The 69,518-nt window shown below is 55.0% G+C and overlaps 10 non-coding genes across 10 annotated transcripts; 5 read left to right on the top strand and 5 right to left on the bottom strand.

Moving 5' to 3' along the window:
* The first annotated feature begins 6,796 nt into the window (after positions 1-6,796).
* Positions 6,797-6,878, top strand: TRNAS-AGA. Its single transcript has one exon. It is a non-coding gene; the product is annotated as a tRNA-Ser (tRNA).
* A 2,425-nt stretch (positions 6,879-9,303) lies between these two features.
* TRNAI-UAU lies at positions 9,304-9,397 on the bottom strand. The gene is made up of 2 exons: positions 9,360-9,397; positions 9,304-9,339 (listed from the first exon to the last, which is right to left on the bottom strand). It is a non-coding gene; the product is annotated as a tRNA-Ile (tRNA).
* A 4,619-nt stretch (positions 9,398-14,016) lies between these two features.
* On the top strand, positions 14,017-14,180 carry LOC120376293. Its single transcript, XR_005587192.1, has one exon. It is a non-coding gene; the product is annotated as a U1 spliceosomal RNA (small nuclear RNA).
* A 1,920-nt stretch (positions 14,181-16,100) lies between these two features.
* On the bottom strand, positions 16,101-16,216 carry LOC120376032. The gene has a single exon (XR_005586957.1). It is a non-coding gene; the product is annotated as a U5 spliceosomal RNA (small nuclear RNA).
* A 3,729-nt stretch (positions 16,217-19,945) lies between these two features.
* LOC120376160 lies at positions 19,946-20,109 on the top strand. The gene has a single exon (XR_005587068.1). It is a non-coding gene; the product is annotated as a U1 spliceosomal RNA (small nuclear RNA).
* A 2,716-nt stretch (positions 20,110-22,825) lies between these two features.
* Positions 22,826-22,989, top strand: LOC120376161. The gene has a single exon (XR_005587069.1). It is a non-coding gene; the product is annotated as a U1 spliceosomal RNA (small nuclear RNA).
* A 4,776-nt stretch (positions 22,990-27,765) lies between these two features.
* LOC120376478 lies at positions 27,766-27,952 on the bottom strand. Its single transcript, XR_005587353.1, has one exon. It is a non-coding gene; the product is annotated as a U2 spliceosomal RNA (small nuclear RNA).
* A 25,322-nt stretch (positions 27,953-53,274) lies between these two features.
* TRNAR-UCG lies at positions 53,275-53,347 on the bottom strand. Its single transcript has one exon. It is a non-coding gene; the product is annotated as a tRNA-Arg (tRNA).
* A 7,656-nt stretch (positions 53,348-61,003) lies between these two features.
* Positions 61,004-61,077, bottom strand: TRNAT-AGU. The gene has a single exon. It is a non-coding gene; the product is annotated as a tRNA-Thr (tRNA).
* A 4,819-nt stretch (positions 61,078-65,896) lies between these two features.
* TRNAT-UGU lies at positions 65,897-65,970 on the top strand. The gene has a single exon. It is a non-coding gene; the product is annotated as a tRNA-Thr (tRNA).
* Positions 65,971-69,518: the final 3,548 nt, after the last annotated feature.

Below are 69,518 nucleotides of genomic sequence, written 5' to 3' on the forward strand. Positions count from 1 at the left end.
GCTGAGAATCTGGCAGAAGAGAGACCCTGGAACAGAGAAGGAAAATGTCCTCAGCAGTCACAGCCGGCAGGAGCAGCAAAGACTGAGTATCAGACACACTTTTTCACCAGGGCAGTAAATGTGCACAACCCCCTGATATATTCTCAATTCACGCCCCCTCCCAAGGAAGCCCTATTCTGCTCTATTACACTCTCATGGGAGGAGAGGGAAGGTCCTCTCATGGATAAATAACTAGTTACAAGGTAGGAATAAATGGTCAGGTTTCAAAATGCAGAGAGGTCGATAGTGGTGCCCCCCAGGGGGTCTGGGACAAGTACTATTCAACATATTCATAAATGATCTGGAAAAAGGGGTAAACAGCGAGGTGGCTAAATTTGCAGATGATCCAAAACTACTCAGGAAATTTAAGTCCAAAGCAGCCTGCAAAGAGTTACAAAAAGAGCTCACAAAACTGGGTGAAAGGGCAACAAAATGGTAGATTTGTTGATAAATGCAAAGTGATGAACATTGGAAAACATAATCCCAACTATACATATAAAATGACGAGGCCAAAAATAGCTGTTGCCACTCAAGAGAGATCTTGGAGTCACTGCGGATAGTTCTCTGAAAACTCAGTGTGCAACGACGGTCAAAAAAGCAAAGAGAATCTTGGGGATCATTAAGAAAGGGCTAGAGAATAAGACAGAAAATATCATATTGCTTATGGCCGACCACATGCATTGGTCTCCCATCAGACAGGGGACTTATAGGCCGTTCTGCCAGTTGGCGTTGGCAGCAGCAAGGGCTGGGTTCAATGTCGAGGAGAGGAGGAGAGAGAGTCCTGAGAGAGAAGCAATGAGAGCAGAGTGCAAACCAACCAGCTGAGGGTCTCACAGGAGTCCTGAAATAACAGTAGCTTCAGGTCCCATCAGGGCCACCCAGGGGGGAGGGTAAGTGGAGCAATTTGCCTTGGGCCCAGCAGGGGCCCCCACAAGAGTTTTTTGGGGTTCCTGGAGTGGGGTCCTTCACTAACACTGGGGGCCCCGGAAAACTCTCGTGGGACCCGGGCCCCCGGAGATTCTTCCGCTTTGGCAGCAATTCGGCAGCGGGGGGGTCCTTCCGCTCCGGGACCCGCCGCCGAAGTGCCCCAAAGTTATTTTATTCGAATTTCCTGAATCGAGTTCATACATTCAATGTTATGTGTCCCCACTAAAGCGTGTGAATTCGGGGGAGTGCGTCCACAGTACCGAGGCTGCATCGAGTGGCAGAGCATTGCACTGTGGTAGCTATCCCACAGTTCCCGCAGTCTCTGCCACCCATTGGAATTGTGGGTTAAGCTCCCAGTACATGATGGGGCAAAAATATTCTCACAGGTGTTTCTGGGTGTGTGCCGTCACTCACTCCTCCCTCCGTGAAAGCTACGGCAGACGCCATGTTGCCAGCATACGGTGCAGCACAGTGCACCAACTGTCTCCTGGTATGTTGAATCCACTTCAAATGTCCTCTCCTCTTTCTATCTACATTTTCATCTAAACATTTCGCGCCATTTCTCGGTCATCGTGAACAGGGCCTCACAGCTTCCAACACTTTCTCCAGATTGTCTGTGCTGGGCTCCCGTGGAAGCTACAGAAGGCAACAATTCCCCGCCATCTCTTGGCCATCATGAACAGAGCCGCACAGCTTCCGCAGCAAAATCTGCAGGTCCAAATCAAGTCTCTGGAGTACATCCATAGCTGGGATGGGTCATTCAGTCCTTTGTAGAGCTTCAGTTTGTAGCAAAGTCCCTCCAGCGGTATTTGCCTTCTCTCAGTGGGTCAATTGTGTAGCTGATGGTCCTTAATGGGCCATCAAGCAGGCTAGGCAGAACTGACACCAACTTGTATGCCTGGGGTGTTCCCCAGAAGCAGAGCACAAGTTTGAAATACGGGCAGCATAGAGCCAATATTCATAACGTCAACTACAAAAATGATACACATATAGAGATAGCATCATTATAATCAGCCAATCAGAACCTCTCCATAGACCCCTTACACAACAACCTTTCTACAATATTGGCTGCAAATATAGAACAGTGGTTGCAACGGTGATCTATACAGTTACAGATTATGTCAATAACGTCACAGGAGGTGACACGCCATCAGTGAGACTGATACTGGAATACTGCCTCCAGTTTTGGTGTCCTCATTTGAAAAAGATGTTGTGAAACTGGAGCTGGGGCAGCAAAGAGCCACCAAATGTTCTGAGGGCTGGAGAAAAATGTCTTCTAGGGAGCTATTGAAAGACCTCAACCTGTTAGCATATCAAAAGAAGATTGAAAGGTGACTTCATTGAAGTGTTGAAGGGCCTTAATGGAGAGAAAAGATTGGCTATTAAAGGGCTCTTGAATTTAGCAGGAGAAAGACATAACAAGACCCAATGGCTGGTGAAAAGAGAAAAGAGAAAAATTCATATTACAACTAAGACACAAAAATTCAACAGCGAGGATGTTTCACCACAGGAACAAGCTACCAAGGAAAGAGGTGGATTCACCATCTCTTGATATCATTTAATGAAGACTAGATGCCTTTCTGGGATGTGTTTGCCCCAAAAGTAGCTCTTGTGTCATACAGGAGGCGTGTGATATGCAGGGGGTCAGATTAGATGCTCTAATGGTCTCTTCTGGCCATAAAGTCAACTAATTTCTGAAAAAACTGAGTGTAGTATTGGGAGCAGCGTCTGATGTTTTCCTGTCTAGCCGGCTTGCTGCCTAGAATGAATGCTTCTTGAGTGGGGTGATCCACAGGGAGTAGCTCAAACCTCCACAGTGCCTGGCCAGGGGCAGGACATTAGCACAGCAAGGGAGGGGTGTGGCAGTGACATCACAAAGGCCTTTTGCAGGACCTCAGACTATTGGTCAAAGGTGGTGGGGAGGTGGTGACCTCACAGAGAGATGCTGACATCAGCCAGGCAGGACAGGGGCGAGGGGCCAGGGAAACCTCAGAGACCCCTGTGGCTTTGCTTCAGCAAGTCTCCTTCTCCAGGTCTCTCTTTGAGGACTGAGGGAGTATTCGGGTTCACGGACGTGAGCGCCAGGAGGAACCTCTTTTGAGTTTTCTCCTTCCCTTTTAGGGAGTTTACTAGAGACCAGCCATCCCTGTTTAGAAGCTAAGAGCCTCCTTGAGGTTTGAAACCTGTTCAGTCTGATCCATCTGGTGATGACATCTAAGCATGGAAAACACGAGCTTAAGGAGGCAGAATTTTATTCCGCACCAGGGATTTTGTCCCCTAGAATTACTGGAGACATTAGGGTTTATCCTTTGTGTTTCACCTTTTCCTCCATCCCTTCCTCCTTTCTCTTCTCTTGCTTCTTTTGTCCTTTCACCTGTTTCCCTCCCAACACCAAGAGCGGGGTGTGTATGTGTGTTGCGGGGGAGTGTTTGGCAGCTCCCACTGTGGGAGGTCCACCAAAAATGTGGGGCTGAAATAGTGCTCGCGCAGTGATCCCCACCAGTGACCTGAACCATCCTTTGGGCTCCCTGCTGAGAACCCTCAGCTTCCCGTCCTCAGTCTCCACCCTGATTGGCTGAGCAGGGGGTTATTGACAGGGAGGAGACTCAGGTCCTTGTTGTTCTCTTTTAAGACCAAGGAAATAAGTCATAACCAGTCATATGTTTGAATTTTGCTGCTTCTCTGCATTAATGGTCTCTGAGCAGGTTATGATTCTCTCTAACATTGCAGTTCTCCTCAAATACTTGCTGAATAATTACTGTGCACTGTTGGTCTGGAGCTCATCTGAGAGCACTTTATTCAGGTCATTCAATGGATGAAATTCAAGATCCGATGGTTAGTTTGAAAATCAGGGGTCTTGGGTCCTATTCCCAGCTCTGCCACTGGCTGGCCGTGTGACCTAAGACAAGTCAATTCTCCTGTCTCAGCCTGAGCTTCTCCCTCTTTCAAGTAGGGATAATAATGATCCGCTCCTACCTACCTTACGGTATGTGGAGGCAGGGCTGGCTCTAGGTTTTTTGCCTCCCCAAGCAAAAAAAAAATTTGTCTGCCCTCCCATCCCCCTGCTGCCCGAGCCCTGGGTTCTCCCCTCCCTACACCTGCACCCCTTGCCTCCCCAGCTCTGGGCCTCCCACCACTTTCACTCCCCTGCCAACCCAGCCCTGGGCTCTCCCCCACACACACCCTGTGCTGCCCCAGCTCTCGACTCTCCCCGGGCCCCCGACCAGGGGGCCCCCCCCCCCCCCCCCCCGCTGCCCCAGCCCTGGGCTCCTCCCCGCACTTGCACCTTCTTCCACCCCAGCCCTGGGTCACTGGTAACTTGCTCCCAGGTTAATAAAATAGAAAAAAGAGAGGATTGAATGTGTAACAGGGAGTTTGGTAAATCTTGGTTATTTTATTTTTTCAACAGGCTCCTGTCCACCTCCAGTAGAATTTTCAGTCCCAATGGCAACTTACTTACCAAATGTAATACAGACTCGTCCATGCCTCCCAAGTGGATGTGGTTCTTGTTCTTCTGCACATTGTAGCCCGTGGAGGCCAAGGACCTGCAAATGTGTCTTCATGTGCCTTTGTTTCATTGATGAAAACATAAACTAGACCCTTAGAGGATTGGAACTGATTTCAGCTGGGGAACATGTTTGCTAGATTTTTATGCATTTGCACAGGAAAATGTTGAGTGTTTCCATTCATCCCTAGTCAGTGGAGCTCCTGAACATAATGGAAATGGATATGCAATTACTTTTTGTTGAAGGACCAGGCTTTTAAGGGGGCACTTGGATTTGAGTCAAGGCCCGTTTGATCTGCAGTCAAACACTCTACCACTGAGCTATACCCCCTGACAATTACATTGGCAATGGCAGTGATCTCAAGGATCTTGAAACCTGAGAGTGGAGTTCGTTTCTTCCACACCAGTATTGCTGTCTGTGCATTCCGGAGCTATGGGGTGAGTGGGAAACGCCCACAACTAGCTTGTCAGTATCAAGAAAGGAGCAGCCGACATCAGGACCAACGAGACGTGCTGGTGGCCCATCAGGAAGAACCCACACTCCCAGAGACTTCTCGGCGAGGGCACGGTACACAATGGGGGCTACCTACCCGCCACGTCCCAGCAAGGGTCTTTCTAGTCCCACTTCAGTGTTACCCAATTTCTAATCAGTCTTTGGCCCAGATTCCCTCCCTGAGCGGCACCAGCACATACCTGGGCCCCCTGCTAGTGTTAAATCTGCCTTGAGCTGGGACCCAGCTTGGCAAAGAGCCTGCAGCCCCCTCTGTGCTGGGGAGTGAGAGCAGCCCTGGCACTGGGCAGGGCAGCCCTGAGGGAATGAACCCAATGTGCCCGTGAGGCCCTGATCCAGAACCTCTGCCAGGCAGCTCGTGCTGCTCGGGCGTCTCTAGTCTCCGGCGAGGATTCAAAGCTTCTCTGCTCCAGGGGAACCCCTGGGGGAGGGAGGCAGGGCTCCTGCAGGATAAATCTTCCTGCCGGCAGAGCTCCGGTCCCCTCCTCATGGGCACAGGGCGTTGCACACGGCACCCACCACATGCATACACCCCTTTGTGGGGAGAATCAGCTCTGGGATATTGGGGTCAAACCCTTCCCACCTCCTCCCTGCAAACCTTCTCCTGGCTTCAGTGAGGGAAGGGGGGTGTGAGGGGCTAGTGCGGTAACAGCAGCAGCGTGGCCGTGGGGCTCGGCCGGTGGCTGGGGCCAGTCGCCTGAGCATGAACCCAGCCGACCCCAGGAGATGGACCCGGGTCACCAGCCCAACCCACCACGCGGCTGCTGCCGCTGTCCCGTTAGTGCGCGAGCTCCCACAGACCACGCTGGGGAGAGCCCCCAGCTGCAGGGGAGACGCCCCTGAGTGCCTGGCAGGGCCCAGCTCCTGGCTGACCTGCACTGCTGGGGGTCAGGGGGCTGGGTGACAGGGGGGCGTTGGCTCTGGGGTGGGACTGTCACTTCCCCCCCTGCCAAGCCAACAGGATCACAGCAAACAAAACCAGCTCGGCCGGCAGGGGAAGAGTTCAGTCCAGGGCCTGGTGCATTCTGGGAGCAGGGGAGGGGCAGAGAAAGGGCAGATACGGGGCAGCTCTGAACACTCCGCGCAGAACTGCCTGTCCTGTCCCGCAGCCCCTGTTACAGGGGGCTTTTAGCCATAGTTTTAATCAGGCCAATAAACTGAAACAAACCCCTGTTAAATCATTGCTCAGCCCGAGTCCTTCACCCACATTCCTTAGGGCATTGGGTGTTTCATTTCCTGCCTCCATTTCCCACAGAGACACAATTTCCTTTGCACAGATCCATGAACAGCAAAACCTCCCTGTGTCTCTGGTCTGAGCCAGGGCATTCGATTCCAGTGAAATCTTCTCTCCTGCAATGCGATGGTCAGACAGAGGGGACGTGGCACCTGCATCCCTGCCAGGGAGATATTGGCTCGGCTCTTTCTTTCTGCTGCTGTTGTTAGTCCATGAAACATCAAGGGTGGAATGCAAGGCTCAGTTCATGCACCAGCCCCCTGAAAAATTTCAGTGCCCCAGAGAAATCCTGCCACCTGCTATTGGAACGATGTGCTGGAGATTTGACTAGGAAAGGGACTGTCTGAATTGTCAGAGTGGGGAATGAACAACAATCTACAGCAATGTCATTAACACAAACACACTCTCATCCTGCTCCAACCGGAAGGGAAATGGGCAGGAATTCTCGCTGTTCACCCAAGGACACACTTACACTGATGCACAGTCATGAGTCTGCTGGGGGAGCTGGTCTGAGCAAACAATTTGAAGAGACAATTCAGTGAGAACTGAATTATCGTGTAGTAAAACAATTATGCATCAAGTAGTTGTGGCCGAGTGGTTAAGGCGATGGACTAGAAATCCATTGGGGTTGCCCCGCGCAGGTTCAAATTCTGCCAACTACACAAGCACTGCACTGTTGTTATTGTAGTCTTAGTACCTGAGTATCCACAGTGCAAACTGGAGCCAAATCTAGTTTCACTCTGTCCACACTTAAAATGCTGCTGTGGCACCTGCTATAGCACTCTGGAGTAGACAGTCAGTAGAGAGGTTTTCCCATCCCTGTAATAGCGGCATTGACAGAACAATTCTTCCTTTTCTTTAGCACTATCTAACCAGGGCTTAGGTCACTGTAACTATATGGGTGGACGGGGGGTTTCATACCCTGAGAGACGCCGCTCTGCCAGTGAAGTGCCCAGCGTACACCAGCCCTTAGATCCCTTTTGGTATTTCAATGCAGGCACTGACCTGTGAGAGGAAAACATCAGCTCACAAACACAGAGACTGAATTCCCCACATTTAATCTCGCTGCACTTTCCAGAAAGTCACAAAATTCAATTCATTCTTGCTAGGACAGAGAAAAAATAAGTGACACTAAGTTTTTGTCTTGGTTAAATAAAATTAAGTGTTTAATTAATATAGTAAAAATCTGTACTGATTCCTCTAACTAACACCACAGCGTGAAATAGGAACAGAGACAAAGCTTGTCAGTGATGACTAATTTTGCAAGTGATCTTCCCATTATTAATTTCCACGCTGCCCCCATTGGAGGTCTGGGCATCTCCAATGTCATAGCTCTGCATTCACCTTCCCCTTAGAATTGTTCTCCGACATTCGCCTTCCTCTGCAGCATGGGGCACGGGTCACTTGCTGGAGGATTCCCTGCACGTTGAAGTCTTTAAACCACAATTTGAGGACTTCGATAACTCAGACATAGGTTAGGGGTTTGTTACAGGAGTGGGTGGGTGAGATTCTGTGGCCTGCGTTGCGCAGGAGGTCAGACTAGATGATCATAATGGTCCCTTCTGACCTTAAGTCTATGAAGCGATGAATCTATTCCCAAATTTGGAAAATTGTGCAGCTCAGAATGTGAATAGTGACCCCATCTCCTTCCTGCACCTGCTCTACATTGCTCCACAGCAGCTTCTCCACCTGCAGAGTCACCCCAGCACTGCAGTGCAGCCCCCAGGGTTCAGCAGGGGCCCCTGGCAAGGACCGTGGGTGCAGCTAACAGCCCGGTGTGCCTGGCCGTGAGGCAGCTGTAAAAAAGCAACACCCCCCCGGCCAGAAGTAGAGACTGAATTCCCCAACTTTAACATCATGACCCTGTGTAGAAAGCCACACGTGTCAGTTGTATTTTCACAGGGAGATGCAAAAATCAAGTGACCAATTTTTAAGTTGAGTAAATAAAGTTGAGGCGATAGATATTAACCTCACAAAAATATACTAAAGATCCCTCAACATAACACCTGAAGGTGAAATATGAACAGAGACAAACCTTGTCAGCAAAAAAAACAGGAGTACTTGTGGCACCTTAAAGACTAACAAATTTATTTAAGCATGAGCTTTCGTGAGCTAAAGCTCACTTCTTCGGATGCATAGAATGGAACACACAGACAGGAGATATTTATACATACAGAGAACATGGAAAGGTGGAAGTATGCATACCAACAGGCAGAGTCTAATCAATTGAGATGAGCTATCGTTAGCAGGAGGAAAAAAAACTTTTAGAAGTGATAATTAAGATGGCCCATAGAAGGTGTGAGGAGAACTTAACATATTTCCCTATGTTAAGTTCTCCTCACACCTTCTATGGGCCATCTTAATTATCACTTCTAAAAGTTTTTTTCCTCCTGCTAACGATAGCTCATCTCAATTGATTAGACTCTGCCTGTTGGTATGCATACTTCCACCTTTCCATGTTCTCTGTATGTATAAATATCTCCTGTCTGTGTGTTCCATTCTATGCATCCGAAGAAGTGAGCTTTAGCTCACGAAAGCTCATGCTTAAATAAATTTGTTAGTCTTTAAGGTGCCACAAGTACTCCTGTTTTTTTTTGCGGATACAGACTAACACGGCTGCTACTCTGAAACTTGTCAGCAAAGGCTCATTTCCCAAACTATCCTCAAAATGTTACTAATTCCCACCCCTCCTCCGCAGGAGCTCTGTGCAGTGTAGCTGTTCTGCAGGCAGCTTCCCATTAAATGCTGTTGGGGGACATTCCCAGGCCTGGAAATGTACCAACGACAGAATTTGAAGAGCAAACCTGGCTCCCCGCACCAGGCGGGATTTGAGTGTTTTGTCTTTGTCACTTAGTCTTTGTCAATAGTACAGACACCAGGGGCAGGACTCCAGGCTCTGCTTGAGGGATCCTGGCACAGGGGCTGAGGGAGGAGAAAGGATTGTAGATTCTCACCTGCCCTCTGGAGAGGAGGTAATAATTGAAGGGGGCATTTCCCACTCCTCCCCTCCTCAGTGTCCCAGGGCTGGAATTCTACATTCCACAGGGCCAAATGAGGGGGTGATGCCATGTGGTTAATGAAAACCAGTGCTCCAGGTGAGATTTGAACTCACAACCTCAGCATCGCTTCTCTCAGCACTGCCCTATAAGTACTGTGCACTAACCAATTGTACCACTGGAGCACCTGTGGAATAGCATTTTCTGAAACCCCCCTAGGCTGATAAAGCCAAGGCGTGACCCCCAAAACATTCTCAGTGGGGCTGGGAGCAGGTAGCGACAAGTGTTGTACTTGGTGGGGTGGATTCTTCTTAAGGGTTCCAGGCCCCATTTCACCCTTTTGTTCTTCCCTGTGTAATAACCGAGCTGGTTAAGACTCAATGGAGAGTCTTGCTGCAGACCAACAGATCTGAAATCACTGATAACCAGCTCTAAGCATTAGTCCTGCTTTGGGACAGTGCAAGAAACTGCCCAGTCTGCGCTCGCAGTGAGGCTCCCTCACTAACAGCTGAAATCAGGGAGAGCTGTGTGAAGTGCAGGGCCCAGGGGTGCCGGAACAGGGGGGAACAACACCCCAGGACTTTTAAAAATGGGAGGGCTCTGCCTTGCCACTTTCTAATGACCATAAGGGCGAGTGAGGGTGGGGAGGGGACGGAGAGCAGTGAGCGGGAGGAGGGGTCTTGGGGGATGAGGCAGCGTAGGAGCCTCTTGTGGGAAATATCTCCTGCCCCACTGCCAAAAGGAGCCCCTTGAGTGGGAACGGTCAGAGGCCCCACTCGGGGGCTGGCCCTGCTTTCCTACCTGCTTTTCAACTGCTGCAAAAACATCCCGAGCAGAGAAGCAGTGGGCCAAAATACTTTTAAGCAGCTGCCAAAGTAGCTCAGTTGGGAGAGTGTTAGACTGAAGATCTAAAGGTCCCTGGTTTAACCCCAGCCTTTGGCAGCTTGTTCTCTGGAAGCCCAGCGGTGCCTGTACCCAAGGTGAGCAGGGCTGGCCTAGGGCAAAGCAATTTTGGGGGCCCTTTCCATTAAAAAAGTTCCAATACTGTATTCTCATGGGGCCGATGAGAGCTGTCTTTCCGAACATGGTGGCCCTCAGGAATGGTGCCAGAGGGCTGCTGGGCAGTGGCAGGCAGGCATTGGGGATGAAAACTCCTCTGCGCAGTTGAGCAAGGGCACTACCAGGGAAGGAGCATCTGTGAAAGTGGCCGTGTGGAAGGTGGCAGGGATTTGGGGGCCCAGGAGGAGGTGCTTGATGTTCAGTGCCTTGGAGCAGCTGGACTTGGCCATGGTGGGTGTTCAGGAAATGCACATTAACAACTCTAGGGTAGCTCAATAGGCAGAGGTTGATTGGAGGAAAGGCCTCCTGGACAGGGAAGAATGATGGGGCTGGAGTCTTGTTCTTCACATTCACGGTGCGAGTACAGAAGGTGGTGGAGCTTAGACCAGGGAGGGCATTGCTGGTGGCTTTGTGCTCTGTGGCACTGATTACTGCTATATTAGTGTGTATGGTCCCCAGTTAAGGCATGAGAGGGAAGATCAAAGGCTCCCTTCCTCTGGACTGCATGATGTTTGTTGTTTGGGGGGGGATTTTAATTGTGTCAGCCGGCCTGAGGACCGCTGGTCCTGTTTTCCCAACTGTCAGAGGAAATATTTTTACAATGAGCACTACCTGGCACAGATCTGTAGTGAGGTCGGCTTAGAGGAGCTCACTCCAGCCACAGAGGGCGTTCACCTTTCTGCGGGGACAGACCAGGACTCGCACTGACCGGATTTATGCTTAGCTTTTGTGTCTTTAGCATGTTGCTTCTCAGATTCTTTCTTGGCCTGACTTGTTACACTTTGGCACTTAACAGGCCAGAGTTTGTGCACCTCCCTATTATCCTCACTAGGATCTGATTTCCAAATTTTAAGGAATGACTTTTTGCCTCTAATGGCCTCCATTACTCTGACGTTTACCTAGAGTGGCGTTCTGCTGGTCCTCCTATTGTCGCTGCTGATTTAGGGCAAACGTTTCATCTGAGCCTCTAACTGTGGTGGTTTTAAACGCTCTGCATGCTGCTTGCAGGCACCTAACACTTGTGACAGCAGCTCCTTTTAATTCCCATCCAACCATCTGTACTTATGCCGATAGGTCGACTTTAGGGCTTTAACTTTGAGCGGTAGCTGAGAAGATGGTAAATTGGGCAGAAACCCATTCGACAAACCTCTTCATTTCCTTGTTATTTCCTGACTTCTTTATTCATCCCCTTTTCCTTATTTCCTGGGTGAGGCGGCGGCCTGCCAGGGAGCTCCCCGGCACCTCTGGCTGCCTGGGCTGAAGGCAAGAGGCAGGCCTGGGCGTGGCCAGGGCCTCCTGTCCCGGAATGAGGCTGCAGTGCTTCCTGGTCCCCTTTTCCCACCCACACCGGCAGGCGGCTGCTGCGGGAGAACACGAGGGAGGCTCTCGGGGCGCTGGGCAGCGCTGTGTGTGTGGCTGTCAGGGGAAAGAGCCGAGGCTCCCGACTCGACCTGCCATTGACTCGCGTGGCTCTGCGCGGCCGTCAGCCGGGGCGGGGCGGGCCAGGCCGCGGACGTGACTCAGGCTTGGGCCGCATGGCCACCCTTTCCTGATGAGGCATGAGGCAGGCCAAGAGCTTTGCACAGCGTACAGGGAAGTGGGAGGGAGGCGTCTTTGAGCCGGCGTGTCTCCTCCGCTTCTCCCTTGCTCCTTGGGCAGAGGCAGGAAGGGAGCGAAACGTTACTTATTAAAAAAAACGTTATTTTTACTCCTACTGCTCTGGCAGGGGGTACAGTTTTCTCTTGGCCCCAAGCACATCAGACAATCCACACAGGATCTGAGAGTTGCTGTCTCCTGGCCGTATAGTGAGTAGAGGGTGGAATGGGGAGAAAAGCGGCTCACACAGAGCCCCTGCCATTGGGGAGAATGGAGGACCTTGCTATGGGTGGAATCAAACACACAGAACCCCTGCCATGGAGAAAGACTGGGGAACCCTGCAATGGGTGGAGGAGACAATGAAGGGCATGGGGGGAGGGGTTTACATGAGGGATTTGCATATGTCAACATCTCCCATGCCCCACTGGGTGTTTTCCTTCCCATCTTGTTTCTTCTCTTTTCTGTTACTCTTTTTTTCTGTCTGAGGTAAATTAAAAATCCACACCCCTGAGAGACGTAGCTGAGCTGACCTAAACCCTCCTACAGTAACTCCTCACTTAAAGTCGTCCTGGTTAACGTTTCGTTATGTTGCTGATCAATTAGGGAAAATGCTTATTTAAAGTTGTGTAATGCTCCCTTCTAATGTTGTTTGACAGCCGCCTGCTTTGTTTCCTGCTTGCAGGAAGAGCAGCCCGTTGCAGCTAGCTGAGGGGGGCTTGGGACCAGGATGGATCGGCAGCTCCCTATCAGCTCCCCACTCCCCTAAGTTCCCTGTGCAGCAGCTGCCTGTTGACAATGACAGTTATCTTACGAACCAAGATACATAGAACATAGGCCGGGTGGGGAGAAGTCTATGTAACTCTATGTAAGTATACGTAACTCTAAGTGCTTCAGAATTGATTCCTTGAGGACCTGCTCCATGATTTTTCCAGGGACTGAGGTGAGGCTGACTGGCCTGTAGTTCCCCGGATCCTCCTTCTTTCTTCCCTCTTTTAAAGATGGGCACTACATTAGCCTTTTCCCAGTCATTTGGGACCTCCCCCAATGGCCATGAATTTGCAAAGATAATGGCCAGTGGCTCTGCAATCATACCCGCCAAGTCCTTTAGCACCCTCGGATGCAGCGCATCCGGCCCCACGGATTTGTGCTCATCCAGCTTTTCTAAATAGTCCCGAAGCACTTCTTTCTCCACAGAGGGCTGGTCACCTCCTCTCCATGCTGTGCTGCCCAGTGCAGCAGTCTGGGAGCTGATTTTGTTCGTGAAGACGGGGAGGGGGGAGGGGGGAAGCATTGAGTACATTAGCTTTTTCCACATCCTCTGTCACTAGGTCGCCTCCCTCTTTCAATAAGGGGCCCACACTTTCCTTGACTTTCTTCTTGTTGCTAACATCACTGAAGAAACCCTTCTTGTTGTTACTCTTCACATCTCTTGCTAGCTGCAACTCCAAGCGTGAGTTGCCCTTCCTGATTTCACTCCTGCGTGCCTGAGCAATATTTTTATATTCCTCCCTGGTCATTTGTCCAATCTTCCACTTCTTCAAACGGCGCTGCCTGCCAGTGCACTCAGCCTCACTTGGCAGGTAACAAAAGGGATTGAGTGGCCGTCCAGTTTCTGGAGAGTGGCTGACAACGCCCGACCTTCTGCCCTGGGGAGAAACTGACGTGAGACAAGGCAGGGGAGGTCATTCTTGTATTGGACCAACTTCCGGTGGGGGGAGAGAGAGAGGGAGAGAGCGAGAGAGAGAGAGAAGCAAAATGCAAGCTGCGCTCTTTCCCCAGCAGCAGGTGGGCCACGTCGTCTCTCTGATGGCCTGGCTTCCCGGGACGGGACCCGGCTACCACTAGAGGGCAGGCAAGAGCGGCGGCCCGGGCGGGCAGGGGGAGGGGCCCGAGCGGAGGGGCGGAGCCACGTGAGCGGGTATGCAGATCTGTGTGCGAGCAGAGCATTGTGGGAGCGGACGCAAGCTGCCAGGCAGGGCCCGACTTTGGCACCGGGAGCTCGGCGTGGAGAAGGGAGGGGCTCCGGGGGACACGTCAGGGCAGCTGTCGGCAGTGGGGGCCGGTGTGGGCGAGGCCGGCGGTCGGTCCACCCCGTGTGTTATAAGTGCGGGGCGAGCGAGGGCGGGCGGCGGCCGGGCAGCAGGAACTCATACTTACCTGGCAGGGGAGATACCATGATCACAAAGGTTGTTTTCCCAGGGTGAGGCTCATCCATTACACTGTGGGTGTGCTGACCCCTGCAATTTCCCCAGATGCGGGAAACTCAACTGCATAATTTGTGGTAGTGGGTGACTGGGTTCGTGCTGTTCTCTGCTGATTGGTTTGAACAACTGACAGTGGCCTGTTTAGGCTTAGTGCACTGCAAAGCAGATTCTTAGGAAAGCAGTTGTTATTCTGGGCCTTTGGGAGTGCTCTTTTCCACAGGCCCTGTACTTCTAGGTATCTTTGTCACACGTTCCTCTTTGTAAGCAAAGCTCAGCTCTGAAACTTGGGTCTCTCTGTGTTCTTGGCTTTCCCTGGTCTTTTGCAGCTGATCTGCTCTCTAGTCTGCTTTTCGGGGGCTTGGACCGGTGCCTTCCTTGGCTCAAAGGGGAGCTGCCTGCCTGCCTGCCTGCTCTGATTCTTTCCCTGCTTGTAGCTTCTTGCCTGGCCCTTCTTCTCGGGCTCTTCCTCTTTTGACGGGAGGACGGCCTGTCCAAAACGCCTGTCCCACCCGGTCTCCTCGTCCAACAGGCAGCTTCGCCCCCTGCCCTGGGGCCGCTTTGGCTTTCGCTGTCTGTTCCTGTCTCTTGGTGGCCACCCTGTCTGTGCTACGGAGACTAGGCTGTCACAACCCCATGCTGGAGGAGGGCTTTCCGTCGCTTGAGGCCCACCCACCGCCTCCCCGAATGCCCTTTAGCTACGCTGCGGGTTAGGGCGGCGTGGCCGTGTCGCCCAGCAGCGGGTTTTCCCTTTTGCACACCTCTGATGGACGGAGCTGTTTTGACTTAACTGTTCAGCACGCACCGACCCTCGGGCCTGGGCTGCACGGGGAACGTAAATCGGCGCGGCTACATCAGTCCGCGCCTTGGTCGGAAGAATTCTTCCGTCGACCTAGCTCCCGCCTTCGGGAGGTGGATGGCCGGCACCAACGAGAAAACCCTCTCCAGGACCCTTCTCCGGGAACAGTGCCCTTCCGTTTGGGAGATTATGCTGCTTTAAAAGAGAAATTGTTTAACTGCCTTTCTCTGAGGCAAGGTTGACTTTGTATTGCTTCCCTCGTGGCTCCTTATAGCAGTTGTGTTCTGAAATCTTTAGGGTTTGACTTCATTTATGATGAAATCTTGCTGTAACTTTATTCTAATTTTCAATGAGTAACTAGACCTGAGCTGTTTGGTGTGTTAGTGGAGGATTGTTTAAAAACCTGGGATTCCACTTTCGGCTGCCTTTCCATTACATTTCCTCTGAAAGCCCACCGAAAGCCTCCACTTCCCACATAACTCTCTCAAACCTGCAGTCATCAGGCATACAGAAGATGCTTACAGTTTCACTCCATACGAGTCCAGTTCCTTGCTGTTTCCTGTCTAACCACTGCACACATATGGTATCCCCTCCCTACCCGGAGCTGCTTCCTGGCTTTTCCGCTCAGGACAGGAAAACGAGAATGGAGAGGTAAGCTGTGCAGGGAACTCTTCCTCAGCTCGCACTCCACCCCCAAGGGCCTTTCGAGGTCGTCTACGGACTTCAGGTTTCATTTGATTTCCAAGGTTTATGGGCTCATTAATTAGCCATCTCTCCTAATGCAGGGATCCTACGGGTCAGACCAAAGATCGATGGCCCAAAAGAGCTAAGAAACAGAAATAAAGGTGAGCGCTAGGCGTTACATTCAGATGAGCATCCAGAATCTGACTGTGCCCTGGCATGTTCAACGCTGCCGAAAAGAAGGAGCTCGTCAGGTCCCTCTGCTAGCACCCAAATCTGGTGGCTAGTCGGTCTGCTGGGAAATAAGGAAAAGGAAAAGAATTAAAGGAGTCAGGCAATAACAAGGAAATGAAAAGGTTTGTTGAACGGGTTCTGTCTGATTGACTGTCTTCCCAGCTACCCGTCCAAGTTAAAGACCTAGCCCAGTATCCTGTCTGCTGACAGGAGCCAATGCCAGGTGTCCCCTACTATACTTTTTTCATACTATAGAAAAGCTTCAGCCAGTGACACCAGCTCAGGGAGCACTCTTCTGTTTTTCTCACAGCAGGCAACAGCCTTGCCAAAGCAAAGCCTTAAAAAATTGGCTACAAGCTCATCAACATTCCTCTCCACGGAAATCTTTAGTAAAAGGCGAAAGATTTATACGAACTGAAGAGAAAGCAGAGTATGTAGAACTCGTGGCAGAGGCGCTGCCGGGGCAACCGCCTACGCTCTCCAAAGTCAGGGTGACTACTCTCCCAGCCCGCTACACCGCTAGCTTTCAGAGGAAATGGAATTGAACCGATTGGCAGCCCGAGTTGGATCATCGAAACTGGGGACACAGGGAGCAAAACCAGCCCCTCGACCAGGGACTCGCTTCGCTGCACGCAGTGCACTGTGGCTATGCAAATAAGATGCTCCGGCCGTCTCCAGCGCTCAAAGGAGTCTTTTCTCCGGGCTGCCTCTGCTCCTTCCCCGGCTGGGCGGAGATTGGGATGGGGCAGCTGCTCTCCTGAGACAGTCCCGCTGATGCCCAGGCGCATGGAGGACGGAGCCTGGACGAGAAGCCAGAGGGCACTTGGCCCACAGCTAAAACCCGGAGCAAACGCACACACTTTGCAAAGGAACAGGAGCCGGGATCTCGCACATGAGATTCTATCTGCCGGCCGGGGTGCGACCCCGCGTTGTACCTGCCGCTTGGTCTGCCTCTGCTGCAAAGTAGCTCGCCTCGCTCAGATCCTTGGGGTTCGCTGAGCTGCAGCTCACCTTGATACACGGGAACAGCTTCAAATCATGGAATATCAGGGTTGGAAGGGACCTCAGGAGGTCATCTAGTCCAACCCAATCCCCAACTAAATCATCCCAGCCAGGGCTTTGTCAAGGCTGACCTTAAAAACCTCTCAGGAAGGAGATTCCACCACCTCCCTAGGGAACCCATTCCAGTGCTTCACCACCCTCCTAGTGAAAAAGGGTTTTCCTAAGATCCAACCTAAACCTTCCCCACCGCAACTTGGGACCATTGCTCCTCGTTCTGTCATCTGGTGCCACTGAGAACAGTCTAGATCCATCCTCTTTGGAACCCCCTTTCAGGTAGTTGAAAGCAGCGATCAACTCCCCCCTCATTCTTCTCTTCTGCAGACTAAACAATCCCAGTTCCCTCAGCCTCTCCTCATAAATCATGTCTTCCAGCCCCCTAATCACTTTTGTTGCCCTATGCTGGACTCTTTTCAGTTTTTCCACATCCTTCTTGCAGTGTGGGGCCCAAAACCGGACACGGTACTCCAGATGAGGCCTCACCAACGTCGAAGAGAAGGGAACGACCACATCCCTCGATCTGCTGGCAATGCCCCTATGTATACAGTCCAGAATGCCGTTAGCCTTCTTGGCAACAAGGGCACGCTGTCGACTCATATCCAGCTTCTCTTCCACTGTAACCTCTAGGTCCTTTTCTGCAGAACTGCTGCCTAGCCATTCGGTCCCTAGTCTGGAGCAGTGCACGGGATTCTTCCGTCCTAAGTGCAGGACTGGGCATTCGTCCTTGTTGAACCTCATCAGGTTTCTTTCGGCCCAATCCTCCAATTTGTCTAGGTCCCTCTGTAGCCTATCCGTACCCTCCAGCGTATTGACCGCTCCTCCCAGTTTAGCGTCATCTGCAAACTTGCTGAGAGTGCAGTCCACGCCATCCTCCAGATCCTTAACGAAGATACTGTACACAACCGGCCCCAGGACCGAGCCTTGGGGCACGCCGCTTGAGACCGGCTGCCAATTAGACGTGGAGCCATTGATCACTACCCGTTGAGCCCGAGGCCCTAGCCAGCTTATAGTCCACCTTATAGTCCATTCATCCAGCCCAAACTTCTTGAACTTGCCGACAAGAATACTGTGGGAGACCGTATCAAAAACTTTGCTAAAGTCAAGGAAGAACACATCCATTGCTTTTCCCTCATCCACAGACCCAGTTCTCTCCTCACAGAAGGCAATTAGGTTAGTCAGGCGTGACTTGCCCTTGCTGAATCCATGCTGACCGCTCCTGATCACTTGCCTCTCCTCTAAGTGCTTCAGAATTGATTCCTTGAGGACCTGCTCCATGATTTTTCCAGGGACTGAGGTGAGGCTGACTGGCCTGTAGTTCCCCGGATCCTCCTTCTTTCTTCCCTCTTTTAAAGATGGGCACTACATTAGCCTTTTCCCAGTCATTTGGGACCTCCCCCAATGGCCATGAATTTGCAAAGATAATGACCAGTGGCTCTGCAATCACACCCGCCAACTCCTTTAGCACCCTCGGATGCAGCACATCCGGCCCCATGGATTTGTGCTCATCCAGCTTTTCTAAATAGTCCCGAAGCACTTCTTTCTCCACAGAGGGCTGGTCACCTCCTCTCCATGCTGTGCTGCCCAGAGCAGCAGTCTGGGAGCTGATTTTGTTCGTGAAGACAAAATCACGAAGGGGGAGGGTGGGGAAGCATTGAGTACATTAGCTTTTTCCACATCCTCTGTCACTAGGTCGCCTCCCTCATTCTGTAAGGGGCCCACACTTTCCTTGACTTTCTTCTTGTTGCTAACATCACTGAAGAAACCCTTCTTGTTGTTACTCTTAACATCTCTTGCTAGCTGCAACTCCAAGCGTGAGTTGCCCTTCCTGATTTCACTCCTGCGTGCCTGAGCAATATTTTTATACTCCTCCCTGGTCATTTGTCCAATCTTCCACTTCTTCAAACGGCGCTGCCTGCCAGTGCACTCAGCCTCACTTGGCAGATAACAAAAGGGATCGAGTGGCCGTCCAGTTTCTGGAGAGTGGCTGACAACACCCGACCTTCTGCCCTGAGGAGAAACTGACGTGAGACAAGGCAGGGGAGGTCATTCTTGTATTGGACCAACTTCCGGTGGGGAGAGAGCGAGAGAGAGCGAGAGAGAAGAGAAATGCAAGCTGCACTCTTTCCCCAGCAGCAGGTGGGCCACGTTGTCTCTCTGATGGCCTGGCTTCCTGGGACGGGACCCGCTACAACTTAGATAATTTTTTACCTCAAGGTTCCCAAGACACAGACAAGGCTTTCATCTCGAGGCCAAAAGACCAAAAACATCAAGACACTTGATCAAGATAGGCCAAGATTTAAAAGTTTATTAGAAAATATTTGAAAATGAACGATACAGAGAGTTGAAATTTCAGATATCGGTCATCGGGGGTGACATACAGAGTATAGGGCAATTTTAGTTTTAAATGTTTATTAGAAAATGTTTAAGAATAGATACAATTTAGATAATGCTTTCCCAGCCAGAAGGCCAAGAAGCGATGTTACAGAGAGTTTGTAACATCAGTTACTGGTCATCAGGGGTGACATACAGAGTATAGGGGGATGCTAGTACTTTGGTATTGGACAGCACATAACTTATACAGTGTGCAATGTCCCCAATGTGGGGTATACTGTGGGTGAGTTCAAGATACAGTCAGCAAGCAGTGAGGGTACATCACGCATACAACAGTTAAAGACAGTCGTAGGTATAAATAAGCAAGCCAGGTAATGGGGCTAGAATGACCCTCACATGGCAAAGTTAAGGTCTGTCGCACTCAATCTGAGCACTACACCCCATCTGAGCTCAAAGAGCTGAGCACGCAAGAGCGGCGGCCCGGGCGGGCAGGGGGAGGGGCCCGAGCGGAGGGGCGGAGCCGCGTAAGCAGGTATGCAGATCTGTGTGCGAGCAGAGAATCGTGGGAGCGGACGCAGGCTGCCAGGCAGGGCCCGACTTTGGCACCGGGAGCTCGGGGTGGGGAAGGGACGGTCTCCGGGGGCCGCGTCGGGGCAGCTGTCGGCAGTGTGGGCCGGTGTGGGCGAGGCTGGCGGTGGGAGCGCGGCGGTCCGCCCCGTGTATTATAAGTGCGGGGCGAGCGAGGGCGGGCGGCGGCCGGGCAGCAGGAACTCATACTTACCTGGCAGGGGAGATACCATGATCACAAAGGTGGTTTTCCCAGGGTGAGGCTCATCCATTGCACTGTGGGTGTGCTGACCCCTGCGATTTCCCCAAATGTGGGAAACTCAACTGCATAATTTGTGGTAGTGGGGGACTGCGTTCGCGCTCTCCCCTGGTGATTGGTTTGAACAACAGACAACCGATAGTGGGCTGTTTAGGCTTAGTGCACTGCAAAGCAGATTCTCAGGAAAACAGTTGTTATTCTGTGCCTTTGGGAGTGCTCTTTTCCACAGGCCCTGTACTTCTAGGTATCTTTGTCACATGTTCCTCCTTGTAAGCAAAGCTCAGCTCTGAAACTTTACTTGGGTCTCTCTGTATTCTTGGCTTTTCCTGGTCTTTTGCAGCTGATCTGCTCTCTAGTCTGCTTTTGGGGGGCTTGGACCGGTGCCTTCCTTGGCTCTAAGGGGAGCTGCCTGCCTGCCTGCCTGCTCTGCTTCTTTCCCTGCTTGTAGCCTCTTGCCTGGCCCTTCTTCTCGGGCTCTTCCTCCTTTGACGGGAGGACGGCCTGTCCAAAACGCCTGTCCCACCCGGTCTCCTCGTCCAACAGGCAGCTTCGCCCCCTGCCCTGGGGCCGCTTTGGCTTTCGCTGTCTGTTCCTGTCTCTTGGTGGCCACCCTGTCTGTGCTACGGAGACTAGGCTGTCACAACCCCGTGCTGGAGGAGGGCTTTCCGTCGCTTGAGGCCCACCCACCGCCTGCCCGAATGCCCTTTAGCTACGCTGAGAGTTAGGGCGGCGTGGCCGTGTCGCCCAGGAGCGGGTTTTCCCTTTTGCACACCTCTGACGGACGGAGCTGTTTTGACTTAACTGTTCAGCACGCACCGACCCTCGGGCCTGGGCTGCACGGGGAACGTAAATCGGCGCGGCTACATCAGTCCGCGCCTTGGTCGGAAGAATTCTTCCGTCGACCTAGCTCCCGCCTTTCGGGGAGGTGGATGGCCGGCACCAACAAGGATAACCCTCTCCAGGACCCTTCTCCGGGAACAGTGCCCTTCCGTTTGGGGAGATTATGCTGCTTTAAAAAAGAGAAATTGTTTAACTGCCTTTCTCTGAGGCAAGGTTGACTTTCTTCCCTCTTTTAAAGATGGGCACTACATTAGCCTTTTCCCAGTCATTTGGGACCTCCCCCAATGGCCATGAATTTGCAAAGATAATGACCAGTGGCTCTGCAATCACACCCGCCAACTCCTTTAGCACCCTCGGATGCAGCACATCCGGCCCCATGGATTTGTGCTCATCCAGCTTTTCTAAATAGTCCCGAAGCACTTCTTTCTCCACAGAGGGCTGGTCACCTCCTCTCCATGCTGTGCTGCCCAGAGCAGCAGTCTGGGAGCTGATTTTGTTCGTGAAGACAAAATCACGAAGGGGGAGGGTGGGGAAGCATTGAGTACATTAGCTTTTTCCACATCCTCTGTCACTAGGTCGCCTCCCTCATTCTGTAAGGGGCCCACACTTTCCTTGACTTTCTTCTTGTTGCTAACATCACTGAAGAAACCCTTCTTGTTGTTACTCTTAACATCTCTTGCTAGCTGCAACTCAAGCGTGAGTTGCCCTTCCTGATTTCACTCCTGCGTGCCTGAGCAATATTTTTATACTCCTCCTGGTCATTTGTCCAATCTTCCACTTCTTCAAACGGCGCTGCCTGCCAGTGCACTCAGCCTCACTTGGCAGATAACAAAAGGGATCGAGTGGCCGTCCAGTTTCTGGAGAGTGGCTGACAACACCCGACCTTCTGCCCTGAGGAGAAACTGACGTGAGACAAGGCAGGGGAGGTCATTCTTGTATTGGACCAACTTCCGGTGGGGAGAGAGCGAGAGAGAGCGAGAGAGAAGAGAAATGCAAGCTGCACTCTTTCCCCAGCAGCAGGTGGGCCACGTTGTCTCTCTGATGGCCTGGCTTCCTGGGACGGGACCCGCTACAACTTAGATAATTTTTTACCTCAAGGTTCCCAAGACACAGACAAGGCTTTCATCTCGAGGCCAAAAGACCAAAAACATCAAGACACTTGATCAAGATAGGCCAAGATTTAAAAGTTTATTAGAAAATATTTGAAAATGAACGATACAGAGAGTTGAAATTTCAGATATCGGTCATCGGGGGTGACATACAGAGTATAGGGCAATTTTAGTTTTAAATGTTTATTAGAAAATGTTTAAGAATAGATACAATTTAGATAATGCTTTCCCAGCCAGAAGGCCAAGAGCGATGTTACAGAGAGTTTGTAACATCAGTTACTGGTCATCAGGGGTGACATACAGAGTATAGGGGGATGCTAGTACTTTGGTATTGGACAGCACATAACTTATACAGTGTGCAATGTCCCCAATGTGGGGTATACTGTGGGTGAGTTCAAGATACAGTCAGCAAGCAGTGAGGGTACATCACGCATACAACAGTTAAAGACAGTCGTAGGTATAAATAAGCAAGCCAGGTAATGGGGCTAGAATGACCCTCACATGGCAAAGTTAAGGTCTGTCGCACTCAATCTGAGCACTACACCCCATCTGAGCTCAAAGAGCTGAGCACGCAAGAGCGGCGGCCCGGGCGGGCAGGGGGAGGGGCCCGAGCGGAGGGGCGGAGCCGCGTAAGCAGGTATGCAGATCTGTGTGCGAGCAGAGAATCGTGGGAGCGGACGCAGGCTGCCAGGCAGGGCCCGACTTTGGCACCGGGAGCTCGGGGTGGGGAAGGGACGGTCTCCGGGGGCCGCGTCGGGGCAGCTGTCGGCAGTGTGGGCCGGTGTGGGCGAGGCTGGCGGTGGGAGCGCGGCGGTCCGCCCCGTGTATTATAAGTGCGGGGCGAGCGAGGGCGGGCGGCGGCCGGGCAGCAGGAACTCATACTTACCTGGCAGGGGAGATACCATGATCACAAAGGTGGTTTTCCCAGGGTGAGGCTCATCCATTGCACTGTGGGTGTGCTGACCCCTGCGATTTCCCCAAATGTGGGAAACTCAACTGCATAATTTGTGGTAGTGGGGGACTGCGTTCGCGCTCTCCCCTGGTGATTGGTTTGAACAACAGACAACCGATAGTGGGCTGTTTAGGCTTAGTGCACTGCAAAGCAGATTCTCAGGAAAACAGTTGTTATTCTGTGCCTTTGGGAGTGCTCTTTTCCACAGGCCCTGTACTTCTAGGTATCTTTGTCACATGTTCCTCCTTGTAAGCAAAGCTCAGCTCTGAAACTTTACTTGGGTCTCTCTGTATTCTTGGCTTTTCCTGGTCTTTTGCAGCTGATCTGCTCTCTAGTCTGCTTTTGGGGGGCTTGGACCGGTGCCTTCCTTGGCTCTAAGGGGAGCTGCCTGCCTGCCTGCCTGCTCTGCTTCTTTCCCTGCTTGTAGCCTCTTGCCTGGCCCTTCTTCTCGGGCTCTTCCTCCTTTGACGGGAGGACGGCCTGTCCAAAACGCCTGTCCCACCCGGTCTCCTCGTCCAACAGGCAGCTTCGCCCCCTGCCCTGGGGCCGCTTTGGCTTTCGCTGTCTGTTCCTGTCTCTTGGTGGCCACCCTGTCTGTGCTACGGAGACTAGGCTGTCACAACCCCGTGCTGGAGGAGGGCTTTCCGTCGCTTGAGGCCCACCCACCGCCTGCCCGAATGCCCTTTAGCTACGCTGAGAGTTAGGGCGGCGTGGCCGTGTCGCCCAGGAGCGGGTTTTCCCTTTTGCACACCTCTGACGGACGGAGCTGTTTTGACTTAACTGTTCAGCACGCACCGACCCTCGGGCCTGGGCTGCACGGGGAACGTAAATCGGCGCGGCTACATCAGTCCGCGCCTTGGTCGGAAGAATTCTTCCGTCGACCTAGCTCCCGCCTTTCGGGGAGGTGGATGGCCGGCACCAACAAGGATAACCCTCTCCAGGACCCTTCTCCGGGAACAGTGCCCTTCCGTTTGGGGAGATTATGCTGCTTTAAAAAAGAGAAATTGTTTAACTGCCTTTCTCTGAGGCAAGGTTGACTTTGTATTGCTTCCCTCGTGGCTCCTTATAGCAGTTGTGTTCTGAAATCTTTAGGGTTTGACTTCATTTATGCTGAAATCTTGCTGTAACTTTATTCTAATTTTCAATGAGTAACTAGACCTGAGCTGTTTGGTGTGTTAGTGGAGGATTGTTTAAAAACCTGGGATTCCACTTTCGGCTGCCTTTCCATTACATTTCCTCTTAAAGCCCACCGAAAGCCTCCACTTCCCACATAACTCTCTCAAACCTGCAGTCATCAGGCATACAGAAGATGCTTACAGTTTCACTCCATACGAGTCCAGTTTCTCGCTGTTTCCTGTCTAACCACTGCACACATATGGTATCCCCTCCCTACCCGGAGCTGCTTCCTGGCTTTTGCGCTCAGGACAGGAAAACGAGAATGGAGAGGTAAGCTGTGCAGGGAACTCTTCCTCAGCTCGCACTCCACCCCCCAAGGGCCTTTCGAGGTCTTCTACGGACTTCAGGTTTCATTTGATTTCCAAGGTTTATGGGCTCATTAATTAGCCATCTCTCCTAATGCAGGGATCCTACGGGCAGGGGCAGCTCTAGGCACCAGCAAAACAAGCTCATGCCTAGGGCGGAAAAATCTAGGGGGCGTCCCCTGCGGCCGGGGGTGGGTGGCAGGGTGGTGGTGATGCCTGCGGGAGGTCCGGAGCCCCGGTAGCAGTGGACCTGCCGCAGGCATGACTGCGGAGGGGGCGCTCGTCCCGCGGCTCGGCTGGACCTCCCGCAGGCCTGACTGCGGCAGCTCAAGCGGAGCCGCCGGACCCGCGAACCGTCCGCAGCCGCGGGAGGTCCAGCCGAGCCACGCGGGACCAGCGGTCCCTCTGCAGTCATGCCCGCAGGAGGTCCGCTGCTCCCGCGGCTCCGGGGCGCCTCCCGCACATGACTGCTTGGGGCGGCCAAAAACGTAGAGCTGCCCCTGCCTACGGGTCAGACCAAAGATCGATGGCCCAAAAGAGCTAAGAAACAGAAATAAAGGTGAGAGCTAGGCGTTACATTCAGATGAGCATCCAGAATCTGACTGTGCCCTGGCATGTTCAACGCTGCCGAAAAGAAGGAGCTCGTCAGGTCCCTCTGCTAGCACCCAAATCTGGTGGCTAGTCGGTCTGCTGGGAAATAAGGAAAAGGAAATGAATTAAAGGAGTCAGACAATAACAAGGAAATGAAGAGGTTTGTCGAACGGGTTCTGTCTGATTGACTGTCTTCCCAGCTACCCGTCCAAGTTAAAGACCTAACCCAGTATCCTGTCTGCTGACAGCGGCCAATGCCAGGTGCCCCCGAGGGAATGAACAGAACAGGGAATCATCAAGTGCTCCATCCCCTGTCGCCCATGCCCCGCTTCTGGCAAACAGGGATACCTAGCTAGGGATACCGCTGGCAAAGCGTCATAGATGGACCTATCCTCCATGAATTTATCTAGTGCTTTTTTGAACCCTGTTATAGTCTTGGCCCTCACGACATCCTCTGGCAAAGAGTTCCACAGGTTGACTGTGTGGTGCGTGAAGAAAGACTTCCTTTTGTTTGTTTTAAAGCTGCTGCCTATTAATTTGATTTGGTGACCCCTAGTTCATGTGTTATGAGAAGGAGTAAATAACTCTTCCTTATTTACTTGCTCCACCCCGGTCATGGTTTTATAGACCTCCCTCGTATCCCCCTTTAGTCGTCCCTTTTCCAAGATGAAAAGTCCCAATCTTATGAATCTCTTCTTAGATGGAAGCTGGTCCATATCCCCTCATCATCTTCGTTGTCCGTTTCTGAATCTTTCCCATTCCCATATATCTTTTTTGAGATTGGGGCGACCGCATCAGCATGCAGTATTCAAGATGTGTGCGTACCATGGATTGATATTGAGGCGATATGATAGTTTCTGTCTTATTACCTGTCCCTTTCTTAATGATTCCCAACGCTCCGCTGCACATTGAGTGGATGTTTTCAGAGAACTATCCACAACGACTTCCAGATCTCTTTCTCGAGTGGTAACAGCTAATTTAGACCCCATCGTTTTATAGGGATAGTTGGGATTATGTTTGCCAATGTGCATTACTTTGCACTTATGAGCACCGACGTTCATCTGCCATTCGGTTGTCCCGTCTCCCAGTTTTGTGAGATCTCTTTGTGGCTCTTGGCAGTCTGCCTGGGACTTAATTCTCTTGAGCAATTTTGTATCATTTGCAAATTTTGCCATCTCACCATTTAGCCCTTTCCCCAGGTCATTTATGAATAAGTTGAACAGTACTGCTCCCAGTACAGACACCCGGGGATAAGAGAGGGCAGATCCTCTTCTGACACTGACAGACCAGGTGCCAGCTCATGTCAAGGCCCCTAGGCCTTACTGAAAAGTGACAAATGCATGGCTGGAAACTAGTCTTGCTCACCTGTTTGTTAGTGTTGTTAAAACAGGCATTAGCTTTATAAAACGTGTTTAGAGTCTATGACAAGCTCGTGAGTTGCTGCATGCATTATTCTCACCTATAATAGCCGTAGCCCATGTTGTAAGGTGATATATAAGCGTTGGCACTAAAGCTGTAAACCCCCTTGCCGCCGCCTCGCCACCAGTCAGGAGAGAAGTATTACCAAGTGTGAAATGGTAGTTTACCAGAAGAGGCATCATCTCCTTTCCAACAAGAGAAGGCCCTGACTGAGACATCAAACAAGCCACTGTGGACCATCCGTGGACAAAAGACTTGGTTGATTGCTCCTCCTCACACACCTACGAGGAGGCAGAGCCCTGCACAAACACTTGCCCCCATCAGCTTGAGCTCTGGGGGAATGGAATAAAAATCCCTGTCAGGAAGAAACTGTTGTTCTCCCCTCCCCACGATGCTGCTTGGACTTCAGGGAGCTGGCACACCTTCTAAGCAGCAGCAAGGGATCCCGGCTGTTTGGCTAGGGTTAGCCCTAAAGGACATACAGAGCTTGTGTGTTACAGCAGCTTCTACTACCCCTGGGTGGCAAGATAGAGTCAGGGTGCCCAAGGGGTCTGTCTGTGACTCCATGTTATGGCTGTTCTAGTGCCTGAGGAGTGCACACTTGATACTTGGTGGGTGAAATTAAAGTGAGGAGCCCCGCTGCCTGCCAGCCCCAGGCGCCGGGAGCTGCTGCTCTCTGGGGCTCTGGCCACACTAGAAAGGTAAGTTTCTAGCTTGCCTGGTTCAGAAAACCAGAAGGGAAAGAAAGAGAACCCACATTACATTTTTTTTAAAATAATCCTCCTGATTTGTAAGCCACTGTCATGATTTGGGGGATTTTCCAATAGCGAGGATGACAACAATGAGAAGCTAAGGGTTATTATGTAGCATTTAGATTACAGTAGGCTTGGGGGGGAGGGGGGAAATCAGGATTGGGGCCCCTGTGTGCCGGGTGCAGCACAACACCTAGTGCCTTGTCTTGATCTTACGAACCAAGATACATAGAACGTAGGCCGGGTGGGGAGAAGTCTGTGTAACTCATGCAGTTGTGGATATACACGTGACCTCAAATATTACCAACTGCCCCACCCCACCCCCCAAAAATACAAAAAAAAAAAAAAACCCATCTCCCCAACAGACCCAGAATCTGGAAAGCATTTGTCCCTCATACTGTTGAAAAGACTCACAGCAGAAAGAAAGAGTCCAGCTTCTTAAATAACTCTCTAGCAAGACAAAGAAGAACCTCCCACATCTATAGACTCACAAAACACTTCCAAGAAACCGTAAAGAAAGAAAAACACCCAGATTTTTCTGCTAGTTCAAAAAACATTTGTTTTAAAGAAAGTACCACAGTTCAACTCTTTTCTGCTTTTCTAACCAGAAGGTTCTCCCCTAAAGGAGATACACCATTCCTGGAAGCACTGCAATACCAGATCAATGCATAGGGCAGACAAAGTAAGCTTCTGTTCTAACCCCCCCTGTTTTAAAAATCAAGGTAATATACAGTCCTCACATCAAGGACGTATCAGACATTAAACTGATAAGAACAGACTTAAATTTTATTAGAGAATATTTAAAATAAACGATACAAAGTGTTTGAAGCGTCAGTTATTGTGTCATTGGGGGTAACATACAGGTTGTAGGGGGATGTTAGCGTTTTGGTGTTAGGCAGCATATACATATACACAGTCTGTCATGTCCCCAATGCGGGGTATACGGTGGGTGGGTTCAAGGTACAGCCAGCAAGCAGTGAGGGCACATCACTCATACAAACAGGTTATGGATAGTCGTGGGCGTGAGTAAATGAGCAGACTGGGTAATGGTGATAGGGTGCCCCTCACAGGGCAGAGTTCAGTTTGGATGGTTCTGGGCTCAGGCGATAAAGTCCAACAGGGGAAGTTTACAGGTCTCTTCCCCCTTGCGGGTGCGTGGAGTCACGCCGGCTCACTCTGGTATTGACGGTGGCCGGTGACGTGCTCTGTGTAAATGTCTCTGGACCACCGAATAGCGTCCGAGACCATTAGGCATCTCATGAGCCGCGTAGCGACGGCCCACCCCACAGGTCCGCAGCACGCGCTCATTAAGGGGGTCCCAGGCGCCCAAGGCCCCAACGATCAGAGCGTCGGTGTAGACCTCGTAGCCCTTTGCTCACAGGGTGTCAGCCAGGGGAGCGTACTTTTCGAGTTTGCGGGCTCGGGCTTGGCGGAAGGCCGTGGTCCTATTCTCGAACGGGACCGTCACGTCGACGAGGATGATCTTTTTCCGGTCCTCATCCGTGATGACGATGTCCGGCGCAGCGGGCTGTCGGTGCCGGGATGGCGCGATTGACAGCGATCTCTCCCAGGTGCGGGGCGATGGCCTTCACCAGGCGGTCCTGGACGGCGTTGTGGCGCAGCTGCCAGGCTCTGCCGTGGGGTCTGCAGCTGCACAGGATGTGGGGCAAGGTCTCCATGGCGTACCCGCACCTCCGGCAGCGTTTGTCCGGGTTCCCATGGCGGATGGCTCCGTTGAGGGGGACGCAGTGCAGCCGGGCGCGGTGTATGAACCGCCAGTCGGCGAAACGGATGAAGCTGCCTGAGGGGAGGAAGTGGTTGCTGGAGTCCCACTTGCTGGTGACCTCAAAAGCCTTGCCCTGGTCCGGCTTTTTCTTCAGGGTGTCCACGTAGAGCGCGCGGGTGGCGCCTTCAGCGACCTCTCCAGCATGCCTCTGGCTCCAGGGCTGACGATGGTGTTGTCCTCCGTCCCGATCTGCGGTATCAGGACTCCTAGCTCCCGCCGATCTTCGCTCCATACCCAGCGGCAGCCCAGTCGCTTTCCCAGTCGGCGGATGGCGTTGCGGGTGCGGGTCCACAGCGAGGCGACGTTGCCCCTGAACGGGCCGAATTCTCCATCCAGGGAGCCGTTCAGGAAGGTGGCCACGTCTTGGTCAGAGGGGGGTCTGCCGATTCGCCTTGCGGTGGCGGCGCGCAGGGCGGTCGTCGCGATGTTCTTAACTGTGGCGTCCGGGCACGTCAGGAGGCGGAAGGCATGCGTGATTACCGCGATGTCACAGAGGTCTCCCATGCGGGGGACGTTGGCGCCCCCGTGATGGTGAGCGATGTATACGAGCTCGTTGCTGGCGTTCTGGGGTAGGGACAGCCACTTCTTCACCAGCTGCCGGATGTTGTTGTCCGCCTTGTTGAGGGGCACCTTTGCTACAGTGGATCCTCTCAGGACGAAGGCGATGCCGGGGATCAGGAAGGTGTTGAGGGCATTGATTTTCTGCCACGGCGCCAGCAGGGATGCGTCGATCTTGGCGGCGTCCTGCAGGATCTCCCGGATGGTGTCCTCGGGGGTCTGCCGGACGCGGTAGCCCGTCGGCGTGCCGAGGTGCTGGTACGCCTGCCCCTCCGCCATGGGGACAACGGACTCGCCCTGGATAAGGAACTCCGTCGTCAGCACTGAGTCCCTCTTGTTCCCGTCAACGTGGAGGGACGCGCACTTCTTGGCGTTGAAGCGGAGTCCCGTCCAGTCTGCGGCTCTCCCAATGGTGTCGAGCATGCCCTGGAGTCTCTCGGGGTCGTCCGCGATCAGGACCAGGTCGTCCGCGTAGGCCAAGACGCTCACCCTCTCGCCATGTAGGTCGAAGCCGTCAGTGCTGTTGGAGATCGCCCGCAGGAGCGGCTCCATGGCGAGGTTGAAAATGATGGGGCTGAGGGGGCAGCCCTGCTTCACGCCGCTGCGGATAGGAATCTCGGCGGTCTCTCCTTCCACCGAGCGGATGGTGGTGCTGCAGCCCTCATAGAGTTCCCGGATCAGGTGAAGGAAGGTCTCCGGCATCCCGAACTCCCGTAGCGTGCTGAAGATGTGGTGGTGGGGGATGGACCCGAAGGCGTTGGCCAGGTCGAGCCATGCTACCGTGCACTGCTTCCGCTCCCTCCTGGTCGACTGGAGGACGGTCTGGAGCAGGAAGTTGTGCTCGTAGCACCCCTCCGATGGCATGAAGCCCTTCTGGGCCGGGCTGATGGCTCCCCCGGTCGTCGCCCACTCCGTGATCCTGGCTGCCAAGCAGCTGGCGTACAGTTTGTACATCGTGGAGCAGAGGAAGATGGGTCTCCAGTTGCTGGGGTCGTCTCGCTCGCCCTTTTTGTGGATCAGGACGGTCATGGCCTTCTTCCAGGAGGTGGGCGACCGGCCGAAGCGCCGACACAGGTTAAAGATGCCGGAGAGCACGAGGCAGCCGGGGTCTCGCTTCTTGAGGAGGCCGTAGGGGATGCCATCTTTTCCAGGCACAGTGTTTTTGGTTCTGGAGAGCTGCGCCGACACCTCTTTGGGCGTGAAGTCGGCCTCTAGACCGTCTGCATTGGCGACGCGGGGCAGCGGACGGAGGCACTCCGGGCGCTGCGCGTCGTTCCTGGGCGGAAGCAGAGGCTGAATGAGCTCCCCCCTCACATCTAGTGAGGAGCTGTGTGAAAGACTTCAGGAACAGACCGTGTTTGCATAGACACACCTACTCTGCCTAGCTATGCAGCATGATGGGGACACTTTCCCAAAATGACCAGTTTTGGCTGGTGGCAGGTTACAAATCACTTTAGGATTGAGTGGAATGAAATGTTGTTATCCTTCCTGCATGAGTGAAGGGCAGCAGAACATACCTAGTCGGTCCTGATGGAGGGGTAGGTGGGTGAGGAATAGCTTTCATTGGACTTCATAGAAGTGATTGAGAACGTCATCCTAAAACAGTGGTCCCCAAACATTTCACACTGTGCCCTCTTATCCAGTTGGGGAAGGGCAAAACCAGAGCTTGAGGCATTCAGCCCTGGGTGGTGGAGCTCAGACTTTTGGCTTCAGCCCCAGGCACTAATGCCAGCCCTGGCAACCCCATTAAAACAGGGTTATGACCCACTTTGGGGTCCTGACTCTCAGTTTGAGAACCACTGCTCTATGCTGATGGGAGAGAGTTTTCCTGTGGGTGCAGTTAATCCACTTCCCCAAGAGGTGGCAGCTATGTCAGTGGGAGAAGCTATATCGGTGGGTGTGCAAGCTGTGGTGTTCACCACATTTAAGAAGTTTAATCAAACCCCATTTTTAAAACCACTTCTGGTCTGGGAATGGCAAAGGATCTCGAGGAAGCAGGGTCTGTCCATCAAAGTCCTGGAGATCATGAGTCCATGGTCATGGGGGTATAGCTTAGTGGTACAGTGCTTGATGGTAGATCAAGTGATCCTTGATTCAAGCCCCAGTGTTCTCTTATAACCTTCTTTCTTTTTTTTAAAAAAAGGAAAACATTTTCATTTCCATTCTTCATTATGTTCAGGAGCTCCACTATACGGGGGTGCTTGATATGAATGTAAACACTCAACATTTCACTGTCCAAATCCACAAAAACCTAGCAAAGCTGTCCATCAGCTGAAATCAGTTCCAATCCTCTAAGTGTCTAGTTTATGTTTTCATCAATTAAACAAAGGTATCATAGGAATGTACATTTGAAGATCCCTCTTCTCCAGGAGCTGTGTTCTGCAGAAGAACAAGAGCCACATCCAGCTGCAGTTCAGGAGTCTGATGACCAAAGAGCCAATAAATGTTCTGAGGGATGGAGAAAAAAGCCTTCTAGTGAGCTATTGAACGAGCTCAACCTGTTTAGCTTATCAAAAGAAGATTGAAAGGTGACTTCATTGAAGTGTTGAAGGGCCTTCATGGAGAGAATAGATTGGGTATTAAAGGGCTCTTGAATCTAGGAGAGAAAGGCCTAACAAGACCCAGTGGCTGGAAGGTGAAAAGAGACAAATTCATATTACAACTAAGGCACAAATATTCAACAGCGAGGATGATTCACCACAGGAACAATCTACCAAGGAAAGTGGTGGATTCTCCATCTCCTGATGTCATTTAATGAAGACTAGATGCCTTTCTGGAATGTGTTTGCCCCAAAAGTAGCTCTTGTGTCATACAGGAGGCCTGTGATATGCAGGGGGTCAGATTAGATGCTCTAATGGTCTCTTCTGGCCATAAAGTCGACTAATTTCTGAAAAACTGAGTGTAGCATTGGGAGCAGCGTCTGATGTTTTCCTGTCTAGCCGGCTTGCTGCCTAGAACGAACGCTCCTTGAGTGGGGTGATCCCCAGGGAGTAGCTCAAACCTCCAAAGTGCCTGGGCAGGGGCAGGACATTAGCACAGCAAGGGAGGGGTGTGGCAGTGACATCACAAAGGCCTTTTGCAGGACCTCAGACTATTGGTCAAAGGTGGTGGGGAGGTGGTGACCTCACAGAGAGATGCTGACATCAGCCAGGCAGGACGGGGCGAGGGGCCAGGGAAACCTCAGAGACCCCTGTGGCTTTGCTTCAGCAAGTCTCCTTCTCCAGGTCTCTCTTTGAGAACTGAGAAAGTATTCGGGTTCACGGACGTGAGCGCCAGGAGGAACCTCTTTCGAGTTTTCTCCTTCCCTTTTCCTGATTTTACTAGAAAACAGCCGTCCCTGTTTAGAAGGTAAGAGCCTCCTCGAGGTTTGAAACCTGTTCAGTCTGATCCATCTGGTGACAGTTGAATTATAGGCATGAAAAACACGAGCTTAAGGAGGCAGAATTTTATTCCATACCTGGGATTTTGTCCCTTAAAATCACTGGGGACATTAGGGTTTGTTCTTTTTGTTTCACCTTTTCCTCCATCCATCCATCCCTCCCTCCTTTCTCTTCGTCTCTTGCTTCTTTTGTCCTTTCTCCTGTTCCCCTCCCAAAACCAGGAGCAGTGTCAGGGTGTGTTTGGGGCGGGGGCAGAGGGGGGATGGGCGGCACTGGGGAGGGGGATATCGGGGGTGTTGGGGATGGGGGCACAAGAGGGGATGGGCGGCACTGGGGAGGGGGAGCCTGGGGGTGTTTGGGGACGGGGCAGAGAGGGGGAAAGGGAGGTCGGGGGTGTTGGGGCGGGGCAGAGAGGGGATGGGCGGCACTGGGGAGGGGGAGCTGGGGGTGTTTGGGGGAAGAAGAGGGGATGGGCGGCACTGGGGAGGGGGAGCCTGGGGGTGTTTGAGTGCGGGAGCAGAAGAGGGGGATGGGTGGCATCGGGAGCCTGGGGGTGTTGGGGGCGGGGCAGAAGAGGGAGGGGCGGTACTGGGGAGGGGAGCCTGGGGGTGTTTGGGGCGGGGCAGAGGGGGCCGCACTGGGGAGAGGGAGCTCGGGGATGTTGGGGCGGGTCAGAGAGGAGGGGCGGCACTGGGGAGGGGGGAGCTGGGGATGGGCGGCACTGGGGAGGGGAGCCTGGGGGGTGTTTGGGGCAGGGGCAGAGGGGGCGGCACTGGGGTGGGGAGCCTGGGGGTTGGGGTGGGCAGAGAGGGGATGGGCGGCATTGGGGAGTGGGAGCCTGGGGTGTTGGGCGGGGCAGAGAGGGGATGGGCGGCACTGGGGAGGAGCCTGGGGGGTTGGGGGCGGGGCAGAGAGGGGATGGGCGCACTGGAGGAGGGGAGCCTGGGGGTTGGGGGCGGCAGAGAGGGGATGGGCGGCACTGGAGGAGGGGGAGCTGGGGGTGTTTGGGGTGGGGCAGAAGAGGGGATGTGCGGCAATGGGGAGGGGAGCTGGGGGTGTTGGGGCGGGGGGCAGAGAGGAATGGGCGGCACTAGGAGGGGGAGCCTGGGGGTGTTTGGGGCAGAGACGGGGATGGGCGGCACTGGGGAGCGGGAGCTCGGGGCGTTTGAGTGGGAGGAGAAGAGGGGATGGGCGGCATCGAGGAGCTCGGGGGTGTTTGGGGACAGGGGCAGAGAGGGGATGGGCAGCACTGGGGAGGGGAGCTCGGGGGTGTTTGGGGCGGGGCAGAGGGGCCGCACTGGGGAGGGGAGCTGGGGTGTTTGAGTGTGGGAGGAGAAGAGGGGATGGGCGGCACTGGGGAGCCTGGGGTGTTTGGGGCGGAGCAGAAGAGGGGAGGCGGCACTGGGGAGGGTGAGATCGGGTGTTGGGGACGGGGGCAGAAGAGGGGAGGGGCGGCACTGGGGAGGGTGAGATCGGGGGTGTTGGGGACGGGGCAGAAGAGGAGGGGCGGCACTGGGGAGGGGAGCTCGGGGGTGTTTATGGCGGGGCAGAGGGGGCCGCACTGGGGAGGGGGAGCCTGGGGGTGTTGGGGGTGGGGTCAGAGAGGGGAGGGGCGGCACTGGGGAGGGGAGCTCAGGGGTTGGGGGCGGGGCAGAGAGGGGATGGGCGGCACTGGGGAGGGGAGCTGGGGGAGGGGCGGCACTGGGGAGGGGAGCCTGGGGGATGGGCGGCACTGGGGAGGGGAGCTCAGGGGTTGGGGCGGGGAGGAGGGGATGGGCGGCGCTGGGGAGGGGAGCCTGGGGGTTGGGGCGGGGCAGAGAGGGGAGGGGCGGCAGTGGTGGAGGGGAGCTGGGGTTGGGGCGGGGCAGGGAGGGGATGGGCGGCAGTGGGGAGGGAGCCTGGGGTTGGGGCGGGGGCAGAGAGGGGGATGGGCGGCACTGGGGTAGGGGAGCCTGGGGGTTGGGGGTCAGAGAGGTGGGCGGCAGTGGGGAGGAGCCTGGGGGTTGGGGCGGCAGAGAGGGGATGGGTGGCAGTGGGGAGGGGGAGCACGGGGGTTGGGGCGAGGCAGAGAGGATGGGCGGCAGGGGAGGGGAGGAGCCTGGGGGTTGGGGGTGGGGCAGAGAGGGGATGGGCGGCAGTGGGGAGGGGAGCTGGGGGTGTTGGGGGCGGGGCAGAGAGGGGAGGGGCGGCAGTGGGGAGGGGAGCCTGGGGGTTGGGGCGGGGCAGAGAGGGGATGGGCGGCACTGGGGAGGGGAGCTTGGGGGTGTTGGGGCGGGGCAGGAGGGGGATGGGCGGCACTGGGGTGGGGAGCCTGGGGTTGGGAGCGAGGCAGAGAGGGGATGGGCGGCAGTGGGGAGGGGAGCCTGGGGGTTGGGGCGGGGAGGAGGGGATGGGCGCTGGGGAGGAGCCTGGGGTGGGGCGGGGCAGAGAGGGGAGGCGGCAGTGGTGGAGGAGCCTGGGGGTTGGGGCGGGTAGGGAGGGGATGGGCGGCAGTGGGGAGGGAGCTGGGAGGGTTGGGGGCGGGGCAGAGAGGGGAGGGGCGGCACTGGGGAGGGGAGCTGGGGGGTTGGGGCGGGGCAGAGAGGGGAGGCGGCAGTGTGCATCGGGGGCTGCAGTGACCAGAGCCCCAGCAGGGTGCATCGGGGGCTGCAGTGACCAGAGCCCCAGCTGTGTGCATCGGGGCTGCAGTGACCAGAGCCCCAGCAGTGTGCATGGGGGCTGCAGTGACCAGAGCCCCAGCAGTGTGCATCGGGGGCCTGCAGTGACCAGAGCCCCAGCAGGGTACATCGGGGGCTGCAGTGACCAGAGCCCCAGCAGTGTGCATCGGGGGCCTGCAGTGACTAGACCCCAGCAGGGTGCATCGGGGCGGCTGCAGTGACCCGAGCCCCAGCAGGGTGCATCGGGGGCTGCAGTGACCAGAGCCCCAGCAGGGTGCAGCGTGGGGCTGCAGTGACCAGAGCCCCCAGCAGGGTGCAGCGGGGGTCTGCACTGACCAGACCCCAGCAGGGGTGCTGCCGGCCGGGGTTCCTGCAGCCTGGTGCCAGTCACAGGAGACCCACAATAGCCTGACCCCACCCCTGTCCTAGCTCCCGCCCTGCCCCCAGCCGACTGCCTCTTGAGCAGCCCCTGCGGTGTCACCACTACCCCCGGCTGTGTCCCCGCAGCTTCCCAGCCCCAGCTCCTCCGGTGGCCCCACACTTCCTCCCTGCAGCCTGCCCCATTCCCCTGAGTCCCAGCTTCACCCCACATCTCTCCAACCCACCTCCCCATCGCAGCCTCTGCCCCCAGTGCCCCGGCCCTGCTCCCCGGGCTTGAGAGGCCCCCACCCCGGCCGCTCCACTCCCACAATGGGCAGCTGCTGGCGCTGAGGAAGGGGGGTCTGGGCCAGGCCAGGTGCTGGGCCGATCCTGGTGAAAGAGAGACGAGCCGGCAAGGCTGAGAGGCCCTCCCTTGTCTGGGGACAGGGCTCCCACAATTTGGCCAGTGTCACCTCCCCATCCAGAGGAGACGTCCGCTCCCAGCAGGCCGTGCTCCATCTCCACCCCGCAGGGGGAGCCCCAGTCCAGCAGTGCCCCCACCCCGCCCCATCAGCAGCCAAGCCGAACCTGCCCTTCTCCTGCGAGGGCTGCAGGACTCCCTGCTCCCGCAGCACCAGCCTCCCCATGTCCCCGGGTGGGGTGGGGAAGGGGATTCCTTCTTCCCATTGCCCAGATCCCACCCCACCCCGGGCTGCCCAGACGGGAGCCAGGGCTGCAGCAGTTGGCTGCTTCCCAGGGCTCCCAAGGAGCCGCCAGGAGAAGGGACGAGATTCTCCACGGCGCTGCAGCCGCTCACACTGGGACCCGTCTCACACGGGGAAACTGAGGCACCAGGGAGGGCGAGATGGGCTGCACCAGCTCAGATTGGGAGTCTGTGGGAGAGCGAGGAATAGAACCCAGGAGTCCTGGCTCCATGGGCAGCTTGGGACTCCTCCACTTGGGAGGCTGGGCGGGCCGGACTGTGGCCCTGCCCCAAGGCCTGCTGCCACTCAGCCTCCTCCTGCCAAAGCCCCGCCCACACACCCTCCACCCCGCCCACACTCCCCTTCAGCCCCGCCCACACGCCCCTTCAGCCCAGCCCACACGCCCCTCAGGACCCCTTTGTTCCACTCCCTGACCCCCTGCCCACCTCTCACGTCTCTTCCCGAGGCCCTGCCACTTGTGCCTCTTCGCCCCACCCCAAGGCCCCCCCGCCTGCCTCTCTGCCGTTTGCACCCCCGGCCTCTCCCCCCACGGCCCCATGTGGCCGGATGGAGCTTGGGAAAGGGCAAAGTGAGGATGGGGCCTTGCGGGGGAGAGGACGAGTGGGAGCAGGGCCTCTGGGTGGAGCACGGGCCAGGTGCCTCCCCGGGCCCCTTATACCCACCGCCCCTGCCTGGCTCCCGGCCTCCCCGGCTCTAACCACTAGACCCAGCGGCACTGGGACAATTTGTATAGTGGGAGGTGCTGAGAGCCAGTGAACAAACCTGTAAACCCTGCACAGGATGGAAACCACTTCAAGCCCGGGGGTGCACAAGACTGGCCCCCACTCCCTTCCCAGAGCCAGCGGTGGGACCCAGATACCCTGGCTCCCATCCCCCACTCTAACCACTAGCCTGCACTGCCCTGCCACAGCTGGGGAGAAGAACCAGGAGTCCTGGCTCCCAGCCCGGCCGTGGGTGGAGCAGGACGTACTGGCCATGGGCTCAGCTGGGCATCGCTTACCATCAGGCTGGATGGTATCCCAGTGCTGACCTCCAGCCCCACAGCTCTGCCGGTGCCCCTCACTCCCGACCTGCAGCCCCTTGGTTCCCCCCAGCACTGACGGTGCCCCTCACTCCCGACCCGCAGCCCCTGCTATCCCAGTCCTGACCTCCAGACCCACAGCTCTGCCGGTGCCCCTCACTCCCGACCCGCAGCCCCCGCTATCCCAATCCTGATCTCCAGACCCACAGTTCTGCTGGTGCCCCTCACTCCTGACCTGCAGCGACTGGGCTTCCCGCGGAGCTCCCCAGTCACTGTGCTACCGGTGCCCCTCACTCCCGACCCACAGCCCCTCCTATCCCAATCCTGATCTCCACACCCACAGCTCTGCTGGTGCCCCTCACTCCCGACCCGCAGGCCCTTAGGCGTCCACCAGTTCTGACGGTGCCCCTCACTCCCGACATGCAGCCCCTGCTTTCCCAGTCCTGACCTCCAGACTCGCAGCTTTGCTGGTGCCCCTCACTCCCGACCCGCAGCGACTGGGCTTCCTGCGGAGCTCCCCAGTCACTGTGCTGCCGGTGCCCCTCACTCCTGACCCGCAGCCCCTCCTAGCCCAATCCTGATCTCCACATCCACAGCTCTGCTGGTGCCCCTCACACCCGACCCGCAGCCCCCTGGATTCCTCGCTGAGCTCCCCAGTTACAGCGCTGCCAGTGCCCCTCACTCCCGACCCGCAGCCCCTTAGGCGTACACCAGCTCTGACGGTGCCCCTCACTCCCGACCCGCAGCCTCTGCTTTCCCAGTCCTGACCTCCAAACTCACAGCTCTGCTGGTGCCCCTCACTCCTGACCCACAGACCCCTGGGTTCCCTTCAGCTCTACCAGTGCCCCTCACTCCCGTCCTGCAGCCCCCTGGGTTCCCCCCAGCTGTAGTGGTGCCCCTCACTCCTGACCCGCAGCCCCTGCTATCCCAGTCCTGATCTCCACACCCACAGCTCTGCTGGTGCCCCTCACTCCCGACCCGCATCCCCCTGGATTCCCCGCTGAGCTCCCCAGTTACTGCGCTGCTGGGGCCCCTCCCGACCCGCAGCCCCTACTATCCCAGACCTGACCTCCAGACTCACAGCTCTGCTGGTGCCCCTCACTCCCGACCCGCAGCCCCTACTATCCCAGACCTGACCTCCAGACTCACAGCTCTGCTGGTGCCCCTCACTCCTGACCCGCAGCCCCTACTATCCCAGACCTGACCTCCAGCCTCACAGCTCTGCTGGTGCCCCTCACTCCCGACCCGCAGCCCCCTAGTCTCCCTCCAGCTCTGCCGGTGCCCCTCATTCCCGACCCGCAGCCCCTGCTATCCCAGTCCTGACTCCAGACTCACAGTTCTGCTGCTGCCCCTACTCCCGACCCGAGCCCCTTAGGCGTCCACCAGCTCTGACGGTGCCCCTCACTCCCGACCCGCAGCCCCCTGGTCTCCCTCCTCCTCTGCTGCTGCCCCTCACTCCCGACCCGCAGCCCCTCCTATCCCAATCCTGATCTCCAGATCCACAGCTCTGCTGGTACCCCTCACTCCCGACTTGCAGCGACTGGGCTTCCCGCAGAGCTCCCCAGTCACTGTGCTACCGGTGCCCCTCACTCCTGACCCACAGACCCCTGGGCTTCCTTCAGCTCTACCGGTGCCCCTCACTCCCGACCCGCAGCCCCCTGGGTTCCCCCCAGCTCTAGTGGTGCCCCTCACTCCTGACCCGCAGCCCCTGCTATCCCAGTCCTGACCTCCAGACTCACAGTTCTGCTGCTGCCCCTCACTCCCGACCCGCAGCCCCTCCTATCCCAATCCTGATCTCCACACCAAGAGCTCTGCTGGTGCCCCTCACTCCCGACCCGCAGCCCCCTGGATTTCCCGCTGAGCTCCCCAGTTACTGCGCTGCTGGTGCCCCTCACTCCCGACCCGCAGCCCCTTAGGCGTCAACCAGCTCTGACGGTGCCCCTCACTCCCGACCCGCAGCCCCTGCTATCCCAGTCCTGACCTCCAGACTCTCAGCTCTGCTGGGGCCCCTCACTCCCGACCCGCAGCCCCTGCGCTCCTCCAGCTCTGACGGTGCCCCTCACTCCCGACCCGCAGCCCTGGATTTCTCGCTGAGCTCCCCAATTACTGTGCTGCTGGTGCCCCTCACTCCCGACCCGCAGCCCTTAGGCATCAACCAGCTCTGACGGTGCCCCTCACTCCCGACCCGCAGCCCCTGCTATCCCAGTCCTGACCTCCAGACTCTCAGCTCTGCTGGGGCCCCTCACTCCCGACCCGCATGGGTCACCCCTGGAGCAGGTTAAAGCTGCAGGGTGACAGTGGGGTTGCTGCCCCTGTGAACAGCTGCTGTAGCACCGCCTGGGCAGGACAGGGAGACCCAGTTATACCCCTCCCCCGCCCCAGCCTGTATCGGGGGATGGGAGCGCTCACACCCTGGGGCCCCTGAGTTGGGACGGAGGAGGCCCCGTGCACCAGGGATGCTGTAAGGGCGAACAGGGCACCCACCCATGCACCCGAGATCTTCTAGGGGGGGAGAGTGGCACCCACACACTCAGGATCTTGTAGCGGGGGACAAGGGCATCCACACTCCGGGATCCTCTGCAGAGGGACGGACACCCCCACACCCAGGATTCTGTATGGGGGGCAGAGGTACCCGGACACCTGGACGGGGGATGGGGGCACCGAAACATCCGGGATCTTTCCTGGGACGACAGCGGCGCCTGCAGCTCGATATGAGATGGGGGCGGGGGAAGCAGGAGCATTTCCCAGTTCCAGGCTGTCCCCGTCTGGCCAAGGCACAGAGCTCACAAGCAGAGTTTAAAGCTCGAGCTGCCAGGCTATAACACAAGCCGGACCCTGTGGCTGGTGCCTGTGATCCCAGCTCCTGGGGAGGCTGAAGCCGGCGGATCGCTTGAGCTCAGGAGTTCTGGGCTGCAGGGGGCTGTGCCGATCAGGTGTCCCCACTAAGCTCAGCATCAATATGGTGATCCCAGGGAAGCTTGGGGTCCCCAGGTTGCTGAAGGAGGGGTGAACCGGCCCAGATCGGAAACAGAGCAGGTCAAAACTCCTGTGCTGATCAGTAGTGGGATCACACCTGTGAATAGCCCCTGCAGCATAGCCTGGGCAAGACAGTGAGACATGGTCTCTTTTTATACAGACACCCCCCGCAGAGCCTGGAGGGGGGATGGGAGCACCCACACGCTGGGGATTCTGACTTGGGGGGAGGGACGCACCCAAGCAACACATATCTTGAAAAGGGGAACAGAGACACCCACAGATCCTGGATGGGGCAGGCAGGGAAACCACACATGGGAGGTAGTTCGTGGGGTGGGGGACAGAGACACCCACCGGAGATCCTGGATGGGAGCACCCACATGATGGGGATCTTGAACTGGGCGGAGGGAAGCACCATGTACCAGAGGTTCTGAAGGGGGAACAGGGACACCCACACACCAGGTGTCTTGCAGCAAGAGCTGCGGTCTTGATTTACACAGGGCAGTGATGGGGAATTAACCACGTCCCTTGCGGAGCTTGTTCCACTAGATAATTAGCCTCACGGTTAAAAAATGGTAATTTCCAGTTGGCGTTTTGTGACATTGACTGCAAACCAAGGGGGTCATGTTCAACCTTTGTCTGGTGAATTAAAGAACCCTTTCAAATCAGATATTCCCCCCTCTGGGAATTTTTAAAACTGTGTATTTAAAATCAGTGACTAAATCCCCTCTTAACCTCCAGTCAATGAAATCAATTGAGTTTCTTCAATCTCTCGCTGTAGACAGAAGAGACCAATGCACATTTTCCTTGTTTTTAAAGGCAAAATTCCTGATCTTTCCAAGGGGATCTTCTGCTTCAGCTGTCAGTTTGGGGAAGGATTTGGCTTCCTGGGCTATAATCTGCCCGCTGGGTTATAATCTGCGGTCTGAAGGGTCAAATTTAGATGAGGCCATTAGTGCTGCCCCCGTGTGGCCGGAGATGGGAGCTCACAAGCAGAGTTGAAAGCTGGAGCTGGAACGGACCTGGCTGGACACGTGGGGCACAAAGGCTCGCATGGGATCCTCGCTGTGCAGCAGGAGGCGGAGGGAAGCTGATTGTCAGGGGTCAGGGCTGCACCCTGCCAGGCTGACCCGGTGTCTGTGCTAAGCTCGGCATCAATCAGGTGACTCTGGGAAGTTCGGGGTCCCCAGGCTCCCACAGGAGGGTGAAGCAGGTCACCCCTGGAGCAGGTTAAAGCTGCAGGGTGACAGTGGGGTTGCTGCCGCTGTGAACAGCTGCTGTAGCACCGCCTGGGCAGGACAGGGAGAGCCAGTTATACCCCCCCCCCCAGCCTGTATCGGGGGATGGGAGCGCTCACACCCTGGGGACCCACCCACCAGAGATCTACTGGGGGGGAGAGTGGCACCCACACACCCAGGATCTTGTAGGGGGGGACAAGGGCATCCACACTGGGATCCTCTGCAGAGGGACGGACACCCACACATCCAGGATTCTGTATGGGGGGCAGAGGTACCCGGACACCTGGGCGGGGGATGGGCGGCACCGAAACATCCGGGATCTTACCTGGCAGGACAGCGGCGCCTGCAGCTCGACATGAGACGGGGGCGGGGGAATCAGGAGCATTTCCCAGTCCCAGGCTGTCCCCGTCTGGCCAAGGCACAGAGCTCACAAGCAGAGTTTAAAGCTCCAGCTGCCAGACAGCAAAACAAGCCTGGCTCCGTGGCTGGTGCCTTTGATCCCAGCTCCTGGGGAGGCTGAGGCTGGCGGATCACTTGAGCTCAGGAGTTCTGGGTTGTAGGGGGCTGTGCCGATCAGGTGTCCGCACTAAGTTCAGCATCAATATGGTGATCCCTGGGAAGCTCAGGGTCTCCAGGTTGCCTAAGGAGGGGTGAACCGGCCCAGGTCGGAAACAGAGCAGGTCAAAACTCCTGTGCCGATCAGTAGTGGGGTTGTGCCTGTGAGTAGCCCCTGCAGCGTAGCCTTGGCAAGACAGTGAGACACGGTCTCTTTTAAGACACCTCCCCCCCCCGCCGCAGAGCCTGGATGGGGGATGGGAGCACCCACATGCTGGGGATTCTGACTTGGGGGGAGGGACGCCCCCCTGCACACGGATCTTGAAAAGCGGAACAGCGACACCCACAGAGCCTGGATGTGGCAGGGGAACCACACATGGGAGCTAGTTCATGGGGTGGGGGACACACCCATATGCTCCGTTGCACCATTCTTAATGAGAAGAACGGGGGCATCCGCACAACACGGATCCTTAATGGGTGGGGGGACACCCACACACTCCACTATTAACCAGGAGGGACAGGGGCACCAGACACCCCCAGTAGCGTGGAGAACACCCACATCCACCGGATCCCTCATGGGGGGTAAGACAGAGGGGATTGTAATGGGGCCCAGCGCACCCACGCACCAGGGATTGTTAAGGGTTGAAGGAACAGGGACACCCACACACACTGAGATCACATCATTGGAGGAACGCAAACCCTCCACAGAAGGACCTGGTCTCTTCTATGATGGCAGCCCAGCCTGGGTGAGTCAAAGTCTCCTTTTATACAGGCACGTCCCAGAGATCCTGACTAGGGGAGAGAGACACCCACCCACCAGAGATCCTTAATGGTCTAGGGTGCACCCCCACACCAGGGATTCTTATGGGTGGGAGGAATGGAGACAGCCAGACACACTGAGATCACTTCCTCCCAGGAGCCTGGGCCAGACAGGGAGACACAGTCCCCCTTTACAGATCTGCCAGACAATCTTCCTCCCACCCCCTCCACACAATGTTCTTATCTGGAGGTGAAGCCAGGGAAACCACATGGAGGATTCTTATCTGGGGAACTGGTGGGACCCACTCACCACCAGAGATTCTTAAGGGCAGGAGGAACAGGGACTCCCACCTCTGTAGCATGGGGGTGGGTCGCCTGCTGGGATCATCTGGGCATATTTCACCTCGTCAGTTCCCTGCCATTGCCTTGGGGGCCCCTTGTTCGCTGCCTCTGGTACCCAGTTTAGCCTCCTTCCTGAGGGCTGAAACGCTTTGATCTATCTAAGGTCTGTGGGATCAATGTGTGTCATGGTGTAATTCTGTGTTATTCGGGGGTCAGACTAGCTGAGCTAATGGCCCCTTCTGCCCTTAAATGCCATGAAAACATTTCCCTGGTTTCTCCTTGCGCCTGACAGACACCACGGTGAGGGGCCCGATAGAAGATCCTGGACACAGCGCTCTGGCTCTTACTTTACTTGGGGACGTCAGCGCTTTCCTAGCAGAGCTGCTGCTAAAGCGCTGGATTTGGGGAATGGTTCGGCTCCGATTCAGAGATCTGCCTGCGGGGTGTGAACCTGCCACGAGGAGCGGGAAACGCAACCAGCAACGGGAGGCGTTGGCTGAGCTCCAGGCTGCCCCCGTGTGGCCAACGCTTAGAACTGAGCAACGGAGTTTAAAGCTGGCGCTGGGAGGGAGCTGAACACGCGAGGCACGAAGGCTCCTGCGTGTAACACTTGTTGGGTGGGCAGCTGAGTGTAGCTGATTGCTGGAGTTCAGGGCTGCACCCCGGGGTGCTGAGCAGGTGTCTGTGCTCAGGTTGGCCTCGCTATGATGGTTTCTGGGAAGTTTGGGGTCACCAGTCCCCCTAGAGAGAGGGGAGCCAGGTCAGGAAAGGAGGCTTTCAAAACTCTGGTACCGATTGGCAGTGGGACTGTCCCTGTGAAGAGCCGCTGCAGCCCCGCCAGGAGAGCCAGTCTCTTTATGCCCCCTCCCCATTCCTCAGGACGAGGGTTGTGCTCAAAGATCTGTGCCCCGTGTTTTCACCTCCATGGGAAGCGCCCAGTGCAAATAACCCTCGTGCATCAGCTCAGTGCCAGGCTCCACTTCCACCTGCTCAGAGCACAGAGCTCCCAGGCTGAGCTTGAAATTGGAAGCGGGAGACCCTATAACCAGCCAGGCCCCATGGCTGGTGCATGTGATTCCCAGCTCATGGGGAGGCTGAGGCCGGTGGATTGCTTGAGCTCAGGAGTTCTGGGCTGCAGGGGGCTGTGCCAATTGGGTGTCCGCACTAAGCTCAGCATCAATATGGTGATCCCGGGGAAGCTTCAGGTCCCCAGGTTGCCTAAGGAGGGTGAACTGCCCAGGTGAAAAATGGAGCAGGTCAAATCTCCTGTGCTGATCAGTAGTGGGATCGCGCCTGTGAATAGCCCCTGCAGTGTAGCCTGGGCAAGACAGTGAGACACGGTCTCTTTTTATACAGACACCCCCCGCAGAGCCTGGAGGGGGGGATGGGAGCACCCACACGCTGGGGATTCTGACTTTGGGGGAGGGACGCACCCAAGCAACACGGATCTTGAAAACGGAAACAGAGACATCCACAGATCCCGGATGGGGGCAGGCAGGGGAAACCACACACGGGAGCTAGTTCATGGGGTGGGGGACAGAGACACCCACCAGAGATCCTGGATGGGAGCACCCACATGATGGGGATCTTGAACTGGGAGGAGGGAAGCACCATGTACCAGAGGTTCTGAAGGGGGAACAGGGACACCCACACACCAGGTGTCTTGCAGCAAGAGCTGCGGTCTTGATTTACACACAGCAGTGATGGGGAATTAACCACGTCCCTTGCAGAGCTTGTTCCACTAGATGATTAGCCTCATTGTCAGGGCCGGCTTCAGGAAGTGCGGGGCCCAATTTGAACAGTTTCGATGGGGCCATGGCAGGGATGACTAAAACAAAAAAAACCTTAAAAAAAAACCCTTTCATTTCTTCCATGTATTATTTACTTTCCATGACTATATAAATAATAACAAAATTATCTATTACATACATTGCATCATATATTAATTAGCTGATTTGCACTTTCATATCAGGAAAATAATTTGTTTTGATAGTTGTACAACTGATTTTCTTCACTAATGTTTATTTTATTAAAATTTATAAATTATTTCCTTATTAATATAAAATTGCCCCCCCTTCCCCGCCCCCAGCGCCGCCCGGCTCCGTGGAAACAAACCCTCCTTCCCCAGCTCCGCCCCATCGAAACAAGGTTCGGGGGCGGAGGGAGGAAGAAACGGCACACATGGGGTGACCAGATCACAGCAGTAAAATAGGACCTGCCCCCTCCCTGCTCAGCCCCACCATCACATCCTTCTTCACCCCCTAGCTCCCTGCTGGCGTGCTGCATCCCTCCTAGTCAGTCCCCCACCACCACGCGCCGCCGGTCACCTGCGCCCTCCCCTGCCAGAAACCCCATGCCCGCCCCTAGAACTCCTGCTGGTTCACTGCTCGCCTCTTTGCCCACTCACCCCCTCACCCTTCCCCCCAAGTATAACGCCTCATTCAAAGACCCAGGGGTCACTATATTACTGCACACAGAAGTCAATCAATGCAGTTATAGATAAATCTCTGCATTATGCATTTTTGTATAACTTTTATATGACTTTGTATTGAACCTTGGTAATATGTTATAGCAGGCCCTAAAGGTAGTGTAATTAAGGTAAAAGAAAAATGTCTTTTTGCTTGGAGTAGAATTAGATCTTCCCCCCACTTTGTAATCAGTTGCCCTGTTGAATGAATGAGGTGTGAATTAGGAAGGTGTGGAAGGCAGCACCTCCAGACACCTGCAACCCTTGGAGAGGGGCTGGGAGCCAGATGGAGGAGAGCTTTGCCCAGGCTGAGTGGGACGGAGTTTGGGTGCTGGGTGCAGGCTCTGGGCTGGGGCACGGGGTGGGGTGCAGGAATGGTGGAGGGGTGCAGGCTCTGGGAGGGAATGCAGAGGGCTGGGTGCAGGCTCTGGGACAGAGTTTGGGGGCCGGAGATGGGGTGCTGGGTGCTTGGGGGGGAGGGGAGGGGAGGGGAGGGGACTGCCATCACATGTGGCTTCCTTCCTCCTCTGCTGCCCCTCACCATAGCCTCGGTGGGGAATGGGGCTGCCCCTTGCCCAGTGTTTGCAGGAGTGGTGGCTGGGGGGAAACCCAGTCAAACTCTGGTTTTACTCTTGATGGGTCACTTTAACCCATTACACACCCTTTCCCGCCTCTCTCACCCCGCTTTTCTACTGGGCTTGTTTGCTCTTTTCGGTGGAGCCAGATGAAAACCACAAACCTCAGAGAGAGCAACAGGCTGGAAGACTAGACTGAACCCACCACCCAGCCTAGTCCATCCCAGAGCCCAGAACTGAGGACAAATGACCCCCCACCCCCAGGCCACCTGTTTCCACTCCTGGCCTCTCCCAGCACTTCCAGCTATTCTGTATGGCTGCATGAGGCGGGATTTCAACCGGACTCCCCCCGCTAAATTCACCCCTGTTTTGCAACCACTCTGCACCAAGAGCACCTTCCTTCCCTGCCCTAGAGCTGCTGGATGGCTAGAAAGCTGAGCTGGGCATTTGATTGATCTGGAATATTATCATGCCCCCCCTCAAAAAAACCTTAATATCCCCACAGCTTTGGGGGAGGGGAATAGCCCCCCCCAGAAAGCTGGTCTAATTTATTGTTGTAGGGCAAACGAAGGAGCCATAGTTTAATGGAAATATTCAGCCCCTACAGAGATCTTGCAGCAGGGAAAGCAGAGTTGATGGGAAGGGAACTGGTCTGGATAGGAGCCCCCCGTCCTCTTTCTTTGCAAAATAATTTGGAGAGGGGAATCAGATCATGCCGTGCCTCAGTTTCCCCTCTTCCCGGGAAGGGGGGGGAGAGATAAGTCTCAGCCTGCCATGTTGCAGACCGTTCGCATTCTCCCCTCTTGATGTATTTGGTTTCCTCCTCCAAACCTCCCTCTCTCTCTCACCTGGAGTTCACAGCACTAAGTACCGGCTCGGGGCTTTTTTCCTGGGTTACATGATCCCGACTTTAGTTTTGAACCAGACACAGGCAGGCACCAACTCACCCTCAAACAGCAACACCACGAAAACCACAACACCAGCCCAATATTACAACCCTGCGGGGAATCACAGGGTCAGACACTCACGGCTGGAAGCCCCAGCAGCTGCTCAGGTGAGTGAGGTGCACGGCAGAGATTCCTGTCTCCCACCGGGCCAGAAGCTCCCTCGGCGTCTCCTCCAGGTGAGTGCTGGGGGTGGGGGAGGGGAAGGAAGGCGGCAAAGCACATGTGCCTTCTCCCCCTCCTGACCTGCAACACCCACGCGGCTGCCTCTGCCTCAGCTGGCCAGGGTCTCTCGTTGCCTAGCAACAACAGCTGCTGCTTCCGGGAGAGACGCTGCCGGCGCGGGGCCTTCTCAGGCGCGGGGCCCAATTCGGGGGAATCGGGCAAATCGGCCTAAAGCCGGCCCTGTGCTCAACATTACGAGTTTATATCAAATTGAGCAGCATTAAATCGCATTAACCCTGCACCCGTCCACACAACGAAGCCCTTTATATCGATATAAAGGGCTCTTAATACCGGTATCTGTACTCCTCACCGACGAGGGGAGTAGCGCTGAAATCGGTATTGCCATTTCAGATTAGGGTTAGCGTGGCCGCAATTCGACGGTATTGGCCTCCGGGCGCTATCCCACAGTGCACCATTGTGACCGCTCTGGACAGCAATCTGAATTCAGATGCACTGGCCAGGTAGACAGGAAAAGCCCCGCGAGCTTTTGAATTTCCTGTTTGCCCAGCGTGGAGCGCCGATCAGTACAGGTGACCATGCAGTCCCAGAATCCAAAAAGAGCTCCAGCATGGACTGTAGGGGAGATACTGAAGCTGATCTCTGTATGGGGAGATGAATCTGTTCTATCAGAACTCCGTTCCAAAAGACAAAATGCCAAAACATTTGAAAAAATCTCCAAGGCCATGATAGACAGAGGCCACAACAGGGACTCAACACAGTGCTGAAACTTAAGGAGCTGATACAAGCGTACCAGAAAGCCAAAGAATGAAATGGACGCTCACGGAGGGAGGGGCGACTGATGACTGTAGCTATCCCACAGTTCCCGCCCTCTCCGAAAACCATCTGAATTCTTGGCTGAGTTCCCAAAGCCTGAAGGGTCAAAAACATTGTTGCGGGTGGTTCAGGGTCTATGTCGTTCCCCTCCCCCCGTGAAAGCAAAGGGAAAAAATCATTTCTCGCCTTTTTTTCAATGTCACCGTATGTCTACTGGATGCTGCTGTCAGACGCGGTGCTGCAGCGCTACACTGCAGCATCCCCTTCCCTTCCCTTCCCTTCCCGACAGCAGACAGTACAGTAGGACTGGTATCAGTCATCGTCATCCCGTGAGTGCTCCTGGCTGGCCTTGGTGAGGTTGCCCGGGGGTGCCTGGGCAAAAATGGGAATGACTCCCAGGTCATTCTCTTCTTTAAGCTTTGTCTAATGGAGATTCAGTCCTGCCTGGAATATCATAGCAGCTGGAGGCTGCCCTCCCCTCCCCCCTTTGAACTCTACTTGCAGAGGCAATAAAGTCAGTGTTGTTTCAAATTCTTGCATTCTTTATTACTTCGTCACACAAATGGGGGATAACTGCCATGATAGCCCAGGAGGAGTGGGGGAGGAAGGAAGCAATGGGTGTGGTTGTTGCAGGGGCACCCCCTAGAATGGTATGCAGCTCATCATTTCTGACCTGGAGTGGCTGTTTGCCTCTCTGGTTCTTTAGTAGGCTTGCCTGATAGTCCAGACAGGACTGACTCTCCCTTTAGACAAAACTTAAAGAAAGGAATGACCTGGGGAGTCATTCCCATTTTTGTCCATACGCCCCCAGCCAACCTCACCCCTCCTCCTGTTCCCGCTACCCCCTGCCCCAGCCCAGAGCCTGCACACTGCATCCAAACTCCATCACAGAGCCTGCACCTCAGAACCCCTCACCCACCCAAACTCCCTCCCAGAGACCAGCCTCTCACCCCTTCTGCACCCAAACTCCCCCCAGAGCCTGCACCCCCCTTCCCACACACCCCCTAACACCTGCCCCCAAACTCCCTCCCAGAGCCTGCACCCCCTCCCTCTTCCCACACACCCCCTCCCACCTGCCCCCAAGCTCCCGCCCAGAGCCTGCAATCCCACCCCTCTTTCTGTTCCCGCTACCCCCTGCCCGAGCCCAGAGCCTGCACCAGCATCCAAACTCCATCCCAGAGCCTGCACCCCAGAACCGCTCACCCACCCAAACTACCACCCCGAGACCAGCCTCTCACCCTTCTGTACCCAAACTCCCCAGAGCCTGCACCCTCCTGCATCCCAATCCCCAGCCCAGGGCCTGCACCCTAGACCTCCTCCCCCCACCCAAACTCCCTCCCAGAGCCTTAGGCAGGTGAGGGGCAGAGTTTTGGGGGATGGGTTCTGGGCGGTATGAGTGACATTATTGGCCCACTGGGAGGACTGGAGGACTGGCCCTGGCCCTAAGGTAAATTGTGGTTGAGACCCTGCTTTAAGGGATTGGAGCAATGCTGGAGAGACTGACGGGCAGGGAGCTGGGGAGCTGTGTGTGCCCCAAGGAGAGTTGTTGTTGTGCTCTGGTGACACAGAGCGGGGGTGGGGAGTTTGTAAGCTGTGGTGTTTGTATAGAGAGAAAGTTTACTAACCCCCAGGTTAAAAACTGTTCCTGCTGTGGGCTATACATGACACTCTCTGTTGTGAGGGTAGGTCAGTGGGTGAATGTTTCCCTGCAGGGTAATGGGTTCTTAGTTCCAATCCAAGTGATTCCCTTTAAAAACTTTTTGAATGAAAATCAATTTCCAGACCCATCTCCAGTATGTTCAGGAGTTTGCTGAATGGGGGCAGGGGGCTTGAAATGAATTTAAACACTCAGCATTTTCCTGTGCAAATGAATAAAGACCTAGCAGAGCTGTCCAGCAGCTGAAATCAGTTCCAGTCCTCGGCGTCTCTAAGAGGGACACTGGTAGCTGAGGCATGTGAGACACCTCTGTGGTGATGACAGGTGAAAAATGCTGGATTCAATGAAAGCTGAGCCCATAGGAGGAAGGTGAACGGCAGCACCACACAGGGTCATAACACTCAGACACGGGGCTCCGCTGTCACTGCCCCTGTGTTTTCCATCATTTCTATCCTAAGGAACACACCCTCCCCCTCCCCCACACACTGTCACACACAACCTTCTCCCCTTGAGCCCCATCCCACCCCTACCCCTCTCCCCCACACGCCATGGGACACAGCCTCTCGGTGACTCACCCAGATGGGAGCTTGTCTCTGCATCTGCCCAGCAGGGGAGCAGAGAGCCGAAAGGGCCACAGGAGACCAATGGAGCTAGGCAGGGATAGAAAAGACTTCCCCTCCCTTCCCTTCGCAAGAGTCCCATTAATCTCACCCATGAGACATTCCAGCACCGGGTGGGCTCAAAGCATCAACCTTCCCCTGAGCAACGGAAGGGGGAACCAGCTCTAGCACATGGAAGGAGGCTCCCAAGCTCTGCTGCTGCTGCCATCCTGCAGCCTTTAATGTGGATTTGTTTTAGCTAATGCAACCCCCCCACTCCGCTAATCCATCCATGAAACATGGAGACAAGCTCCTGCCAACAGGATCCAGTAGTGCAATGGGTTAGTGTCCAGTACTTACAGAGCAGTGCTGAGTGGAGTTATGCTAAGGTTGTGAGTTCAAACCTCACCTACAGCGCTAGTTCCCTTTAAGCAAATGGCTTCTTCCAATCATTTTGCCCTGCAGAAAATACAATTGCAGCTCAGAAGACACCGGGGTCCTCTTGCTTTACAGAGAGCAGGGCAGATTCCACAGATCTACCAGGCTCTGCTCTCCACCAGCCGCCTGTGTCAGGAGGGTCGAGCAGAGCCCAGAGCACTGCCCCCGACTCCCCCTCAGTCTTTGCTCCCCAAACCACCTGTGTGCTCACCCTCTTCGCTGAGAGACTCAAACCCTGCCTGGCTTTCTGTATGTCGGGGTTTTTTGTTGTCTGTCGTGTTGCTGTGCATGTGGGTCCTGTGTGATTTTTGTGGATGCCTTGCATAGTTTTGTGTGTGTGTGTGTGTATGATTTTTGCATGCAGATTGTTTTTTGCTAAGTATTCTTTAGGTATGTGGTTTTTGTGCTTTCCTGTTGTGGGCTTTTGCTGTATTTTTTGGTGTGGATTTCTTCTATGTTTTGTGTGGCTTTCCCTTATGGCTCTGTGTGCTGTGTGGGTTTGGTTTTTGTTTATGTCTGTGTGGGCCTGTGCAGTCTGTGATGTTCTCTTTCTCTCTATTTGTCTCTCTGTTTGTATCTTCATGTGTAAATTCACTGGAACTTTTCAAACTCTCCACAGCTTTGCCAATTTTCACCAGGAATTTTACTCATTAACAAATTCTCACTTGTTCCCTACCAGTTGGTGACCATTGCCCCAGGGGCCTGTCAGTCTCAGGGGCCTGATTTCCCATTGACCCTTCCCCCTTCTATTGGAACTGGGAACTAGCCAACCTAAAAACCCCCACTCAGTTTTAGTAAAGGGCCAACGGTCCCTTACATAAGCTGGCCCTGTGAGTGAGTGAGTGAGTGAGTGAGGGAGGGAGAGCTCAGTGGTTTGAGTATTGGCCTGCTAAACCCAGGTTTGTGAGCTCAGTCCTTGAGATGGGCCATTTAGGGATCTAGGATAAAAATCTGTCTGTGGATTGGCCCTACTTTGAGCAGGGGGTTGGACTAGATGACCTCTTGAGGTCCCTTCTAACCCTGGTATCCTATGATAGGATCACCAATGTTCAGAGAAACTAGCACAAGCTGGTCCCATGGTGTAAGGGTTGGTATGCTGAAATCTGAGTTCAAATCTCAGTGGAACCTTGTGGTAAATCCCTGGAGATCCAAGTGCTTTCCTGTCTCCAGCTGTCTAAGAATGAGTTGTTTACCTTGTGCTGAGTGACTCATCCCCACTGGAGCCAGGTCTTTGGTTGGAATGGGGTCTAGAAGTGGCTATGGTTTGACTGGGTGTTTGGGATTTCTGATGCCCACAAGTTTGGCCCTTGTGCTTTCTACCACACTTTTCCTCTTGCCCACATGGCGCTTGAAGAAAGGAGTGTCAAGGCCAGGTTTCATAGTCAGGGAAAGGCACGAGGGAGGAAGAGTCCCAGGCTGGAGCCCAGCACCTCTCCTCCTCTGGGCACCTAGGACAGAGGTGGCTGGTGCTGACAGCTCCAAGGGAAGGCTTAAAAGCTAAGGGTAGGGTAAGAGGAGGGAGAACCATGCCTATGCGTGGCCAGCAGACAGCCACAGAGACGCCCAGCCAGGCTGCTCCTGCTCCCTGGCATGCCGAACACCCACTGAAAACCACCCACAGACCAGCATGTGGGCGGCTGCTAATGCTTTTGGCCAACATCAGAAGACGGTAGGAAAGCAGGGCCAGCCCCCCTGGTGGGGCCTCTTACCATTCCCACTCCAGGTGCTCACTTTGGGAGTGGGGCAGGAGATTTTTCCCCAAGAGGCTTTTCCCCAGCTGGCAAGAAGCAGAGAAACACCCAGGCTCCCAAGGTGCTATGTAGCAACCCCCCTCCAGCACAGGGACAGGCGCACACTTGGAAGAGGGAAACTGCTCCACACACTAGCCCGGGCAGCCGCCCATTTTCTTTGGCAAGTCAGGAAGGGCAAAGGCGAGACTGGAAGCACCTGGGGCTCATGCCCCAGCCTTTGTGACCCCCAACCCCCAACTCCTTCCTGGGGCTCTAGCTGCAGCCAGAGCATTGGCCTGAGCGGCCAAAAAGAGGTTCCAGCCCTGAAGGGAGCAGGACTTTCAGCACAAAGGTAAAACTGCACAAGCACAACCACGAAGGGACTCGAACCCTCAATCGCCTGATCCGAAGTCAGATGCCTTATCCATTAGGCCACGTGGTCACACAGGAAAAGGCCCTCCAGGCACTTCTTTGGAAAAGGCAGACACTGATGCATCCGACGAAGTGGGGATTCACCCACGAAAGCTCATGCTCCAATACATCTGTTAGTCTATAAGGTGCCACACGACTCTTTGCTGCTTTTGCAGACACTGTGTTTCTTGGGTCAGCTACTGAGGGGGGGCCGAGACTCTCTGGGCACAAGAAGTCGAGTTCCCAGTGAGATGTGAGACTTAATTCTCTGGAGCCAGGTGCAGGGCTTTGGCAGGGAGGCTCAGGCATGGGGGATTGGGGTGCAGCGGACGGACCGGCTGTCTAGGTGCGGAGATTTAGTCTCACTGAGGAGGAGGAGGGGGAATCCTGCTGACAGGCAGTGGCCAGGGCCGGTGCAACCACTAGGTGAACTAGTCGGCCGCCTAGGGTGCCAAGTGGTTGGGGGCACTAAAAATCGCACTCAGGGGAGGCGGGGGAGTGGAGGTTAGCTGGGGCATGATGGGGATGTGGGGGGGGGGGGCTGCCTGCAGCAAGTAATGGGAGGGGCATGCAGGGGAACCACTCCGTGTCCCAACTCACCTCTGCTCCGTCTTCTCCCCTGAGCACGCCGCCCCCGCTCTGATTCTCCTCCCCTCCCAGGCTTGCAGCACTAAACAGCTGATTGGCACCACAAGCCTGGGAGGTGGGAGAAGTGGAGCGGCGCCGGCGAGCTCAGGGGAGAAGGCGGAGCGGAGGTGAGCTGGGGTGGGGAGCTGCTGCAAGGGGGGCTGCCCGGCTCTTCCTCATGGCCCCTGCCCCTGCTCTGCCCCCGCCCCTGCACTCACTGCATGATAAGTGGAGTGACCCAGCCCCAGCCTGGTCCACTCCCCTGGCTCCCAGCCACGCCGCCAGCAAGTGCTGTGGGGCGGTTCCCCCCGCCCCAAGTTTGGGAGCCAGGGGAGCAGAGCAGGCTGGGGCCCCAGGCTTCCATGGGGGGAAGCAGAAGGGGGCTGGCCCCAGGCCATCGTGGGACCAGGGGGGCTGGCTAATTCCTGCGGGAAGTGGAGTGACCCGGCCCCAGCCTGCTCTGCTCCCCTGGCTCCCAGGCTTGTGTTGGTGTTGGCTGGATTTGTGCGGGTGTTTGTGTATATTAGCAATTGTGTGTATGTGTCTGGATTCATGCATGTGTTCGTGTATATTTGCAATTGTGTGCATGTGTATGCTCTGCTGCCTTCTGCCGGCGCGACAACCGTTTCTCCGTATGTCACAGCCCCCATACCGTCGACCCCGATGGTGATTTCCCCATCTTACAAGTGCTGGCTGGCCTGACCCTTCTCCCCTTTGCGGAGTGTGGCAGGGGCTGCAGCTCACCCCCTGTGGGGCAGGAGGGCCCAGGTGCGGGGTGCTGGGCTCCGATGCACCTGGAGAGCAGCTCAGGTGAGGCAGGGCAGGGCGTGTGGTGTCCGTTCTGCGTTGCCTGGTGCTGGGCCATTGCACAATCCCCAGCCACGCCGCACAGCACGCCCCGAGAGGGGGCAGGGGGCCAAGCAGATGATCCAGCATGAGGGGATCATTCTCATTGGTAGCTGTCCAGTGGCAGTGAGTTCCACAGGCCTTGGCACATGCTGTGTGGGGCAGGAGGTCCTTGTATTTGGAGCAGTGGGAGTGAACTGCATGCAGTTGTGTCTCTGAGCATGATTGTGAATATTATGGTGTGTGGGGAGGTGATTGTGAGTGTGGCTCATGGATGGAGGAGTTTGGGGATCTGTGGGGGCCCCTGAAGAACTAGCTCAGCGTGTGAATGAGGGACTGGGATGTATGTGGGGGCCGGACTGTGGGTTGGGGTGTCCAGGAGAACCCAAGGGAAGGGACTAGGGGGATTAGGGATAGAAGAGTGTGGGGATACCGAGGTGCATTGTGGGAATGTGGGATTTAGAGAGCCCAGAGTGGATGGGTGGGGGCGGGTTGGAGGACCCCACAGTGGCTGAAAAGGGGAACCCAGCAGGTTTGGGGGCAGCAGAGATTGGAGATGAGGAACCTCACACCCTGGGGATGGACTGGGGCAGTGGGGGGATGGGAGAGTGGGGCCCAGCAATGGAGAAATGGGTTGGAATCAATTAGGGGCAGGGCACTGAGGACGGGGAGGGGCAGGAGGAAGGGGATGGGGCACTGAGGACAGGGGAGGAGGAGGACAAGGTCATCGGGGTGGGGCGAGAGGAGGAGGTCGGCGTCGGGGCACTGAGGATGGGGGGGAGGAGGAGGAGGGGGGCAGCGAAGTGAAACGACAGGCAGACGGTACGGGAGGGGGGAGGGGACGCTGGGGCTGAGGATCCCCACAGATGGGGTGGGGTTGGCGAGAGGGTCACAACAGAAGGGGAGACATGGGGGCAGGTTGGGGGCTTGAAGGGGCTGTCGGGGCCCTACAGAGGGGAGGAGGGTAGGAGTGCTGAGGATGGGGATGGGGAGGAGGAGGAAGGGGGCGGGGTGCTGAGGACAGGGAGGAGGAGGTCAGGGTGCTGAGGACAGGGATGGGGAGGAGGAGGAAGGGGTGGGGTGCTGAGGACGGGAGGGGATGTCGGGGGTGGGGTGGGAGGAGGCGGTCGGGGCACTGAGGGGAGGAGGTGGGGAGCGGGGTGCTGAGGACGGGGAGGAGGATGTTGGGGGTGGGGCGGGAGGAGGTCGGGGCTCTGGGGAGGAGGCGGGGGCAGGGTGCTGAGGACAGGGATGGGGAGCAGGAGGCGGGGCGGGGTGCTGAGGACAGGGAGGGGAGGAGGATGTCGGGGTGGGGCAGGAGGAGGAGGTCGGGCGCTGAGGGGAGGAGGCGGGGGCAGGGTGCTGAGGATGGGGGCGAAGGGACAGGCTGGGCAGAGCGGACAGGGTGGGGAGGACGCCGGGGCGGGGCTGGCGGGAGGGTCACAGCGGGGGGACACTGCGGGGGCAGGTCGGGGGGGGCTGAGGGGCCCCGCGGCCCCAGGCTGCCGCTTGTGGGGCTGCTCCCAGGCAGCTCAGCCCCCCCCCCCCGCTGCTGCCCCCCAGCCCGGATCCCACGGGCCCGGGGCAGGGGCTGGGCCTGGCACTGGGGGTCTGAGCCCCCGGCCCCCCCGTGCGGAGCCACCAATCACCGCCCGGCCGCGAGCGGGATTCGAATCCCAACGGCCGCAGCGCGCACTGGGGGCAGCGCAGCCTCGGGGCGAGGGAACCGGGGCCTCCCCCCACGCACCGAGTCTCTGTCCCGCGCTCTCTCCGCCAATCAGGCAGCGGGGAGGGGCGCGGCGAAGTGACGAGTTACAGCCCCTCCTCCAATAGAGGTCGCGTGTGAGAGAGAGAGAGAGAGAGAGAGAACTACGCTTCCCAGAGTGCACCGGGAGGGGGCGTTGTCTGAGCAACCGTCCGTCACTTCCGCTGTGAGACGAGCCAGGAACTACAACTCCCAGCCTGCCCCGGGGCGCCTCCGTCCTCTCCAGCCCAGGTGAGGGCGGGTCCCTGGGTCAACCTGACACCTCCCCCCCCCACCGCAACTCCTCATCCCGCCCCGGCCCCGCCCCCCTTCAGCTCCTGACGGTAACTCGCGTGTCCCGGGGTCTCGGCCCGGCCCTGCCCCTTCCCCCCCGCAGCGCGGTGCCCCCAGCGCCCCCCCCCCCCCCCCAGCTTCTCCCGTGGCCTCGTCTCTCCCCCCGCAGGGGCCGGGCTGGGAGCCAGGACTCCGGGGGGTTGTGGGGCTGTGGGGGTTCTTTGCCACCAGGAGGGGGATTGTTGTGGGTGCACCTAGACCCCCCGCTTCTGTGGTGGGGCGGGGCTTCTACTGCCGGCCTGGGGGTCCATGATGTCACAGCCCATGGTGGAGGGGAGGTTGAATCATGTTTCTGAAGTGGGAGAGCAACTTCCCCCGCTCCCACTCACTCTCCACTAGGGGGCTGGGCTGGGATCTCTAGGGAGGGGAGCCCAGGGGAAAAACAGTCTCCCCAATGGAACCCAGGAGTCCTGGCTCCCAGTCCCCCTGCTCTAGACCCCCCTCCACTCCCAGAGCCAGGGATAGAACCCAGGGGTCCTGGTGCCCAGCCCCCTCCCTGCTCTGACCACTAGACCCCACTCCCCTCCCAGGGTGGTGCAGGGCTCACTGGGTCTGTGTCCCAGCTCTGCTAAGGGCCTTGACTGATTTTCCCAAAGTGCTTCCTTCTGAATCCAGCACATCTGCCCCCCCGTGTCACAACCTGGCCCCAGCCCCTCGCTCCCACATGCTGGTGAGTTGGGTAACTGCCGCGGGATTGCACAAGAGAGAGTCAGAGCCAGGGAGAGAACCCAGGAGTCCTGGCTCCCCCCCGACACACACCCTAACCACTGGCTCCCACTCCCCTCCCAGGGCTGGAGATAGAACCCAGGAATTCTGACCAGCAACCCCCCTTCCCCGCTCTGACCACTAGACCCCACACTCCCCTTTTAGATTTTAGTCCCGCTGCCTCTTCTATCCACCAATCCCACCTGTCCATCCCTTTGCTGCAGGTTTCTGGGGTGTCACCCCTGCTCTGCACTCCCCCAGTGCAGCCCAAGGCTTTTCCTCCCCCCAATGACATATCCTCACCCCCCTTGTGCTGGATCGTCTGCTTGGCCCCCTGCCCCCTCTCGGGGTGCGCTGTGCGGCGTGGCTGGGGATTGTGCAATGGCCCAGCACCAGGCAACACAGAACGGACACCACACGCCCTGCCCTGCCTCACCTGAGCTTCTCTCCAGGTGCATCGGAGCCCAGTGCCCCACACCTGGGCCCTCCTGCCCCACAGGGGGTGAGCTGCAGCCCCTGCCACACTCCACAGAGGGATTAAGTGTCAGGCCAGCCAGCCCTTGTAAGATGGGGAAATCACCACCGGGGTCGACGGTATGGGGGCTGTGCATGAATGAATCCAGCCACACACACACACAATTGCTAATATACACAAACACCCACATAAATCCAGCTAACATCAACACAACTACTAACAGATGCAAACACATGCACAAATCCAGCCACATGAACACACACACATTTGCACAGCCACAAACACAACCCCCAGAGCTGTAATAACACTCCCCCACACACACACAAAACCCTTGCAGAAAACCACACAAACACATGCAGAAATCAATTCATCCATCCATCCACCCACCCACACATACACCATCCCCATTCTGTGCACACACCTTGGGTCACTGTGACACTGAAGACTTCAGTTGGATCTGGGGCCCAGCACCATGTGTCTTTGCAAGCAAGGTTAAGCAATTCCCCATGTGTGGTCTTATGCAGGTGATGGCTGATTCCCCCAACTTACAGCCAGTGGTGAGCTCCAGCCAGTTCACACCCATTCACAAGAACCGGTTGTTAAATTTAGAAGCCTTTTTAGAACCAGTGGTTCCAGGACAACTGGTTCTAAAAAGCTTTTAAATTTAACAAAGGCTCAGGCAGCTGTTTGCCCAGCCCCAGCTCACCTCCTTCTCTCCCCTGAATGCTCCACCCTCCTTCTCCTCTGCTTCCCCTGCTTCCCGCAAATCAAATGTTCATGGGAAACCAGAAAAAAGCAGCAGGCAGGTAAGCTGGGCACAGGGGCGGAATGGCTCCCTCTGGCTCTGGCCGAGTGCCCCAGCCCAGTCCCAGCCAAGCACCCCCAGCTCGGGCCCGGCCCAGGGAGTCGGGCCCCACGGCTGCGGCCCTGGTGCCAGCGGAGCGGCTCTGGCCCCGGTGCCGGCCCGGCCCGGGGAGTCGGGCCCCACGGCTCCAGCCCCGGTGCCGGCGGAGTGGCTCTGGCCCCGGTGCCGGCCCGGCCCGGGGAGTCGGGCCCCGCAGAGCCGGTTGAGGTCCCGGCAGAGTGGACCCGGTCCCAGCCCCAGGCAGTGTAGTAAGGGGGCAGGGAGCAGGGAGGGGGTATTTGGTTGGTTGTGGGGGGGTGGATAGGGGTCAGGGCGGTCAGAGGGCAGGGAACAGGGGATTGAATGGGGCAAGGATCCTGGGGGGCAATCAGGAAGGAGCAGGGGTTGGATGCGGTGGTGGGGGCACTCAGGGACAGAGAGAAGGGGTGGTTGGAGGGGGCAGGGGTCCCGGGGGGCCATCAAGAATGAGAGGAGGAGTTGGATGGGGCTGCAAAGGGCAGTCAGGGGACAGGGAAAGGGGGGGATGGGTCAGGGGTCCTGGGGGGGTGTCAAAAACAGGGGGGGTTGGATGGGGCATGACCTCCCAGGGGGCACGACCCCCTCGTGAGGTGAGAAGGAGGGAACCGGTTGTTAATATTTTGGCAGCTCATCACTGCTTACAGCATAGTGACAACCATACTACACAATTCTCATAACTTCATATGCATGAATGGTATACGTCTATGGGTAGAGAAATGACTTTCAGCAGATCATATCCTTTCCCCGATACCTTACAAGTCATGCTCTATATGTAAGATCACGATTATATGAAAATGAGGAATATGGGGGTTACAGCCGCTCCCCCAAAGGTCTAGAATGTCACACTAAGATTCTATTTTCATTTACGTAACCAACTTTGACCTCTCTGCCTAACACTTATAATCACTTACAATCTATCTTTCGGTAGTTAATAAACTTATTTTAATGTTTTATACTTGTGAAATTGTCCAAAGTGCTTGGGAAAGCTGCTCAGATTAAAAAGGCTGGTGCATGTTCACTTTCTTTTTGAGGAAGTGGTGAATTAATTAATGAGCTTGCACTTTTCAAGAGATTTTGAGCAGTGTAAGATGGTACATGTCTGAGGTGCAAGGCTGAGGGCTGGGGAGATATGCTGGTGTCTCTCTATGTATAATTGAGGAGTGGCTTATAGAGCATTCATGCAACTTAGTTGGGTGCATTGCTGCATGTTGTTGGCTGAGTGATCACAGCACATGGAGGTTTGCTGCTTGTCACTAGTGCAGCATTGTAAGACTCAGCCCAGGCTGGAGAGAGAAGAGGACAGAGCAGTTCCACAGTTTGGGATTGTACCCCACGGATCCCACCACACAGAGACCCTGCTGTGACCAGCCGTGGTAATACTGTGCTTAGTGCCCTGCCTTGTAGCTTCAACAGCTGCACATGCAAGATGAGTTACAGTGACCTTGACCTTGTTTCCATGTTTATCCAAAGCCTCCTTTTGACAGTTGTCAGCAAAAAGACCCGTTTCTTTTGCAAGCATTTGTATAGCTAGCCAGAGTCGGGCTTCTCCATTAACAAAAAAGATTGACCAAAAGGGGACAAGAGGAGGCACGTTCAGCAAGGCAGCACTAGATGCTGGATCCTGAATCTGCTCTTTATCCAGCAGCTCTCTTGGCAAGCTCTGCCATGGTGCCATGCTCTGGGACTTCTCCCCGAACTGCTCCATTTTTCATCAACAATAACATGAAAGGTGAAAGGACTGTCACTCTCCATTTCCTGCAAGCCCTGCAGAGAACCCTCTAGAAGGGGCTCTGTGCACAGATATCCCCAGTGAATTGCATGGGCGCATGACACAGGCTCTCCTGTCACAGCAAATTGCAGCCGGAGCAACCTCCTTGCCAATGCCAATAGCCTTTTCATCAACACCAGACTGAGGATTTGATTCTCTCCAACGCTCTGCTGGAAAGAAGCCTTTTTCTTCACAAGCAATTACTTGGATTGTCAAGGGAGGTCTCTTCTGTTTCCTAGGAAGACACAGGAAAATGTGAGCAGAGGAGACAAAAGCTATAGAATAAGGCACCACTGGGAGTTGAACCCAGGATCTCCTGTTTACTAGACAGGTGCTTTAGCCTACTAAGCCATGGTGCCTTCCCCAAGAAGACATTTGCAACCACTCCACTTGATGGTCCAAGACTAAACCTTCAAATTCCAAAGTAAAATGTTGCTCATTTCCATCAAGACTTGCAGACCTTGAGCAGGCTGGATCAGTGCACAGAAAGCCACAGCTGAGCTGACAAAGGGCTTCTAACATGTGCTTCTCCCACCAGCTGCTGTGATCAGATACTGATTAGTGCTCTGTGTTTCAGTCACAGCAACTTCAGCTCAGCTTTGAGTCATGGTAACCTTTCCATCAGCTCCAGATTTACCACTTAACACTTTCTAAGACTTAGCTGCAAGGAAGGGTCTCTGTGTCTTGAACAAGCACTTACAAGGATTGTGCAGTAAGGTCTTTTCTTTTCATGAGAAGAACTACAATCACAGAAAGGAGCCTGACAGACAAGCCAGGTTCAGCAAGGAAGAACTGGCTGGCCAAGCCAGGATCTCCTGGTGAGTAGGAAGGCTCTTCATCCAGCTCTTCCCAAAGATCACTATCTAGAGGCCACTTCCCACAGAGACTGATTATGGTTACAGACACATCCTGAAATTAGAGCAGGATATTTTAAAGCTTTATCTCACAGTAAAGTAACACAATTCAACCATGTCGGCACAGAGGAGAAAGCACTCCGTCATTTCACAGTTATTGCTACTGATCTCACTGACAAACTTCCTTTTCTCAGGGCTGCTCCCAGCACTTTAAGGAGTTTTTCCTCTTCTCCCTTCCAGCTGTGGTGATGGGACTGCAGCAGCTCCCCGGATGGCCAGCTTTGCTCTTTCACTTACATCCTTCACTGCTTTGGCTGAAGCTGTGTTTGCCAACAGTTTAATCTGTAGCTGAGACCGCAGGTACCAGCAGCTAGTTACAAAGGCTCAATTCCCATCACCAGCAGTGGGAGGTTATCCTGGGCTGCCAGGGCTGCAGGATTTGGCCCATGGACAGTCAAGGTGCTACAGCAGCTACATTCTTACATGCTGAGTCCTGCAGCCTATTACCAAACTGCTCTGCCATAGTCTGCAGGGCGGCCTGACTTGCTGAGAATCTGGCAGAAGAGAGACCCTGGAGCACAGAAGGAAAATGTCCTCAGCAGTCACAGCCGGCAGGAGCAGCAAAGACTGAGTATCAGACACACTTTTTCACCAGGGCAGTAAATGTGCACAACCCCCTGATATATTCTCAATTCACTCCCCCTCCAAAGGAAGCCCTATTCTGCTCTATTACACTCTCATGGGAGGAGAGGGAAGGTTGTCTCATGGATAAATAACTGGTTACAAGGTAGGAATAAATGGTCAGGTTTCAAAATGCAGAGAGGTCAATAGTGGTGCCCCCCAGGGGGTCTGGGACAAGTGCTATTCAACATATTCATAAATGATCTGGAAAAAGGGGTAAACAGCGAGGTGGCTAAATTTGCAGATGATCCAAAACTACTCAGGAAATTTAAGTCCAAAGCAGCCTGCAAAGAGTTACAAAAAGAGCTCACAAAACTGGGTGAAAGGGCAACAAAATGGCAGATTTGTTGATAAATGCAAACTGATGAACATTGGAAAACATAATCCCAATTATACATATAAAATGTCGAGGCCAAAAATAGCTGTTGCCACTCAAGAGAGATCTTGGAGTCACTGGGGATAGTTCTCTGAAAACTCAGTGTGCAACGACGGTCAAAAAAGCAAAGAGAATCTTGGTGATCATTAAGAAAGGGCTAGAAAATAAGGCAGAAAATATCATATTGCTTATGGCCAACCACATGCATTGGCCTCCCCTCAGGCAGGGGACTTATAGGCCGTTCTGCCAGTTGGCGTTGGCAGCAGCAAGGGCTGGGTTAAATGCCTAGGGGAGGAGAGAGAGTCCTGAGAGAGAAGCAATAAGAGCAGAGTGCAAACCAACCAGCTGAGGGTCTCACAGGAGTCCTGAAATAACAGTAGCTCCAGGTCCCATCAGGGCCACCCAGGGGGGAGGGTAAGTGGAGCAATTTGCCTCGGGCCCAGCAGGGGCCCCCACAAGAGTTTTTTGGGCTTCCTGGAGTGGGGTCCTTCACTAACTCTGGGGGCCCCGGAAAACTCTAGTGGGACCCGGGCCCCCGGAGATTCTTCCGCTTTGGCAGCAATTCGGCAGCGGGGGGGTCCTTCCGCTCCGGGACCCGCCGCCGAAGTGCCCCAAAGTTATTTTATTCGAATTTCCTGAATCGAGTTCATACATTCAATGTTATGTGTCCCCACTAAAGCATGTGAATTCGGGGGAGTGCATCCACAGTCCCAAGGCTGCATCGAGTGGCAGAGCATTGCACTGTGGTAGCTATCCCACAGTTCCCGCAGTCTCTGCCACCCATTGGAATTGTGGGTTAAGCTCCCAGTACATGATGGGGCAAAAATATTCTCACAGGTGTTTCTGGGTGTGTGCCGTCACTCACTCCTCCCTCCGTGAAAGCTACGGCAGACGCCATGTTGCCAGCATATGGTGCAGCACAGTGCACCAACTGTCTCTGGTATGTTGAATCCACTTCAAATGTCCTCTCCTCTTTCTATCTACATTTTCATCTAATCATTTCGCGCCATTTCTCGGTCATCGTGAACAGAGCCTCACAGCTTCCAACACTTTCTCCAGATTGTCTGTGCTGGGCTCCCGTGGAAGCTACAGAAGGCAACAATTCCCCGCCATCTCTTGGCCATCATGAACAGAGCTGCACAGCTTCCGCAGCAAAATCTGCAGGTCCAAATCAAGTCTCTGGAGTACATCCATAGCTGGGATGGGTCATTCAGTCCTTTGTAGAGCTTCAGTTTGTAGCAAAGTCCCTCCAGCGGTATTTGCCTTCTCTCAATGGGTCAATTGTGTAGCTGATGGTCCTTAAAGGGCCATCAAGCAGGCTAGGCAGAACTGACACCAACTTGTATGGCTGGGGTGTTCCCCAGAAGCAGAGCACAAGTTTGAAATACAGGCAGCATAGAGCCAATATTCAAAACGTCAACTACAAAAATGATACACATCTAGAGATAGCATCATTATAATCAGCCAATCAGAACCTCTCCATAGACCCCTTACACGACAACCTTTCTATAATATTGGCTGCAAATATAGAACAGTGGTTGCAACGGTGATCTATACAGTTACAGATTATGTCAATAACGTCACAGGAGGTGACACGCCATCAGTGAGACTGATACTGGAATACTGCCTCCAGTTTTGGTGTCCTCATTTGAAAAAGATGTTGTGATACTGGAGCTGGGGCAGCAAAGAGCCACCAAATGTTCTGAGGGCTGGAGAAAAATGTCTTCTAGGGAGCTATTGAAAGACCTCAACCTGTTTAGCATATCAAAAGAAGATTGAAAGGTGACTTCATTGAAGTGTTGAAGGGCCTTAATGGAGAGAAAAGATTGGCTATTAAAGGGCTCCTGAATTTAGCAGGAGAAAGACATAACAAGACCCAATGGCTGGAAGGTGAAAAGAGAAAAATTCATATTACAACCAAGACACAAAAATTCAACAGCGAGGATGTTTCACCACAGGAACAAGCTACCAAGGAAAGAGGTGGATTCACCATCTCTTGATATCATTTAATGAAGACTAGATGCCTTTCTGGGATGTGTTTGCCCCAAAAGTAGCTCTTGTGTCATACAGGAGGCCTGTGATATGCAGGGGGTCAGATTAGATGCTCTAATGGTCTCTTCTGGCCATAAAGTCGACTAATTTCTGAAAAAACTGAGTGTAGTATTGGGAGCAGCGTCTGATGTTTTCCTGTCTAGCTGGCTTGCTTCCTAGAACGAACGCTTCTTGAGTGGGGTGATCCACAGGGAGTAGCTCAAACCTCCAAAGTGCCTGGCCAGGGGCAGGACATTGGCACAGCAAGGGAGGGTGTGGCAGTGACATCACAAAGGCCTTTGCAGGACCTCAGACTATTGGTCAAAGGTGGTAGGAGGAGGTGACCTCACAGAGAGATGCTGACATCAGCCAGGCAGGACAGGTGCGAGGGCCAGGAAACCTCAGAGACCCCTGTGGCTTTGCTTCAGCAAGTCTCCTTCTCCAGGTCTCTCTTTGAGGACTGAGAGAGTATTCGGGTTCACGGATGTGAGCGCCAGGAGGAACCTCTTTTGAGTTTTCTCCTTCCCTTTTAGTGATTTTACTAGAAAACAGACGTCCCTATTTAGACGGTAAGAGCCTCCTTGAGGGAAGGGGTGTCATGGGGGTGTCACTTTCAGATGCCGATGCCCCTCCCCGCTTTGTAAGGAAGTTCCCACCACCCTGCTCTGTGTTCGCAGGGTGGGAGAGAGCAGCATCCACGGCAGTGATTTGCTCCTGGCTGCCGGAGCAGAGCAGCAGACTCAGCTGTCAGAATTTCCAAGAGCGATGAAAGGGGAGGGGCCCATCGCTCTGTAGCAGGAGTGCAGGGCAGGTGAGTTCACGGCGGGCATTGTGGGATACTGGGGAAGGCCATTTATGGTGGTATAATGAACAGCAGCGTTTACTCTGTTACTTTAAGTTTGCTGCAAAAAGCTCTAGGCCTCTCATCGAAGTCGTTTTATTTTGTCAGCAAAACAGGGCAGTTTTGTCACCAGACATGGCATTGCAGTGTGTACACCAGCCACAAGCTACCGACCGAGAGAGCGTTGTGTGTTTTCACACACCTGAGCAATATAATTCTGCTGAAACAACTTTGTAGTGCAGACCTGGCCAAAGATTCACTCACATACAGCTTGCAAGGAAAACGTCACCTGCTTCTCTGCTTTGCAGAATCCAAACACAAGCAAAGCTTGTCAGGCCCTGGTGGCGATGGTAGGGAGTCAGGTGTGGGCAGACACTGTATTTTAATTACCCACAGGCACCATGGCTTAGCTGGCTAAAGCATCTGTTTTGTAAACAGGAGATCCTGGGTTCAACTCCCAGTGGTGCCTTGTTGATTGGTTGTTGGGACACCTGCTTTTGGCTACTGTCAGAAGACAAGATTCAGAGGTAGATGGGCCTTTGGTCTAGCCCAGTGTGGTTTTTCTTATGGTTTAAATAACACTCACAGGCACTGATAATAGAGTTACTGAAGGTTTGGGAGTTAGGGCAGGTAGGTCAGTGGTCCAGTCCCCACACAGATGACCTGTCTCCCTCTGGGACAGGGGCAGGTCTGAGCTCTCACCCAAATGCTCATTGTGGCTGCCAGAATCTGTAGGCAGCTCATTTAGTTTACGGCAAAGGTTGAGTCCTGCTTTGTGCACCGTGTGTGAGAATGAAAATCCTAAGCTGCCATTTGAAATAATGAAAGCAGCAGGACGTGTTATTGTGCTTGCCCCAAAGCAGACAGACCAATGGAGAAATGCCGTCAAGTCCAAGGTAATACTCCCCTGCCATTTTACCTTTTTTGCTTGCTAAACTCCTTCTTATCTGCCCGGCCCAGGCTGTCCTCTGCCTCAGCTGCTGCTCCCGGCCTGCTCTAGAGTCAAACACGCAGGGCCCCCAGGGGAACAGAGGCTGGGACAGGGCAGCAGCCTGGGCTGGGCTGGGAAGATGCTGGGAGTTCTCGTTCCCTGAGAACTCGTCCGGCTCCCTTCTCAACAGCAAACAAATCAATTCCACGTCCCCTCCCTAGAAAAACCAGCTTGGAGCCAAGGGCAGCAGGGGATGATTCCCTCCAGTTCCCACCGAGGCAGGAGAGAACCCAGGGTGTTTCTAGCAGAGTTTATGGAACTGACGTGGGGAAACCAGCCTTTAATAACAGGCAGTTCCAGTTTAAACTAAGTGTTTTTAACAATTTCTACAACATTAAATAACCCTTCAATCGTAGTGTCACCATCCATAAAATTGCTTCAGCCTCCTAAGTGCACAACTAAACATCTCTTCAAATCCAAGGGAGTGGAGATCAGTCAATGTTCAGAGTCATCCCACATAAAAGAACCATGTTGTGGTACATACTGGCCCCATCATGTGGCCATCGCTTTTCCCTCCTCCTCCAGAGTCAGAATGTGATCAGCTCCCACTGAGGGGGTGCAACACCCCTCCCTTGGTCTCTGTGCCAGAGCTCCTATCAGCTCAGTGTCCTTCCCAAGAGTCGGCTGCTGAGAGGGTTGCAATGGGGTAAATGAAGGCAGAGGAGGATTGTTCCTGATGGGGTTTCTTTGTGTTGCTCTGTGATCCTGCTGGAGGAAGCATCATTTGTGTTTGTTTCAGTGGCTTGGGTTGGTCTCAGGTTGTGACCATGGGTACAGGGATTCCTGCACTTTCTGCTCTTAGCCCTCAGGAATGGACAATGGAGCAGCTTCAGAAATTGGATAGAAAGTAGCCTAAAAAAGTGTCACATAAGTGAGAAGAAAAACAGCATCATCATCTGGTGGTCTAGTGGTTAGGTTTTGGCACTTTTACTGCTACGGCCTGGGTTCAATTCCCAGTCAGGGGGAAAGTGACTTTAAACCAAAACTGCTTCAATTATTCTTCACTTACAACATAAACAAATCCCTGGTATTTTCCTGATTCCCCCCATCTTCCCAGTGTCTCCATGGCAGGGCTGGCTCCAGGCACCAGCACAGCAAGCAGGTCTGTGGGGTGGTCAACGGAAAGGGGAGGCTTCAGCAGCAATTGCTCCTTTTCTGAGGGAAGGACTTGAGGCCAAAAGCGGCAGTGGTAGAGCTGCAGTTGATTGCAGCTTTTTTATTTTTTTTTCTACTTGGGGTGCCAAAAACACTGGATCTGGCCCTGCTCCATGGAAGACAATTTGTTAAATCCCAGATGAGTGCAGTTCTATCAGTTCTCAGTGACCCTAAGAACCAGCAACCTCCAGGACAGCACGTTTGGCCCTCAGAGGAGGGAATGTGTCCCCCATGCTGCTCTTAGGCCACTGGATGCTCTGGGAATAGGACAGCTCTGAGTGTAACCAGCAGCCCAGCTGGGGATGTAGTGCAGCGGTAGAGCACATGTTTTCCATGTGTGAGGTCCTGGGTTCAATCTCCAGGTTCTTCTTTTCACCCTGCTACTTTGCTCATGCCCAGAGGGGATGTAGCCCAGCAGTCTCCCTGCAGGAGTTTCAGTCCTGCTCAGTGAGGGGCAAGTGCCAATTGCATGGAAGGTCGGGGGCGGTTTCTGCTCCTAAGTCACCTCAGTACATGTAAGATTCCCACCCGCTGTGCTGCTTGGGACAAGGGTAGATGAGAAGGGCGAATCCTCCAGCACTGGAGGGAAAGGTCCCATCTGCACAGACTGAGAGGCAAGGAAACAGAGGGGCAGTCAGTGCTCAGAGAGGAGAGAGGTCAGTGATTTACACCCACCAGGGGACACTGTCTTTTTGAGTACCACAGGGGTAGCTGTGTTGGTCTGGATCTGTAAAAAGCGACAGAGTCCTGTGGCACGTTATAGACTAACTGACGTACAGGAGCATAAGCTTTCGTGGGTGAATCCCCACTTCGTCAGATGAATGGAGTGGGAATTCTGTGCCTGGCTAGCCAACTACAAAAGCAATTTCTCCTCCCTTGGTGTTCGCACCTCAGCTGCTAGAAGAGGGCCTCATCCTCCCTGATTGAACTAACCGCCTTATCTCTAGACTGATTCTTACCTGCATATTTATACCTGCCCCTGGAAATTTCCATGACATTCATCTGACAAAGTGGGGATTCACCCAAGAAAGCTTATGCTCCAATATGTCTGTTACTCTGTAAGGTGCCACAGGACTCTTTGTCTTTTTGAGGCGAGTGCAGCTGGCTTGGGATGGTGCTGACGATGGATAGAAAAAAGGCTGGAGTCAATGACTGATGAGACCACAGAAGGGGAAGGGGAATGGCAGCCCCACAGAAGGTCCTGGGTGCTCAGATGCCCCAGTTATTGCACCCTGGCCTGTCACACAGAGAGAAAAGACACCGAGGGACCCAGCCCCCCTACAGTGATCCCATGGACAAGAACCTGGCTGGGAGTTGGGTGAAGGTTCCCTCTGGGCAAAGGGGAGCTGAAATCCCTCAGTGTCCTGGAATTTAAGCAATGGAAGCTTCAAACCCTGCACGGGTGTGGGCTGAGGTGCATCAGCAGACGGTTGGGCTGGACAGGGGCGGCAGGTTTGTATAATTTTTGGTCATTCCCAGAATGGGACCAAGTCCTGCCCCACCCCACAGCTGTGTAAGGCTCTGGGGGGGGGAGTTTGGGTGTGGGAGGGAGAGGGATTGGGCTCTGGGAGAGAGTTTGGGTGCAGGCTCTGAGCTCAGTCAGGGGGTTGTGCTGCAGCAGGGTGTGTGGGGGGCAGGGTCTTGGAGAGAGTTTGGGTGCAGGTGTGGGGTCTGGGTTGGGGGTGCAGGAGAGGGTGAGGGGTGCAGCATTTACCTCGGGCATCTCCCGAAAGCAATCCGCACCCCCTTCTGGCAGCAGCCCCTAACCAGGAGGGCCGGGGGCATCTCTGAGCATGGCTGCCCACAGACTCCACCCCTGCAGCTCCCATTGCCACAGTTCTCCAAGTTGGCTCTCAGGGCGGGGGCAGCAT

This window comes from Mauremys reevesii, linkage group 12 (genome assembly GCF_016161935.1).
Source record: "Mauremys reevesii isolate NIE-2019 linkage group 12, ASM1616193v1, whole genome shotgun sequence".
NCBI classification, from domain to species: Eukaryota; Metazoa; Chordata; order Testudines; family Geoemydidae; genus Mauremys; species Mauremys reevesii.